At 35.1% G+C, this 72,089-nt stretch overlaps 1 pseudogene; it reads left to right on the top strand.

Annotated features, from left to right (window-relative positions):
• The first annotated feature begins 28,043 nt into the window (after window positions 1–28,043).
• Window positions 28,044–51,463, top strand: LOC132368095 (kinesin-like protein KIF17; annotated as a pseudogene).
• Window positions 51,464–72,089: the final 20,626 nt, after the last annotated feature.

Here is a 72,089-nt window from a genome sequence, read left to right as displayed (position 1 = left end):
AACTATTTTCATAATAATGCAAAGACAGTATTTGCCTTTTTCATTGCCCTGACATTTACAATGATGGTTCAACCACTTGAACATATAAAGTGCTTGTGCTTTAGCATGAATCCCAATAGCAGTGACAAACTAGAGTAAATAGTCTATGAATTCTTCATCACATGAACTTGCCAAAAAAAAATTTAAAAAGCAGCAAATTTCACTTCAGAATGTACGTAATGATGTATAATAGTACAAATTATTAATTTATTAAATCTCAACCCTTGAGTATATGTCATTTTCTATATGATGAGACTGGAAGTTCATATAAAGCAGTTCTACTATATACCAAAGTGTGACGGTTATCTCAAGAAAAGGTACTTGTGCAATAGTACAGGTTTTGTAGTGAATTAATGGCTGTTTTTTATGGAATGCTATTTTTATGTGGCTTTTTTATGAAACGTCATTTTTACTTGGATGAATGACTAAGAGAAAAACTATCATTATTTAATCCTGAGTAGGATTCTCAAAAATGGCAGATGTGCTTTCAAAAATGAACTAAGCAAAGCTACCACTTCAAAGAAAACAACTGCCAATACGTGTTTCCAGTGATAAAATTTGAGCTTTCAGGCAAAAAAAAAAAAATGTTTTGGAAAATGTGTATTTACCATAAGCTTCACACTTTTTAAATAATAAAGGCTTTCCTGAGGAGACTGGTGATGCTATTAATGAATATCATTTTTTAAGATACTGTGTAGTGAAATGAGTCACCATTTGAAAGAGCTGCATAATGAGTCAGTGAACCAATATTTTCCAAATAACAAATGTACAATGTTATGAAATCATGCATGGGCAAAATGTTAGGTTCATTCAAGATGCAAGACAGAAATGTATTTTAATGTAACCTTGCAAAAAGTTAATTTACATGATTTTAGATTTTATACTGCAACTAACCTTATGAAACTACTCATCAAATTTTGTATCAAAGAATATCCAAAATTATTTGAAACATCTGTTAAAATACTCTTCCCTTTCCCAACAACAAATCTGTGTGAGATCAAATTCTCTTCAAGTACATCAACCAAAAAATACTGTAATAAATAAAATGCAGAAGACTATATGAGCATGTAGTTGTTTTCTATTAAGCCAGAAATTTTAGAGAGATTTTTAAAGTGTAAAATAATGCCATTCCTTAAACTAAATTGGGGGTTTGGAAAATACAACTATTTTTTGCATAAAATCGTTATTTATGCTAACTCTGCTGTGTTTATTATTGTTATTTTCAAATTAACTAATAACTATTTGTAACTTTTGCCTTAATTTCTAATATGGCAATACATATAGATACAGCCCACATAATCAAAAGTTGTTGGAGTTCTCAATGATTTTTAAAATTTCAAAATGGTCTAGGTTTAACACGTTTGAGGAGTAAAAAATGTAATATTTCATCCAGGTTTATTTTTCCAGCCTTATTTATTACCACCAATACCACCTCTCTAAACATTCAAAGTATCAGTTTTCATATTGCCTGAACAAACAAGTTTCCCTCTGCTTCAAGTGCCCTACCAGACCTTCTTGCCTCTGAAATGCGGGGCTGAGTATACCAAGATTAATGTCCTTGACAATTGCTGATTTCTGTGGTTCATTTAATACAGTGTAATTGTAGTATGAGTATATATTTGGGATCTATGGAAGTGTTGAGAGCACAGATATCTACTATTCTTATTTCTTCTTTATTAAACGTTGTGGGTTTGGGTTGGGGGAGGATAATGGAAATGAATAGTTGGCTTAATTAAAAAAAAAATCAAGTGTGATTTGATTTATCTATATGAGACCAGACTTCTCAAAAGGATAGAGACATGAGCAGCATGTATCTTATGAATTTTTATGGAAATTAGAATTAGTAGATTTGTAAAGTGCTGAATACTATATCTGGGAGGCTAAAAATGACATTTAATAATGGCAAAAAATATCGATGTAGAACTAAAATTTTATGATAATAAAACAGATGTCTGAAAATTCTTAGCAGTGAAATGGCTGAAAAGAAGTTCAGAAGCCAAGCTCAAAGTATCCTATATCTATGCATCCATGCACAGAGAAGCATATAAACCTGAACATTTAACAAAAATTGTCAAAAGTCATACTAGAGATACCAGCAGTCTTAATGGAATGAAAATCATGATTATGGCAGGGAAATAGCATGCCTTATCCACAGGAAATGAAGAAAGGATGAAAGATATCAACAGTAGACCAAGAAATAATTCATTTGTATGGAAGTACACAAAACTTACATAAGAAATTGATGAAAATTTTCAGGATGAGGATAAATTAGAGGGGCAGAGATACGGTATTTTGATGGATAATTTGGAATATTGGAAAATTCTTACAAGGAATAATTAAACTAAGAGAGATCCAACAGGGTAAAATTATTTAATTATAGTAACTTTAAAATAAACCAAATTTTTATAAAAACAAATGAAAAAGTGTTTATAAATATATCCACCATAATGTAATTATGAATATCATGATGATGTAGTCCCTTTAGTATTTTTCCCATTCTCAATTAAAAGAGAGGCTTTTAGTCCAACCAGCCAGACTTTTCAATAGTCCACTATCATATAAAGGACATTTCAAGAGTAAAAAATACCAAGACTATAACAACTAGATAGAATATATGCTGGATAGTATACTAGACTGGTTTCAGTCAACCTTTTCCTAGTGGAAAAGAGTACATGAGTGCAGCCTTATTTTGCACAAGATACTTTGCATTTTGATTTTTACCTATTTTTATATCTTTATTATGTAACTGATGCCAATTAATATTTGAAACTATAGAAACTATAAAGATGTAAGAAAAACTCACCACCAATTCCACCACCTATTAAATAATAACTAACATTAAGCATATTTATCTTTAATATTTCTTATGTTTTTAAACTTACTAAATTTTATTTAAAACTTACTATTTTATATTTATTTACTTATTAGTTTGATATAGGTTTAGACTTAATGTTGAGTTTCAAAGACACTAGAGAGAGTTTCTGTATACACTTCACCCAGATTCCCCTAAGGTTAACATCTTACATAAGCATGGTACAGTGATCAAAACTATGAAATTAACATTGTTTTGATGCTATTAACTAAACTATAGACTTTATTCAGATGTCATCAATTTTTCTGCTAATGTTGTGTTATGGTTCCAGGATTTTATCTAGGATACATTGTATTTAGTTGTTATTTCCTCTTAATTTTCTGCAGTTTGTAATATGCTTCAGTCTTGTATTTCATAACTTTTGAAGAGCATTGGTCAAGTACTTTGATGAATGTCTCTCAATTTGGTTTTATCTGATATTTTATCATAATTAGATTGAGCTATAAATTATTGGGAAGACAATCACAGATATATTTGAACAAAATTGAAAGTATTCCCCTTAAACAATTTTGAAACTTCATTTTCTCAAGATATTATGTCATATATTTTCTGGCCATATCAATGACACTTTTCATGGGCATTATTTTCTCATTGAGAAAATTATAGGGAAGTAATAATAGATTACTGGGGCTTCCCTGGTGGCACAGTGGTTGAGAGTCTGCCTGCCAGTGCAGGGGACACGGGTTCGAGCCCTGGTCTGGGAAGATCCCACATGCTGCGGAGCAACTAGGCCCGTGAGCCACAATTACTGAGCCTGCGCGTCTGGAGCTTGTGCTCCGCAACAAGAGAGGCCACGATAATGAGAGGCCCGCGCACCGCGATGAAGAGTGGACCCCACTTGCCACAACTAGAGAAAGCCCTCGCACAGAAACGAAGACCCAACACAGCCAAAATAAATAAATTAATTAATTAAAAAAAATAGATTACACATACTAATAATAAACTAGTATAATAATATGATGGCAAGATTTAGATAATATAAAAAGGCAGTTACAAATCATTAATGATGTCTAATATCATCAGGGATGATTAACTGGGAAGGCAGAATTTGAGATGGGTTTTGCAAGGTAGGGGAAATGTTGCTAATTAGGCAGGTTGAAACTAAATATCAGGCAAAAAAAGTGAGTTAGAGATATAATGGAAGTGGGGACACATAGGATGGCATGAAGATGCTATAAAGAGATTATCCAGCTGATTTTCAAAACCTTTCACAACTCTGACTATATTCTAAAAGCATAACTATGAAATATCTGTCATTATTTTAATTAATGAAATTGAGACAAAAAGAAATTGAATTATTCTTTACTAGATTGCCTTCTGTAGATAGGGCAAGAAGAACCAAACCCAGACAACTTAGATTTCTAATTTTACTGTCTTTCTATCACATTTTTTGGGTTTTCTAGCATTAACTTGGTATAAATTGGTGATGCAATAAAAAAATCATTCCATCTAAATCATGTCTTCCCTCTTTTTAAATTCCTGTTTTGCTTTATCTCTTAAACAGCTGAGATAACTTTTTTTTTTCTCAGAAATCATATTTTTAAGCCTTTGAATACCTATCAGTATTTCCTTTCTGTTGCCTTTACATGTAAGGGAACACTTGTATCAGGAAACATTTGGGGGTCAACATCTTTCATCAAAATGCTACAGAAAGTGCTTTTATGGAATTCAGTATTACTGAGAAGACTGACAAAACCCTGACATTTATCATTATTTTTAGATAATTTAGTAAGACAACAAAACGTAAAACAAATTTTAAAAAATAGGTTTGATGCATAGTGGTTTTACTTAATTTCAATAGGTAATTCAGTCAGATTTTCCATAAAATTATATGCACACTTGTTTGTTTATTGTTTTCTTTCAGGCCCACTATTATCTATTTGCCTAGGTCTCCCCCATGCCATCTATAAGTAATCCCTGTTATCAGTTTCTTATGTATCTTTCCAGAATTTCTTTATATGTGTATATGTGTGTAACATATATGATATTTTCATATGCAGTATGCATTCTTATTTAATACCAAATGGAGTCTAGTATTTATACTGTTCTATATCTAACATTTTCATATAAAATAAATATTGGAGATTTTTCCACAGAGAATTTATTATTATTTTTATAACTACATAGTAGTCTATTATCTTGCATGCAGAATTTAGCATATGTTAAGCGAGGAAAAATATTTAGTAATTATGTAGGTTAGGATAAGAGCTCAGATAATTATTAATAGTTTGTCTTCATCTAATTGAATGTCCAGTGGGACACTGAAAAACTGTGTGAAACATGGGTCAATTCTTCCAAGTATAAGAGGAATATTCTGCCTTTTGCATCTGTCTAATATCCTTGGCATCTAATCACAAAATGTCATTAATGCACCAAAATCACTGGGAAAAATAGCAAGTACCCTAAGGATTTCTAAAATAATTCTAGAGGGAGCTGCTGTCCCAGTTGAGAACCATTATAATCACAGAATAACTAATACTAAAGTTTCTGCCTCATGAACGTTTGACAATTAATTAAAAAAACAAATAAAATGGCCTAAGACTAGAATAGTTACAAAGAGTAATTTTGGTTTGTATCTAACTACTTTTTGATGATTAGTCCTGTCCAACAGTTGAATGGCCTTTTGCCAAGGCTCTGGTCCATGGAGAGAATGTTAGAGGAGGTTGTGAGTCAGCTAGTTCTTTTTATGATATCACTTCTGAGGTTGGAGCAATCCTGTGTTTAAGGTTCACTGAAAAACGTGCCATCTGGTACATTCTGAGATTGATTTAGATGAGTAAGATGTTATACTAGATGACTTTCTAACACTCAAATGTTACAATTTCTAACATGAGATATTCCCTAAATATTTATAAAAACCCTGAGGATGACTGAAGAAAACAAATCCCGATTATAAGGTACTTCCCATGTTGCTATTTCAATCATTTGCTTTCATATATATGACATTTCTTGGGGAACTAAAAGGTTTGAAGATTTTGGGTTGTCATTCTTTCACTCACATTTCACAACTAATTTTAAGAAATAAAAGGACATGTTATATTAACTTTGCTTGTATTGAGTGATGTAGATTGTAGTTTCAATAACTAAGCACAGCCCAATTAAAGTCATGCATTCAGTGCTGAAATGTAACATTAAATCAAACACTAGACATTTTAATTCATGTTTTAGTACTTTCAGGTGGTTGTATGAAAACATTAGTCATCATAAGCTGCTCACTGTGCTCAATAATGTAAGATCACCTGTCTGTCTTTTCAACTCACACCTGGAAATCTCATTCATTCTGCCTACTGCTCTCATAATACAGTTTGGAAAAACAGAAATACAAGATCATAATTTAATTTCACATCACCTCCTAATCTTCCAAATTTTTTTTTCTTTTGAGATACAGATATATAAATAAATGCATTCTCATTATGAAATCAGTGATTTTAGAAAGTTTTATGAACCAAATAATCCTTGGGTTATTTTATAAATTAACCATATTTTAATTATAAACATATACACATTTTGTAAACCCTGACTTTATGGAATATTGGTATTTTATATTGGGTTCATTTGCCAGCACCCTGATGGAAATGTCATCTCATTATATATTAAACACCTTAAAATATATGACTTTGGAATAAATAATACTTGAGAAATATTCTATTTTTGCTATCTATTAACTGAGGAAACTTGGTAATGTTATTTAAACTTGCTATGCTTCTGTTTCCTCATCTGTAAGGTATAAATACAAGCATCTTTCTTCCATGGCTAGTGAAAGGAATCATCATTATATATATATATATATATATATATATATATATATATATATATATATATATATATACACACACACATACATATACATATATATGTATATACATATATATGTATATACATATATATATATGTGTATATATATATATTGTACATATAAGCCCTTGGTAAATGGCATCTCTTATAATCAACCACTTCTCTTCTATATGATACTATTTTTTTTAATACCAGCCATAATGATTCCTCTCTTTCCATCCCACTTTATCCAATCATTGTCAGTTGATATCTTTCTACCTTTAGGCAGAAAGTGAAATTACTAAAATAAAATTCACAGAATAGGGGTCTAAATGTAGCATATTCTAAGTGGATTCTTTAGTCCAAATTTCTAAAGTGTTTCATGTGAGAGCACTGCTGTTAGCAGTATATACTGAGAAAAAGAATTTTCCACATATTCTAAGGTTTTAAAATATTAGAGAGATTTAACATGCAAGTTAGCTCCTGAAGAGATAATGAAAACCTTCTAGAAACCTAAGGCCTGGGAAGTAAACTCTAACCTAACTACCATCTGAGAAGAAAATCTGAAATAGCCATGTAAACACTGTAGAATAAGAAAAATCATAAATCCTGTTTGAATGAAAAATACAGAATCCAGCAAGATTCCTTGCTTAATGCCTAGTAATGAGAAGAAAATACAATCTTACTTGAAGACTACTAAATAATACTTCAGATGAAATAAAGGGATCATTAACTTACAGATTCAAAGAAATAATATATATTCAAAAATTATAGGAGCTGTAAGAATATATATGTTTGGCATAATAAAAATACAATATTAATATGTGACTTTTTTCATACTATTTCCATAGTTATATCATAAAGAGGCATGTATGTAGGCAGAATTGCTGCAGCCATTTTTGTAAAACAAGCTACCATAATGGAATACCATACTTACCTACGAAATTTTCCCCTAAAATAGAAAAAACGGAAAATGCCAAGTACTGGTGAGGATATAGAACAACTGCAACTCTTCTAAATGCTAGTGAGAGTATAAGTTAGCACAGCATTTTGGTAAACCGTTTTACATAATGTACTAAAGCTGGATATATGCATACTCCATTACCTAAAATTCCATGTCCAATTATATATCCAGTATAAATGTACATAGAAATAATTTTATCTAAAAGAATTAAAATATTCATGGCAGCATTATTAATAGTAGTCAAAAAACTGAAAACATCACAAATGCTCATCAGCAATAAATGTTTTTAAAATTATGGTATATTCACACAATGAAATACTGTACAGCCAGAGCCAGTGTCACATGAGTGCCACCTGGGAAGTCACATAGAGCCCTTCACTCAAAAGGGCCCTGTGCTTGCTTGGTTTACTATTATGTTGTCACCATCTCAAATTCTTAATAATTTTTAAAAGGGTTTCTGAAAATTACGTAGCTGGTCTTGCATACATCAATGAGAACATATAACCTACAAGTATATGCAAAGATATGTATGAATATCCCAAGCAAAATATCACATATACATATTTTATTATTCCAATCAGGTAAAGTAAAACAGACAAGATGAATTAATTCTGTTAGAAGTCAGGGGAGAGTTTAGTAGCTAGAATTGGATCATGAGGGAGATGATTCTGGGATATTGGTGAACCACATTTCATAATCTGAGTCTCAGTTACATGTGTGTTCACTTTGTGAAAATTCATTGAGCCATATTCATAATACCTGTTCACATTGCTTTATGTATACTACACTTCAATACAAAAATAAAGTGAAGATCACTGAAACCTTGGTGTGTGAAAATAAGTAAAAGTAGGAGGAGGAAGAGACGAAGGAGGAGGAGTAGAAGAAAGAAATGAAGAATGATCTACAAAATTTAAATACAACATAATAATAAGCCAGTCATTATTTCATATACTCTGATGATGATATAGTGCTCTCGGACTACCAATTCTTAGTCTACCTTCCTTGGCTTGTATCTCTTAATGAGATTCAGGATTGGGCATTTATAAATACATGGCCCTGTTCTTTGTTTTGTAGTTTTTAATGTTTAATCAACTTTATTGAGTTAACTTACATACAATAAAATTCACTTATTTTACTTTTATAATTCAATAGGTTTTGATGAATGTGGATGACCAGGAAACCATCATCACAGAGTGTTGAACACTCCCACCACCCCAAAGAGGTCCTTCAAGCTCCTTTGAAGGCAATCCCCATCTACCACCACTAGCCTGAGCAACCACCAATCTTTTTTCTATTACCATAGTTTTGTCTTTTCGAGAATATGAAATACATGGAGTAATATATTAGGTAGGCTTCTGAATTTGGCCTCTTTAACACAGCATAAAGCTTTTGAGATTCACCCATGTTGTTTTGTGTATTAGTAGGATTCTTTCCTTTAAACTGCCAAGTAGTATTTCATTGTATGTGCCACAATTTGTTAATTTTCACAGTTAATTTATTTGTGGGCATTGTGGTTGTTACCACTGTTTGGTAATTGGGAATAAAGCTGCTGTGAACATTAGTGTACAAGTTTGTATGGATCTGTATTTTCATTTCCTTTTGGTAAATACATAGGAGTGTGATTGCTAGGTTACACAGTAAGTATATACTTAACTAAAGTGCCAAATGTGACTCAAAGTGGTCATACCATATTGTATTCACACCAGCAATGTATGAGAGGATGAGTTGTTCCACATACTCTATGACATTTGTTATTGTCAATCCGTTTGATTTTAGCCAATTTAGTTGATGTGTAGTAGTAACTTCTTGTGGTTTTATTTGTACTTATCTAATGATGAGTACATTTTAGATATCTTTTAATGTGCTTGTTATTCATATATCTTTATTGACAAAGTTTCTTTTCAAGATATTTTTTCCTATTTTTAAAAATTTATATGGTTTGTCTTCTCATTTTTATTTGCAAGAGTTCTTTACATATTCTGGATATGAGACCCCTATCAAATACATGTTTTGTAAATATTGTCTCCCAGTTTGTGGTTCACCTTTTCATTTCTTAAGTATCTTTCAAATAGGAAAAAAAAAAGTTTATTACTGATGGTGTTCAATTTATCACTTTTTTCTTTTACAGTTCATTTTTAAAGAATATCTAAGAAATCTTTCCCTAACACAAGGACATAAAGATAATCTATATTTTTTTGAAAAGTATTATAGCTTAAAATTCTTATATTAGGCCTATAATCCATGCTAAGCTTCTTTATCTTTTTCTTTTTTTTTTTTTTTTTTTTTTGGTACATGGTGTGAGGTAAGTTTTGAGGTTTACTTATTTATTTTCAAATGAACATCCAGTTATTTTAGCATTATTTCTTGAGAAGATGATCACTGACACATTTGCGGAAGATCAGTTTACCAGCCAATCTCTGGCTCTGGCCCTTTCTCCCCATGCAATCCCATAAGAATAAGTTCCTGTATTCTTATTCTTCCACTATGGGCCTAGACCCTGCCAAGTTTGTTCTCCTCCCTTTGCATGGGCACTTCCAGAAACCTTAACTGGGGCCCCAAGGCGAACTCCACCCTCCACTCCCCTCCCTCCACCACCAACCTTGGCCCTCCAAAAGAAGGGAGAAACAACACCTGAATTATGATAAGCTCAGCCATTACCATTCTGGTGATCCACCCGGCCCTCCTTCAGGCTGAAGCTGACCTAGATTATCTCTTAAATCTAAGCCATGTACTCTGTCTTCAATAATGTATTTGTTCTGGAAACACTTCACTGCCATACCTTCACCTCTATCTGATGCTGTGCCAAGATGCCCAAGTTTACAGAGAAAGACCAGACAAAGGGCAATCAATGGTCAGGTGACATGAGCCTAATCACAGCCAACACACAGATACAGAAAGGGCAGGGGTACACATCATCACTGCCAAGATTCTGGGAATCTCATCCTACAGTACTAATCTAACTGGTGGCCTAGGTTGCAACCACTGCCCAGTGAGAACTTCAGCATCAAAGATGTGCCAGGGAAAGGGGCATTCTGGTGTTGTCTGCTGCCTATCCACAAGCCTAGCTCTGGATAGCATGGGGATGGGGTGGAAGCAGTTCCCCTGCAGCCCTTGCTATCCTGTGAGAAGGATCTAAGTCCTCTCCACCTCCTCCCCATTCTGTTGGACAGCTTCAGTTTCAGGGAAAATGAAGGAGAATTCTGGGTCCATACCCCTCTCAACCTTGAGCCCTGGGCCAGGCCCCTCCAAAATGCTTCAGGGTATGATGGGCAGAGGTTTGATAGGTAGGCACAGGGCTTTGCCTACTTCCAACTAGCCCATTACAGTTTCAACATAGCAATGACCTTAGTCACTAGCCATGCCCTCCATGGCCTTTGCACCCACCCAGCTCTAGCACACTGCGGTTGCCCAGTGCTTATATGTCTCTCTTTCTCCACTCCTCTGGAACCTAGATGTCCTCTTCCAGAGGGTACCACTCAATAAAAGCATTTGTGAGTTAACCATTCTCAGACCTGGCCTTGCCAGGGTAATGTTTGCCCCAAAACCCAGTTGACTGATCCCCTGAGACATTCTGTAATTGCCTCCCAGGGAGGGCATGTCCTCCCTTTCCATCCCTTTCCCACCAATCCAAGTCCTCGCCCAAGGGTTTGTGGACAAGAATACCAAGACCAATACAGTGTCTACAGACACACAGCACCCTTTCAAAATCAGGCAGCAAACAGGCTAAGCATCCAAAATATTTATTGGGCTACTTCATGGCTAAGATTCTGGTCTAGCTGGGTAAAACCTTGACCTTGATGGACAGTCATTCCTTTTCTTAATGCCCAAGAGGCTAGGATGGAAAGAGGAAGATATATCTAGAGTAGTTCTTCCTGTTTCCTTCCCATTCTGACCTTCTCAACTTATCCATGTATCTCTCCATTCATGATCATCTGTCACCACACTCTCCCTGACTCCAGGCTGAGTGAAGGGGAAGCTAATTACAGTCCTTACTAAATTATCTGGGAAGACAGAGACAGCACCTATTTTTTGGTAGGTGGGTAGGGGTGGAAGGCTGAGGAATTAAGACTGGATCACATATTTTCTTCATGGATGTGAGGAAAATGACAATAAAAGAACTTGCATCAAAAACAAAACAAAATATCAATGACCATATATGTGTGAATCTATTTCTAACCTCTCTATTTCATTTATCTGTATATATCTTTTTACCCTAACCCAACATTTACTTGATTACTGTAGCTTTACAGAAAGTCTTAAAATCAGCTAATATAAGTCTTCCAATACTGTATTTCTGTTTGAAAATTTTCTGCTATTCTAGATCCCTTTGAATTTCCACATAAATCTTGAATTTTAATTAGGTTTGCATTGAATCTATAGATCAATTTAGGAAAATCTGACATCTTAACATCTCTTGACTCAAGAAAATGATGAATCTCCCCACTTATTTACGGCTTCTTTGATTCCTCTCCTTGAGGTTTTATAGTTTTCTTGCACAGAATTGAATAAATTTGTTCCTAAGTATTTCATGACTTTCTTTAATATGGTATTTTTAAAATTAAATTTCCAGTTGCTTGTTACTAATATATAGAAATACAATTTATTTTTACATAGTAGCCTTGTATTTTGTGACCTTGCTAAATTCACTTATTCTAGTAGTATTTTTGTAGATTCCATAGGAATTGCTATATAGATAATCATATCATTTGTTACATGTTTTATTTTTTCCTTTCTAATATTTTTTTATTTTATTCCTTTTTACTGCTCATTACTAGGAAGGACCTAGATTATAAAAGAGAATACAGACAATATCTCTGCCTTACCCTAATTTTAAGGGGAAACTGTTCAATTTGTCACTATGTTAAGTTTGGCATTAGCTGTAGGTTGTTCATTAATAACCTTTACTGGGTTGTGAAACTTTTCTTATAGTCCTGCTCTGCTGAGAGTTTTTGTTATGAATTGGTATTGAATACTGTCAAATATTTGATATACACCAATTGAAAAAATCATATGGTTTTCCCTTTATTTCCTTAATATAGTGAATTATATTGGTTGGTTTTCTAATGGCAAACCAATTTTGCAATTCTGGGATATATCATACTTAGTCATCAAGTATTTTCTTTTTTAAATATTTCTGGAGAGGATTTGCTAATATTTGTTAATGATTTTGGCGTCTATATTCTTGGGGTATATTGATTAGTACTATTCTTTTTTTGGTAATGTTTTTAGTATCAGGTTAATCTTGATTTCATAAAATAAGTTGGGGATGGTCGCTCTTGGGAAAAATTCATATAGACTTTCATTATTTCTTCCTGAAGTGTTTAAGAAAAACCACCAGTAAAGGCATCTGGACTTGATGTTTTCTTTCAGGAAAATTTACTGTTCATTAATTTCATTTTCTTTATAAATATAAGGCTTTTCACATTATTTATTCTTGAGTAAGTCTTGGTTGTTTGTATCTTTTAAATAATTTTTAAATTTCATCTACGTTGTATAATATGTTGAGATAAAATTTTAATAACATCCCACTCATTATCTTTCTAATGTCACTATTTTATATAGTGATATCTCATTTTTCATTCCTGTTATTAGTAACTTATATCTTTATCTTTATTTTTTGTTATCACTCTGTTCAGATGTCTATCAATTTTAGTGACCATTCCAATAACCCTTACTTAGCATCAGTGGTTTTCTCTATTATTTTCTGTTTTTCTATTCCATTGATTTCTGTTCACATTTTTATTATTACTTTCATTCTGCTTACTTTATGCTTACTTTGCTTTTCTTTGTCTACATTCTCAATCACTTTGGACTTTTATTCTTTACTACGATAAGCATTATAAACATCCTTTTATGCATTGCTTTAACAATTGCCCACATACTTTGATATCTCCTGTTTCCCTTTTAATTCACTTCAAAATAATTCTAATTTCCTTTAGATCTCTTCTTTGATTAATGTCATTTACAAACATGTTTTAAAATTTTGAATTGTGTAGAAATTTTCTAGATCTTTCTGATATCAATTTCTAGCTTAACTACGTTTTGGCTAGAGACCATACTTTATAATTTCAATATTTTTAAACTTGTGATTTATTCTTATGGGTCAGAATACTGTCTGTCTTCATGAGCTATCCATGTGATCTTGGAAAAAATACGTATTCTGCTGCTGTTGAGTGGAGAGTTCTATAAAGGTCAAGTGGGTTGACTTATTCACAGTGTTACCAAGTCTATTAAATCCTTACTGACTCATCTATTCTTCTATCAATTTCTGAAAAAGAAGTGCAGAAATATGGTCCAAATTCCCATTTAGTGTCTTTTTCTCTGCCTGAAGAACTTCTGTTAACATCAAGTGCAAGTCCGACAGTTTTTTTTCCAACTTTTAACACTTTAGAGATGCAATTTCATTGTCTTCTTGCTGGCATAAGTTTTCACGAGAAGTCTGCAAAACTTTCATTCTTCTGTAATGTGTCTCTTAGGTTACTTTTATAATCTTTTTCTTTATTACCATTATTTACAATTTGATTATGTTTTGCCTGGAATGCATTCCGGGTTTTTTTTGTTTGTTCTGTGTTTCCCACATGGGATTTGTTAAGCTTCTTTGTTGAGTTAGAGTTTTCATAAAAAGTGGAGTATTTTCAGTCATTCTTTCTGGTTTGTTTTGTCTTGATTCCTTTCTATTTTCCGGACTCAAATTATACACATACTGAACTACTTGAAATTTTCCCACAGGTCACTGAGTCTATGTTTATTTCTCTCTCTGTGCATCATTTTGGATAGTTTCTATTTTTACATCTCCAAAGTCTCTGAACTTTTCCCCCACAGTCTCTAATAGTCTATTATTTTTACCCAGGCATTTTTCATTTCAGATGGTGTATTTTTCATCTCTAGAAGTTTCATTGTTGTTGTTGCCTTTGCAATTGTCCTTCCATTTTTTACTAACTTCCCCCCCTAATTTGTTCATAGCTTGCTTTGTATTATTGTGCATATTTATAAACTAATATGTAATGTAAATATTCAAAATATTTACAAAGTTTTATAGTTCTTGTTTGCTTTTTCTTTGTAATGATTCTTATTTTTCCTGTTTCTTTGCATGCCTAGGAATTTTTCATTTGATTACAGATTGAAGTTTAGATTGTTGAGTGCTAGATTTTCTTGTATTCATTCAGTGTGCATTGGACTTTGTCATGGCATACTGACAAATGACTTGGGATTAGTGTGATCCTGTCAAAGCTGTTAAAATAGACTCAGAGCAGCTTTTACTCTCCCACTGACTTAGCCCCATTATTAAGTTGTGACACCTCTGAGGACTTACAAAGGTATTTTTCTAACTGGTAGGAACACAAATCCTTCCCAACATGTGGGAAAACAAGGAATTTTTCAGCCTTTCTGGTACTTATTTTCCTGGCATTATGGAGTTTTAACTCATGTGCGTGCAAGTCAGTACTTATCCAAAAATTTAAAGGAATTACTCTGGAGTTGCTCCATATTCCTGTATATCTCCCCTTTATGCAGGAGCCACGTGGCTGACAGGGTCTTGGTGCTCTGGCCGGGGGTCAGGCCAGTGCCTCTGAGGTTGGAGAGCCTAGTTCAGGACATGGGTCCACCAGAGACCTCCTATCTCCACGTAATATCAAACGGTGAAAGCTCTCCCAGAGATCTCCATCTCAACACTAAGACACAGCTCCACTCAACGACCAGCAAGCTACAGTGCTGGACACCCTATGCCAAACAACTAGCAAGACAAGAACACAACCCCACCCATTAGCAGAGAGGATGCCTAAAATCATAATAGGGTCACAGACACCCCAAAAACACACCACCAGACGCGGTCCTGCCCACCATAAAGACAAGATCCAGCCTCATTCACCAGAACACAGGCACTAGTCCCCTCCACCAGGAAGCCTACACAACCCACTGCACCAACCTTAGCCACTGGGGGCAGGAACCAGAAACAATGGGAACTACAAACCTGCAGCCTGCGAAAAGGAGACCGCAAACACAGTATGTTAAGCAAAATGAGAAGACAGAGAAACACACAGCAGATGAAGGAGCAACGCAGAAACCCACCAGACCAAACAAATGAGGAAGAAATAGGCAGTCTACCTGAAAAGAATTCAGAATAATGATAGTAAAGATGATCCAAAATCTTGGAAATAGAATGGAGAAAATACAAGAAACGTTTAACAAGGACCTAGAAGAACTAAAGAGCAAACAATCATGAACAACACAATAAATGAAATTTTAAAATCTCTAAAAGGAATCAATAGCAGAATAACTGAGGCAGAAGAATGGAAAAGTGACCTGAAAGATAAAATACTGGAAATAACTATGGCAGAACACAATAAAGAAAAAAGAATGAAAAGAATTGAAGACAGTCTCAGACACCTCTGGGACAACAATAAACGCACAAACATTTGAATTATAGGGGCCCAGAAGAAGAGAGAAAAAGAAAGGGACTGAGAAAATATTTGAAGAGATTATAGTTGAAAACTTCCCTAATATGGGAAAGGAAATAGTTAATCAAGTCCAGGAAGTGCAGAGTCCCATACAGGAAAAATCCAAGGAGAAACATGCGAAGACACATATTAATCAAACTATCAAAAATTAAATACAAGAAAAAATATTAAAAGCAGCAAGGGAAACACATAAATAACATACAAGGGAATCCCCATAAGGTTAACAGCTGATCTTTCAGCAGAAACTCTGCAAGCCAGAAGGAAGTGGCAGAACATATTTAAAGTGATGAAAGGGAAAAAACTACAACCAAGATTACTCTACCCAGCAAGGATCTCATTTAGACTTGACGGAGAAATTAAAATCTTAACAGACAAGCAAAAGCTAAGAGAATTCAGCACCACCAAACCAGCTTTACAACAAATGCTAAAGGAACTTCTCTAGGCAGGAAACACAAGAGAAGGAAAAGACCTACAATAACAAACCCAAAACAATTAAAAAAATGGTAATAGGAACATACATATCGGTAATTACCTTAAATGTAAATGGATTAAATGCTCCAACCAAAGGACACAGACTGGCTGAATGGATACAAAAACAGGACTCGTATACATGCTGTCTACAAGAGACCCACTTCAGACCTAGGGACACATACACACTGAAAGTGAGGGGATGGAAAAAGATATTCCAGGCAAATGGAAATGAAAAGAAAGCTGTAGAAGCAATTCTCGTATCAGACAAAACATACTTTAAAATAAAGACTATTACAAGAGACAAAGAAGGACACTACATAATGATCAAGGGATCAATCCAAGAAGAAGATGTAACAATTGTAAATATTTATGCACCCAACATAGGAGCACCTCAATAGATAAAGCAAATGATAACAGCCATAAAAGGGGAAATCAACAGTATCACAATCACAGTAGGGGACTTTAGCAACCCACTTTCACCAATGGACAGATCATCCAAAATGAAAATAAATAAGGAAACACAAGCTTTAAATGATACATTAAACAAGATGGACTTAATTGATATTTATAGGACATTCCATCCAAAAACAACAGAAAATACTTTCTTCTCAAGTGCTCATGGAACATTCTCCAGGATAGATCATATCTTGGGTCACAAATCAAGCCTTGGTAAACTTAAGAAAATTGAAATGGTATCAAGTATCTTTTCTGACCACAATGCTATGAGACTAGATACCAATTACCGGAAAAAAAATGTGTAAAAAATATAAACACAGGGAGGCTAAACAATACACTACTTAATAACCAAGAGATCACTGAAGAAATCCAAGAGAAAATCCAAAAATACCTAAAAACAAATGACCATGAAAACACGACGACCCAAAATCTATGGGATGCAGCAAAAGAAGTTCTAAGAGGGAAGTTTATAGCAATACAATCCTACTTCAAGAAACAAGAAACATCTCAAATAAATAACCTAACCTTACACCTAAAGCAATTAGAGAAAGAAGAACAAAAAAAACCCCAAAGTTAGCAGAAGGAAAGAAATCCTAAAGATCAGATCAAAAATGAATGAAAAAGAAATGAAGGAAACAATAGCAAAGATCAGTAAAACTAAAAGCTGGTTCTTTGAGAAGATAAACAAAATTAATAAACCATTAGCCAGAGTCATCAAGAAAAAAAGGGAGAAGATGCAAATCAATAGAATTAGAAGTGAAAAAGAAGAAGTAATAACTGACACTGCAGAAATACAAAGGATCATGAGAGATTACTACAAGCAAATATATGCCAATAAAATGGACAACCTGGAAGAAATGGACAAATTCTTAGAAAAGCACAACCTTCCGAGACTGAACCAGGAAGAAACAGAAAATATGAACAGACCAATCACAGGCACTGAAATTGAAACTGTGATTAAAAGTCTTCCAACAAACAAAAGCCCAGGAGCAGATGGCTTCACAGGCAAATTCTATCAAACATTTAGGGAAGGGCTAACACCTATCCTTCTCAAACTCTTCCAAAATATAGCAGAGGGAGGAACACTCCTAAGCTCATTCTACGAGGGCACCATCACCCTGATACCAAAACCAGACAAAGATGTCACAAAGAAAGAAAACTACAGGCCAATATCACTGATGAACATAGATGCAAAAATCCTCAACAAAATACTAGCAAACAGAATCCAGCAGCACATTAACAGGATCATACACCATGATCAAGTGAGGTTTAACCCAGGAATGCAAGGATCCTTCAATATACACAAATCAATCAATGTGATACACCATACTAACAAACGGAAGGAGAAAAACCATATGATCATCTCAATAGATGCAGAAAAAGCTTTTGACAAAATTCAACACCCATTTATGATAAAAACCTTCCAGAAAGTAGGCACAGTGGGAATTTACCTCAACATAATAAAGGCCATATATGACAAACCCACAGCCAACATCATTCTCAAAGGTGAAAAACTGAAACCATTTCCAGTAAGATCAGGAACAAGACAATGTTGCCCACTCTCACTACTATTATTCAACATAGTCTTGGAAGTTTTAGTCACAGCAATCAGAGAAGAAAAAGAAATAAAAGGAACACAAATTGGAAAAGAAGAAATAAAGCTGTCACTGTTTGCAGATGACATGATACTATACATAGAGAATCCTAAAGACTCTACTAGAAAACTACTAGAACTAATCAATGAATTTGGAAAAGTAGCAGGATACAAAATTAATGCACAGAAATCTCTTGCATTCCTATACACTAATGATGAAAAATCTGAAGGAGAAATTAAGGAAACCCTCCCATTTACCACGGCAACAAAAAGAATAAAATACCTAGGAATAAATCTACCTAAGGAGACAAAAGACCTGTATGCAGAAAACTATAAGACACTGATGAAAGAAATTAAAGATGATACGAACAGATGGAGAGATATACCATGTTCTTGGATTGGAAGAATCAACATTTTGAAAATGACTATACTACCCAAAGCAATCTACAGATTCAATGTCATCCGTATCAAACTACCAATGGCATTTTTCACAGAACTAGAAGAAAATTTTTCACAATTTGTATGGAAACACAAAAGACCCCAAATAGCCAAAGCAATCTCGAGAAAGAAAAACTGAGCTGGAGGAATCAGGCTCCCGGACCTCAGACTATACTACAAAGCTACAGTAATCAAGACAGTATGGTACTGGCACAAAAACGGAAATATAGATCAAGGAACAGGAGAGAAAGCACAGAGATAAACCCACTCACATATGGTCACCTTATTTTTGATAAAGGAGGCAAGAATATACAATGGAGAAAAGACAGCCTCTTCAATAGTGGTGCTGGGAAAACTGGACAGCTACATGTAAAAGAATGAAATTAGAAGACTCCCTAACACCATACGCAAAAATAAACTCCAAATGGATTAAAGACCTAAATGTAAGGCCCGACACTATAAAACTCTTAGAGGAAAACACAGGCAGAACACTTTGTGACATAAATCACAGCAAGCTCCTTTTTGCCTCACCTCCTAGAGAAATGGAAATAAAAACAAAAATGAACAAATGGGACCTAATGAAACTTAAAAGCTTTGCACAACAAAGGAAACCATAAACAAGACGAAACGACCACCCTCAGAATGGGAGAAAATATCTGCAAGTGAAGCAGCTGACAAAGGATAATCTCCAAAATATACAAGCAGCTCATGCAGCTCAATATCAAAAAAACAACCCACCCAATCCAAAAATGGGCAGAAGACCTAAATAGACATTTCTCCAAAGAAGATACACAGAATGCCAACAAACACATAAAGGATGCTCAACATCACTAATCATTAGAGAAATGCAAATCAAAAGTACAATGAGGTATCACCTGACACCAGTCAGAATGGCCATCATCAAAAAATCTACAAACAAAAAATGTTGGAGAGGGTGTGGAGAAAAGGGAACCCTCTTGCAGTGTCGGTGAGAATGTAAATTGATACAGCCACTATGGAAGACAGTATGGAGGTTCCTTAAAAAACTAAAAATAGAACTACCATATGACCCAGCAATCCCACTACTGGGCATATACCCTGAGAAAACCATAATTCAAATAAAGTCATGTACCACAATGTTCATTGCAGGTCTATTTACAATAGCCAGGACATGGAAGCAACCTAAATGTCCAACAACAGATGAATGGATAAAGAAGATGTGGCACATATATACAATGGAATATTACTCAGCCACATAAAGAAACGAATTTGAGTTATTTGTAGTGAGATGGATAGACCTAGAGTCTGTCATACGGAATGAAGTAAGTCAGAAAGAGAAAAACAAACAGCGCATGCCAGCACATATATATGGAATCTAAAAAAAAATTTAAAAAAAGGTCCTGAAGAGCCTAGGGGCATGACAGGAATAAAGATGCAGACGTAGAGAATGGACTTGAGGACACAGGGCGGGGGAAGGGTAAACTGGGATGAAGTGAGCGAGTGGCATGGACATATATACACTACCAAATGTAAAATAGATAGCTAGTGGGGAGCAGCCTCATAGCACAGGGAGATCAGCTCAGTGCTTTGTGACCACCTAGAGGGGTGGGATAGGGAGGGTTGGAGGGAGAAGCAAGAGGGAGGAGATATGAGGATATATGTATATGCATAGCTGATTCACTTTGTTATAAAGCAGAAACTAACACACCATTGTAAAGCAATTATACTCCAATAAAGATGTTAAAAAAAAAAAAAAGGAATTACTCTGCATATGTTAAGAGTTGCCATTTTCTTTAGCACTCTGCCCCCCAACGTTTCACTACCTCTTCCTCCTTGAACTCTGGTCTCTGTCTTCTCAAATTCACGTGACTGACACTATTTTCGTATTCTGTCTCCCTTCTCTAGAGCCTGGAAACCGCCTTCAGCTAATAATCTAAAGGTGATCATTTACTTCTCTTCTACCTGAAATCACAATACTGTGCTTCCTGTTTTCCAGTGTCTGAAAAAAATGTGGTTTCACATATTTTTCCATTTTTCCTGTTGTTTAAAGTAGAATGGCAGGGCTTCCCTGGTGGCGCAGTGGTTGAGAATCTGCCTGCCAATGCAGGGGACACGGGTTCGAGCCCTGGTCTGGGAAGATCCCACATGCCACGGAGCAACTGGCCCGTGAGCCACAACTACTGAGCCTGCGCGTCTGGAGCCTGTGCTCCGCAACAAGAGAGGCCGCGATAGTGAGAGGCCCGCGCACTGTGATGAAGAGTGGCCCCCAGTTGCCGCAACTAGAGAAAGCCCTCGCACAGAAACGAAGACCCAACACAGCCAAAAATTAATTAATTAATTAATTAATAAAGTAGAATGGCAATTATCACTGCAGTTAATTTATACATAAAAGTAGAAGTTCAATAATCCTGTCTTTTAAAACAAGCAATAAACTTACAACCTATTTGATAAATTTTCATTTGTATCTAGAAGACTTTGAGTTCTCTCTTTTGGAAATTACTGTAAGTAAAAATAAAATTATTTCAGTGTATTATTGGCTTTTAAGTATGGCCACAGGTGACTAAGTGGTACTAGTCAACCTTTAATTCAGATTTCCAAAACAGGGACAGTAAATTGATGGCATGTATCTGAGATAAAAAAATATTGCCAGTATATTGTTGAACAAATTGTCAGAAACAGAAATTTAGTAAGAGGAATAAAATGATGTTCTATTTCTTGTTTCCCTGATCTGAATAAATTTTGAGTCCAAGATTGTTCCGTTTCTCTTCAAATCAAGAATGGTAATTTAACACCCGGCTCTTATGTTCCTTGTATAATAAGGCTTCTTACAAATCAAATGACACATGTATGGAATGAAGTGATTTCTCATGGTAGTTCTATATGTCTTAATTATAACAACTTGTTTCTCCATTTGTCACTGACAAGATTCTTTTATTAAAAGGATTAAAATGTTCCCATTGTCTGGGAAGTTTTAATACATATGGTCTCAAAGTAGCATACATTCTCCATAAATCTAGAAGTCTGTTTTGTCACTGCTGTCTTTTTCCCCCCTTTTAGAATGTATGATTCATGCGTACTGGATGCACTCATTTTAGTTGAGACTTAAAAGCATTAGACTTACCTGAACATTTAGAATTAACAATCAGATACCTATGCATACGACATGTATAAAGACATTCTCAGAGCGGCATTTCTATACACATAAGAATACACTCTCGTCAGTAATTAAACTTGCCAAGGTACAAGATACAGATATGCTGATCTAGGAGTAACTCCAAAACGGCTCGTGTGATTAACTCTAGTCGTCCTCCCTCCAAATCTTGCAAGCACTGTCCTTGGTTCCTTCCCTTTTGAAACATTTCATGATTCCTCTGGTATTATTTCTCCCTTGCTAAAGCACATTAATAAAACTCTCTCCAGAACCTGACCATGATGGCACCTTGATATCAGACTTCCAGCCTCCAAACTATGAGACAATAAATTTCTGTTAATTCACTCAGCTCACGGTATTTTGTTATGGAAGACTGAGCTTACTACAACAATGTTTATGATACAATTTAAGTGAAAAAAGCAGTTTATAAGCCTATCTAAATAGCATGATCACAATTTCATTTTTAATATATTTATATGTATACATGATTTTATATAAATGTATCTACATGAAAAATAGGTAGTAAGATTATGTGTGTGGTCTTTATTTTGTGTTTTTACTTTCACTATTGTCCTATTGTCTGCAATGTAGAAAACTCTACAAACATTTTGAGATTAAACTTTACCATGTACTCCATCAACCCTCTTCCCCATGCTGTGTGCTCTTTCTCATGTATAAATAATAAGCAAAGCAAGACTTAGGGCTTACTATGGGCTTTTGCTTCCCTGTTACCACCCAGGCATTCCCAAATCCATCCCACTCTTTCCATTCCCAATATGACTTCCTCAGTCTGGACCTCAATTTCTTTTTCTTTTATCCATGATTGGCCTCCTTACTTGTGTCTTACATCACCCAAATTTGTTCTCCACAATGCAGCCAAACTGACTTACTTCTCTAAAACATAAATCTTTGCTGTTTTCTTATCTTCCTTAAATTTCCTTTAAAGGCTTCCCACTCATATACAAAATAAAAATAAACATTTTAGTTAGCATGGTTTACATACTGCAGTCAAACAAATTCCTGAGGAGGAATGAGTTTGTGGCTTTTCTAGCTCTAGCTTGTTGTGACCTCTCCATTGGGATGCCAGCAAATTGCATTCCTGTGACTTAGGAAAGAAGACATGGATATGGTTAAGTGCCGCCTGAGGCAATGAACTCATTGCAGAGTATGTTTTGGCACAATCATGATTTTTTTTTTTTTTTCCTCTTGAGAGAGGTAGGCCAAGGAAATTAGGTGTTTAATGACTGATTATCTGTATAGGACAATCTGTGTAGGATTATATATCATTAATTAATATTATTATGCTCTGGTGCTCTTTAGAAAATCTAGCTTAAAAGCATGAATATAATAAACAAAAGATGGGTATTTCAAGAAATAAGGTAATATCATTTTTCTAAAATTTCAAAAAGTTTAAGTGTTTTATTTTAAAAATTATGTATTGAGCACTTCCTATTTACCAGGGACTCTGGTCTTTGGGACAAGAATATTAGTCAGAAAAATGAGACAGACATTGTATTGATAATATGTATAGCTTTAAATAATTAATATCATTGTGTTCAATACACTGCTGTATGATAATACCAAGTTTAGCAAATCCAAATTATCTCAAGTTGCTGAGTTAGGAAAAAAACTTTCTGCATACCCTTTATTATATCTGCCTACCTGGTCTAGGAATAAACATTTTGCAACGTACTGTTTAGGTTGCAAATGCTCCTGATATCAGAGTGCAGTAGGGGAAATAATTGCTTCACCAATGATAATTGAAAAGATAGCACACAAGTAAACCTTAAAGGTGAGGGGTTATACCTTGTAATTTTTTATTCATTAAGCTTTAGCTATTTTCTAAGGAGGGAGGCTTTTTCCAGCTACAGAGACCTTAGACATTAACTAGACTCTGAGATTTCTGGAGAAGGGTAAGCCCTGGGAAAGAGGAGATAAACGTATAAAGATGGAAACAGTAATTTCGCAAAATCATCTTTGTCAACAGGTTTTATTTCCTAGTTGCTGAGTGGCACCACAGGTCACATAGCCATATATAAGCTTCATTTTTTAGGAATTTAAAAGCAGTTTAAAAAATATACTACCCTTTTTATTATTTCAGGATCATATTAATATAAAGTGAAACTTTGTCTCAATATTGGCTAATTTTTAAATTTAAATGTTAATGCAGTTGCAAAAGACTTTTGACTCATACCAACAAAAGCTTGAAATTATTCATTTTGAGATTAAACATGTAAAAGTTCCTTAAAGATATATTTTTTAAGGATAAAATTTTTAAGACAAAATTTCATTGTTAATATATTTTAATTATTTAATGTCTTTTTTATTTTTAATTAAATTCAACCTATATCCACTACAACTTGCACTTTGTTTATCAATAATAAAGGTAGTAAATAAATACAGGGTAAGATATCAACAGATAAACATTCTTAATGGAAAATCATCCACATAATTCGCTGAGTCTTTTCCCTTCAAAAAAAGTGTTACATGTGGAAAAGGAAAGGATAGACAGATGAAACTATTTAAACAAAGAAAAACCATTAACCTGGGCTACAGGTGCATATTACAAGAGAGTAAGTAAAATAAACCCTGCTACAAATGCATGATATCCCTTTTCATTACCCTTCCATAACTTTTCTGCTTGATCTGATTACAGAGAGGGAATTATAATTTAGTGTTGCCAGCATTCATTACTAGTGATATGAGAAGAAAAAAAAAAAGAAAAATATTTAGTCACATCAATAATAGTGATAACTAACATTTAAATAGCGCTCTGAAATTCACAAAGCACTTTTTATATACATTGTTTCTTTAATTATCAAATTAACCTTTAATTAATGACCTTCTCAAAAAAGCTTTTCCAATTAATCACCCACCCACCGTTCTCTCCTTGTGGTATTATGAAAGTAACATTTAAAAAAGAGAGAGTCTATTGTAACTATTACTAAGCCAGTGAAGCTAGAAGATGAATTAATTAAAATGTAAAAACTATATGAAAATGAAACCACTGAAATCTAATACATAAGAAAGGCATTATTTCTTTGGCATTGACTTAGGATATACCTTTTCATATATACAATCAAAGGAAGAAATTTCTTTTAAAAAAGTATAATGTTAGTCACAACTATATAAATAAAAGGGAACTTTATACCAGTTAATACTGCAAACAGAATTGAAGGCAAACAATAAACTAAGACAGAATACATGCAACGTATATAAAAAGAGTTACAATTTGTAATACTATATTTTATCTGTATTATGTTTTAATTTATGCCTGATTTTGTCCTCAAAATGGGGTGTGGTGGACTTAATATACAAGTAACTTCAACATAAAACTAATGATCCAGGGGGGAAATATGTTGGACATGAATAAGAAATATAAAGAAAATAATAGAAATGGCTGATAATATACAAAAAACTGTTCAATCATAGCAATAATTAAACATGCAAATAAATAATAATATACAGATTTCTCCTATCATCATGAAAAATTCTCATTACAGCATTATTTTTTAACAGCAATATATGGGATAAATCAAAATGCCCTTACAAGGACACTGTTAGTTTAAAATGATGAAATAAATCAGGATTTGAAATGTTTTGTAACTTATGACATTGACGTGAGAAAGTTAAGTGAACATAGCATTAAATAAAATGTAAATAGCACATTTTATGTATGTTCATATATATATGTAGAGACTTTAATATGTAGTATCTCAGATGAATACCTATATATCAAATACTGGAAAGGAATCAAATCATAAATGTTTATATTAAACCAAAGACTTCACTTGGAGAATCCAGATATGCTTATTATGAAAATATTCATTTTAAAGTAAGTTTTGGACAGTTTCTATAACTAAAGAGGAAAATAAAATTTATTAATTTTAATTGCAAAAGTACAAAAATACTTTTTAATGAGAATTCTGATTAAGATAACCCTTTTGAAACTTTTATCTTTTTTTGATGTTAAATAAACAAGATTGGAACAGAAATGTCACAATGTTAACAATTATCTTTTCAAAACACAGAGCAGAACCTTAAATCTAAGAGCAGCTTTTTCTCATGCTATATGTTAATTTTCAAATAGGGAAGACAGAGAAACTGCTAAGTAGGTGGCTCACTGGGAAACTGACAAGGTAAATAGAAGAACAGATCAGAGCATTTAATTTACACATCTGCAGCTGCTTTAAATGCTATTTGACAGGTATTGCATTTAAATCTGTTGGGAAAAACTGATTATCCAAAAGAACACACACACACATATGTGTATATATATATATATTTCTGTTAAACATAATAGCTATAGGGTATTTGTGGTTTACAGCAAAGATGTTTAAATCCTCCATGTCACTATTTTACCGTCAAAGATATTCTTAGAAAACTATATTTATTTCCTGTACCAAGCTCTAACAGCAAAATGCTGCCACAATTCAGACTGCATATTTTAAATATAATTCCACAAATAAGCCTAAAATGAGCCTTTCACAAAAAATTTTTTCTTGGCTGCAGCTCTAAATCCACTGAGCTATAGTCCTTTCTCAAACACAATTTATATCCACACTGATTATTCAGAAACGGATTACCCAGTTTATGGGTTTTCTAGGTGTTTGACTTCTTTCCTCTTTCAGCTTTTCTTGCCTTTCAGGTTGGTCAATAGCTATGCTACTAACCTTAGAATGCAGCTCAAACCGAGCATAAATTCTGAGGTTCAAATAGACCTTATTGAAAATGTTAACTAGGTCACATATTAGATGTGAAACCTTCAACAAATAATTTTGAAAAGCACAGCATCTAGGAAATAAAAATAGTGACTATTGACTACTTATTATGTACTGGTCACTCCTCTAAGCTACCTTAACTCTTTTAGTCTTCACAATTAATAATAAGAGATGAGGACAATGAAACAGAGAGGTCAATACACTGCCAAAAGTCAAGGGTAGTAGGTGTTAGTCGTACTTCAAAGTTAGGAAGTCTGAGTGAGAACATGATCTTTTTACCACTCAATCCCTTTAATTAACATTAGCATTGCTGAATTAGATAGTCATGACAGCTACCTCACTTTTTAGTTTTATTTTTTTACAATTTAAGAAGATACTGTTTCATTAGTTACATTTTGCTGATTCTTTCCTTTAAAAATTGGGCTATGGTCCTAGAAAAATAAATGGATAGACATCTACCCAAACAAGATATACAAATGGCCAATAAGCACATGAAAAGATGCTCAACATCATTAGTCATTAGTGAAGTGAAGATCAAAACCACAGGGAGATATCACTTCATTACCTATTATGCTAGCTATTATAAAACAAACAATAAACAAACAAACAGAAAATAGTAAGTGTTGGCAAGGATGTAGAGAAATAAGAATACTTGTGCATTGCTGGTAGGAATGCAAAATGATACAGCTGCCACAGAATACAGTTTGGCAGTTCTTCAAGAAGTTAAAAATAGAATTACCATATAATCCAGCAACTCCACTTCTGGATATATATACAGAAAAGAATTGAAAGGAGGAACTCAAACAGATGCTTCTATATTAATGACCACAGCAACATTATTTACAATAGACAAAAGGTGGTAACAACCCAAACATCCCTCAACAGATGAATGTATAATTAAAATGTGGTATGTACATATAATGGGATATTATTTAGCCATAAAAATAAATTCTGATTTGTGTTACTGAGGCAGGAAAGACAGGGCTGGGTCTAAGGACAGCCTCCTCATGTAGAGGCATTAGGCAGAACGCAAAGCCACCTCCTTGTTTTGCACTTAGTAAGGCCATGATGCATGTAGGAATGGCATCTCAAACAGAAACTTTGTAACAGCTGAGCAAGAAATTGACCATGAAAACTGTGGAGTGCACAGCACATAAAAATGCACAGGTTGCTGATGACCCTTTAGGACCTTCCACCTGTGGCCCTCGACTAGTAAGGGAAAATTTAAGGGAAAACAGCTCTTAGAGCTCATGTACAGTGGCTTCAGGAGACAAATGCACAGGACCAGAAGTTGATGCAACCCGGTGCAATCCAGGCCATACCTCAACCCAACCCACAATGAATATTCCACCCCTAATCAAAAAGACCCCCCACCCATTCAAAGGGCTAAAAATAAGATAAAAAGTGGGGATCAACAACCCTGCAGGGGGCGCTCCTCACTCATTCCCACACTTCTCCTATGGAGTGTGTAACTTTCGTTTCTGCCCTAAATAAACTGCTTCTTTATTCTCTATGCTCCTCAGCCTCAGTGTGCGTGTGTGTGTCTTTGTGTTTATTTTTCCTTGGTGTCTTTTGGATAAGTTGAACAAGAGCCTGGACTTTTGATAAAGCTCTTCCAGTATTACTACAATATGAACGAACCTTGAAAACATTATGCTAACTAAAATAAACCAGACACAGAAAGGACAAACATTGTATGGCTCCACTTACATGAGCTGCCAAGAATAGCAAATTCATAGAGGTAGGTAGCAGAGTAGATATTTTCAGGGACTGGTCGGGGGGGATGGGAATTACTATTTAATGGTTACAGAACTTCTGTCTGATGATGAAAAAGTTCTGGAAATGGATAGTGGTGATGATTGCAAAACACTGAGAATGTAGTAATGGTAATAAATTGTACACTTAGAAATACTTAAAATGGTAATTTTTGTGTTATGTATATGTTACCATAAAATAATTGCCCCCTCCAAAGCCACCTTATGAATTCCATTCTACAAAACAGATCTAAAAACACCACTTCTCCCTGTTTCATCATTTGCCACCTTACTCCAAGCCACTATCATCTTTAATATAAAATTTTGCAATTGTTCCAAATTGATTTTTCTATTTCTATCCTTGTCCACTTCATTCTATTCTCCACACAATATCTAGCACCAGCCTTTTAAAATGTAAGACAGATCATGTTACTCTTCTGCTTGAAACCTTCCAGTGACTGTCTATTTTATATGGTTCTTTACATAGTTTTTAAGAACTTATATGATCTGATTTCCCCATTAACTTTTTGGTCTTACCAAGGTCAAATCAAAGTAAGAATGATGGAAATGGTCTGCCCTGGGGAGAGGTTAAGTTTTACCACTGACATTGCATATAATCGCCAGATACATGGTGACAATTGAAAGCAAAATTACTTTTAGTCAGTTTTATTACAAGTTATAAATTTTCTGCAGAAAATACACCCCTTCTGCCTTCATCCAGGATTGGGCAGCTGCCACAGACTCCTTGCTATCCCATTGACTCCTAGCACTTTTACTTTCTTCCTCCAATTTGCTCTCCTAACCTGCTGAATCAATTGACTAAGCAAGTGTATGACTCAGGGCCTTTGCATTTGCTGTTCTCTCAGGTTGGAACACCAGTTATCTGAGAGGCCAGCTCCATTATCTACATCAGACATTATCTCATACATCACTTTCTCTATGTGGTCTTCCCTGACTACTCTTCTGCAAAGTACACTGTCACCATCATACCCTAAATTCTTTCCATCTTCATTTCTTAGCAGTTTTTACCATCTAACATATATTTTCCACTTATTTACTGTATTTATTGCTTGTCTCTTCCACAGGAATAAATGCTTCCTGAGTGCAAGGATTTTTCACCTGATTGTTCAATATTGTAAATCCAGCAAAGAGAGCACAACCTGGCTCACACCGAACATTTAATAAATTCTTGTTCAATGAATGAGTGAAGGAAGGAAGGAAGGAAACAAGTCATTGGTGCTTAACTATATACCCATTAGATCCAAATACCACTATCTGCCTATCCAGAACACATATGAAAATGTTTATCACTAGTAATTGAAACAAAATAAAGTTAAATGATAAGCATCCATTTTATCAATTAACAAATTGAGAAACATATATAATTGCAAATAGGTTAGCAAAGGAAAGTGAAACAGGTCTCTTTATACTACTTGAGACAATGCTAAATGGTATTTTTTTTAGGGCAAATTGGATAAACATAAAAACAGTTTTAAGATGGCCAAAATTCTCACTCAATACTTAATAATACTTCTTTTAAAATTTAAAGGAAATACCCATGAATGCTATATTTATTTTTTATATGTTCATATATATATATATTTGGGTGTATATGTATGTACCTGTGGGCCATTTTAGTATATTTCTGTGAATGGAGGCCACCATTAGTTCCTATGAAAAATAGATGTTGTATTCAAGAGTAATTTGATTACCTACAAAGGACTCTATGGCTGACTAAATTAGACCTCTGAGGAACGAACTATTTGGTTTAGTTGCAGAACAGGAACGTATGAATGATGACATCAAAGGGAAGTTGGACATTTGGAATATTGTAGTATAAATTTGCCTACTGCAATATTCTAGCCACCTACCAAGACCTGATTTACACATGTGTTTGAATCTCTCAAACTGTTTGAGAGGTTCATATCATGTTGGCATATTTCCCCACATTATTAGGGTATGCACATCTTTTAGTCACTTGGTAGTGTTTTCTAAAAGCACTGCTTTTGCTTATCTGGGAAACAGGAAGTAAACCTGTAAAATAATTTATTTATAGATTCAAATAATGTATGTGAATGAGCTTTGGGACTACTAGAAAGCTTACGTGAAAATGAAAATCATCGTTCTAGAAGAAAGAGTAAAAGTATTCCAAGTGTCATCTAGATAAGTATTAAGTAAAACAGGCATAAAATATGTATTAATTCCAGTGAAAGATCTCCTTCCAATTAAATACTCTCCGCTTAAAAGGTATCTGACAACAGTAGAGGTCCCTGATCTATGAAATCATCCACACACACTAAATCTGAGCCTAACTAAGTAAAGCACCATGCAGGAGAAGAAGAATATTCTATAAATTAGTGAAAAAGCATTCTGATTCATATTGTATCTATAATTATCACTATATAGTAGCATTAATTCATAATTATAAATGGTGCCCACATACTATCATAAAGCTCAAGGAATGTGATCAGCCTCCTTCAACCTTTAACTAATTTTTAGATAGCCTTTTTGCGGCTTCAAGAAAACTGACAATACTGACATGCCATTAAGTTTGACCTAATTTTGCAAAATTTCACTTAGAAGCAAATGGTGAACTCAAGTTGAATGAGTGAATTGATGAATGAATGAATTCATTAATAATCCAATAACACTTATCTTACCTATTTTGGCTGTTAGAACAGAAATATCATAGATTGGGTGGTTTATAAACAACACAATTTATTTCTCACAGTTTTGCAGGGTGGAAGTCCAATATCAAGGCACCCACATGGCTGCGTGAGGGACCGCTTCTGGATTGCACACTTCTCATTGTATCCTCAAATGACAGAAGGGCAAGCTAACTCTCTGGGGTCTCTTTTATAAGGGCACTAATCCCAATCACCAGAACTTTGCTCTCATGACCTAATCATCCCCGAAGGTCCCACCTACTAATACTATCATCTTTGGGGATTAGGATTTCAACATATGAATTTTGAGGAAAAATATTCAGACCCTAGGAATACTTAAAAAAAAAACATTTTTTTTAAACAAAGAACTTTTCTTTTGTCCTGTAACATATAATGTCACCAGCCTATTAAAGACTCATCCTCTTTTTCTGTTGAAGAAATGGAGGCGTGGAAATGCATCTCAAAAATATCTCCCAGATATTTGAAGTATTTTATTGTCATTATCCTTTTAAATTATTATGATTATTATATTTCATCACCTATCCCTACATTACTGACTTCACCATTAACATAATACATAATCTTTTAAGTTGTTTAAAACTATTTCTAGTCTAAAACATCATCTTGCTAGGAAATTATGGCATTGTCTCTCAAATTCTTAGCAAACTATTTGAAAATAAGAAACAAGTTAATAACTCCAAAACGGAAGTCTGAAAACCGACATAATGCCTGAATATGAGTGGTATTTTCAGTAACTACAGGACAATGGTATTGAAGTCAGAATTCTCAGTGATGAACACAGGCTTTACCACCATAAAAGTTTGCTAGACTGAAAGGAAAATGGGTGCCTCTTTATCTTTCTGCCTCTACCTGTATCTAGTTCAGGCACTCAGAGTCTGTACCAAAGAGACCACTGGGCAGTCAACCATCGATTTCTCAACCATTGATTCCCCTAGTGCTAGAGCTTTGTCCCTATATCCTAACAAATACCTCTATTTCTACATTAATTTACTGCCTGAAGTTCTTAGGAAACAACTGCACAGAAAGTGAATGAAAGAACCAAAGGGAGCAAAGTGGATCCTAAGTTGCTCATGCACAGTGACGTGTAGTTCTAACAAGTATATCATTTAGGTAGGGTTGAAATTAGGAACACATCTGTTGTTGAATGCAGCTTAAAAGTTTTCAAGTGTTAGTCACACTTTCTACAAAAACTATTTATTAGTTTTAATAATTACTTTTAAGTCATACATACTTTCCAGAAAGACATGTTCCAAGGTGCTGGTTCCCAAGAGAAAAACTTTATAACTCCACTACATTCCCTTCTCTCAGCACAATGAGTAAAGGTGTGGTTAATCACCTATCTACTTCTTCCTAGTACTTGACATGTTCAAAAATTAATTGTTTCTACTTTGAAAATGATATGTCCCACATCCAGTGTGGTGTTTGGCATTTTTATAGTAGTGGCCAAAAAGTATGAGCATTTAAAGCCAGTAGCAAATTTCTTTAATGGGGTAAAAGTAAGGAAGGTGGACCATGAGACATGGGGTGGGTATGTGTGCTGGAGCCAAGAAAAAACAGTCACAATTCTCAGCAAGACAAAATGAGAGATTTGGTTTCCTCATGAGACAGATAAAGAAGAACTGAAAAGGAGAGAAAAGAGAAGCATGAAAATATCCAGAGAATTCCAGGCTACAGAAGTTTAAGTAGGTATTAAAAGTCCTCAGTGGCCAAAGGCTCTTCACGAAACAGGGTTGCTAATATTCAATTTGAAGGTGTTTATATTGCTCTGATATCACATTCCTCTTCCCATCTTTTCCCAAATCTTCAATAACATCTAACAAACAACTGCATTTCTTGGGTTAAAGTGGTGTGCGTTTATGTGTGTGTTGGTGGGGGACGGGTGGTGTTATGTTTTATTTTTCCCCAAAAGCAAGGGCTTGGCTCATTTTCAAGTCTACGTTGACATTATGTAGGTCAGATGTTGCACATATAGAATGGCAAGAAAGCATATCAACCAAGGAAGTAAGTGAACCATGAGAATATGAATCATTTTTACCGTCTTCCAAGACACTTCAAAATACTTGGGGACAATTCTGGAATTCCAGAGCATGAAAATTTCCATTTAAGCCAATCATATCTAGACCTCAAGTGGGAAGAAGAATCTAAGACCCATGTAGCAGGTGAGTTACAATGAATAAATTGATAAATACTTATAGCATTGAGGAGACCAGTGAAATCAATAGACCATTCCCTCATTTACATATAGGAAGGAAAAGCAAAAAGAGGTGAAGTGATCTGATTAACTACATCAGCAAGAAGGTGGCAACATCAAAAGTATAACCCAGGGGGCTTCCCTGGTGGCGCAGTGGTTGAGAATCTGCCTGCCAATGCAGGGGACACGGGTTCGAGCCCTGGTCTGGGAAGATCCCACATGCCACGGAGCAACTAGGCCCGTGAGCCACAACTGCTGAGCCTGCGTGTCTGGAGCCTGTTCTCCGCAACAAGAGAGGCCGCGATAGTGAGAGGCCCGCACACCGCAATGAAGAGTGGCCCCCACTTGCCACAACTAGAGAAAGCCCTCGCACAGAAACGAAGACCCAACACAGCCAAAAATAAATAAATAAATAAATACATAATTAAAAAAAAAAAAAGTATAACCCAGGATCTCTGCTTCATAGCATTCAACAATACCAGAGCTCATTGTAATATTCTAAGATTCTATGATTCAAATCTCTCTGGTTTAATAAGGCTATACACTCCAAATTTAGATAAGGAACGTTATTTAGATAAGGAACATTCCTTCAGATTTCCTATCTGAATGCATTTGAATGTATAAATGGATTTGAATGTAAGGTCACATTTCAAAAATCATGCTCAGAGTCCAGTGTTTTTTCTACCCATTTATCCTGGTTTATATGATACATGCTTAACTAGCATATTACCTTGGATAGAAATGTTCTTCCCTGGGTCTCTTAATATTAGTAGATATTTTTGAGCTATATTGTTAAATAAAACATATAAAACCAAAACAGCTTTTCTAATCTATTGCTTCCTGAGTTTTAATTTAATGCCTTCCTTAGGCAGGAAAGTTATAAGTAGCTGAAAAAATGGAACTACAGTATAAGTGTTATTATTGGAAATGCTGAAATACATATAGAAATGTGTTTGATTCTTTCAGAATTACTCATTTTATATTGTCTGTTTCCATTCTTTTTCCAAGCATTAGAATCAGGGACGCTAAGAATAGCAGTTACAGCATTCTCCATGAGTAAAAATGGACTGGGTTTCTATAAATAATGTATTTTAAATTAACTAGCTGCAACATCCCTGACATGCAAAATCCTTCCTGGATCTGAGTTCCACAGATATAAAATGTGTATACAAAAAATATACTCACCACCATGCATTACTACTACAGACCTTTATTCTTTTGCAATTGATTGTTACCCAGCTTATACTAAGAAATTGTTCAGCTGTGGAATTTGAAGTGTGTTCATATTTATGTTTTCAAACTTCATAAATATTACAGAATATTAATAATTGTTCCCTGGAGAAAAAAATATGGTGCCTATTTCTGAAATTATTATACAATCCATTTGAACATTTTTGAAGCACTGGAAAAGTGAAATAAGATAAGAGTAGTGATATAACTGTGTTTACACCTCAAATTTAAAATAATAAATTCAGGAATTTATAGATGATAAATATTTTGGATATATTTACTAGAAACTAAATTCTCAGAGACAAGAGCCCAGATGACTTTGTTATCTCTTAATTGCTTCCTTCCTAAGGCATCCAACCATTTTCTTTATACTTCCTATCTGTATTAACATTATTAAATTATTTGTAATTCTGACTGAGTTCCATATTTTTCTGTAAAAAGTGTTTTAAACGTGCCTGATAAATAATATCTAATCTGATCATTATTATGATATGTGCAGGTATGATATCATGATTCATAACAAGAAATATATAGCTGGTCTTTGTTCCTTCTCTGGCATAGAGTTCCTAAATTGAAATTTGAAATTTCCTAAGTGATGAGAGCAATAAAGTTGTCTTTTGTTATGTTAATGAGATGACTTTTCAACAGCACTTAAGGTTGAAGGTTGGTTGCCAGGAGAACCAATCAAATGATTAGAGGGTTAGACTTTCCAGTCCCACCCACCCTGACCTTTCAGGGAGGGAAGAGGAGTTGGAGGTTGAATCTGTTGCCAATGGACAACGATTTAATCAATGATTCCTATGTAATGAAGCATCTACAGACACCCAAAAGAACTGGGTTCAGAGAACTTCTGGGTTGGTAAACATGTGGAGATTTGGGAAGAGTGGCAGAATTAGAACATGGAAGCTCCATGCTCTTTTCCATATACCATGCCCCATGCATCTCTTCCATATGGCTGTTCCTGAGTTATTGATATATCCTTTTATAATAAACTGGTGATCTAGAAAGTAAAATGTTTCTCTGAGTTCTGTGCACCACTCTAGCAAATTAATCTAACCCAAGGTCTTGGAACCTCCAATCTGTAGCTGGTCAGTCAGAAGCACTAGTAATACCTGGACTTGTGACTGGCAGTGGAAGTGGGGGTCGGAGAGGCAGAAGTCTTGTAGGACTGAGTCCTCAACCTGTGGAATTTGATGTTATCTCTGGGTAGATAGTTTCAGAATTGAGTTTAATAGTATGGCACCCTGCTGGTATCTGAGAATTGCTTATTGGTGTGGGGACCCTCCCTGCCCCCTAATACACACACTGGAATTTCAGGAACCCAAAAGAGCAAGACACTATTTCATAAATGAGTAAATAGTTTTCTGAATTTGTCAGTAAAATTTCCATTACCTTAGAATCTTCTGTTCTTGCTGCTCCATAGAAAGGAAGAGAGACATTTCTGTGATTCTGAATCATCAAATCCCAACCAGTTTGTCCAGCCTCCCCAGGTTCCTGAAAGAAATGTGTGGAAGAGAGACTCAGGGCAAAGGGCATTTTTATTTCTATAAGGCTTTGGGAACTCATAACCATGGTATATTGGGCCAAATTACATATAAGCACAATAATTGATTTTAAGATTCATCTTGACAAAAACAGGCTATCCACTTTGTCCTTCTCCCTTGAGGCCACAGTAGAGTTTAAGGGTAAGTATTCTGAAGGCAGATGGTCTGTGTTCAAATCCTACCTCAGATACTTCCTGGCTCTATGGCCTTGAGCCTGCTACAAACTTCTCTAGATTTCTGTTTGATGTATATAACTCAAGGATTTGATGTCAAGGTTTAAGGAGATAAGGCTTAGGAAGTGCCTACCACAGAGCAAGACACAGAATTAGGATTCAATAATAATACTTGTTATTATCATTTTCATTTTTATGAGTTCATGAGCTCTTAGTACTTCAATAGTAGAATAAAAGTAGAAATAGACAAACCTAAAAAAAAAAAGGCCCAAGACTTCTTAAGACTCGAGCACAGATGAAATAAAATACCGTTCTCCAGCCATTTTTAGGACAGTTCTACATACAAGCAAGAAATAGCTCCAAAAAGTCCCACTACTCCATATGGTGGAGAGCTGTTTGACCTCACATGGTACAACCAAGCTAGTTTATTCAAATATGGTTCATGGTCCTGTCTCCAAATCACTTGTGATGTTTGTTAAAAATATTAAGTAGCAACTATAATATTATTAAGCCCACAAATGCAAAAATTTGGATTAGATAAGGAATATTTCAGATTTTTATTCTGACTAAATAAATGGAATATATAAATTTGAAACTTACTTATGCCCTAACTTTCAACTTCAGACTTGGGACAAACTGACAATACACCCCCCACCCCCCCCCCCACACACACATACTTACTCTCTCACACACATACACTTAAATTTAATCATTGTAATCCCAGTTAATCTCAGTTACATCTGTTACATTATGGATGTATGTCTAAGTTATTTAAGGTATGAATCTACCTTACTCCCTCTCCCTACCCCACTTTTGTTCAGACTGATTCTATATTCCAATACTAAAGTACCACTGGGAAAGGACTGTAGAGTACTAGTTTGTATTCTTCCGCTAGGCTGTCGTCAGATGAAATGCATGTCATCATTTTGGGCCATGATACGCCCATATTTCATAACCTTTAGTGACTCCCAATTTTCTACACAATTACATCTAAGCTCCTTAGTAAGACACACAAGACCCAACACTGACCTGCTTTCTTCTACCTTCTCATTTTCTTTATCTCCCTGCTTCAATTTCTATCCAGAAACATTGAACTGTTCCAAGCTAAAAACACAATATTTTATTGAATTTGTCTTTGCTGATTTTTCTCTTTCCACTTGGAATATTTTTGTCTTGCTTCTTCAGTTGGCCCATTCTTTTTCATTTTTAAGATTCAGCTCAGAAGTCACACTTCTTAAGAAAATTTCCCTCACTGCCCATCTGAATACACACACACACAAAGGCATACCCTTATTGAGATGGGTATTCCTCTTCTGGGTCTCCATAATACTCTGCCACTGACTCATCACAACACATTTTAATTCTCTATTTATGCTCTCCTGCTTGCTTCACAGGAATATAATTAGTGCAGTTGTATAGTGCCCAATTCTCAGAAGGGTTCCACACTTGGGTTTCAATGATATACAGTCACAGTCTTGAAATTTTTAATAATTTGATCTTGAATTTGTGTTTCATAAATGAAGTCTCATAGGACAATAGAGAGAGAGAGAGAGAGACAGTGTGTGTGGTGGAGAGGGGGCTTGGAGCCTTGGCTAACAGGTATCTGACCTCCTATTGCCTTCTACCTCCCTGAATGGGTTCTCTGTCTCCCATTCCTCTGCCACCTGGTGCCCTGGGCCCCACTCCATCTCCCCCTCCTGTCCAGTGACCACGGCAACTCTGTGCTCCAGCTGGGGCTGGAGAGTCTGGGTGTATGGCTCTAGGGTGTCTCAGTGGGGGAGTACAGTGGCTGTCTCCACCCTGGGCTGGCACATCACTGTGCATTCAGAGAGTGATTTGCCCATCACTGGTCCCGAAATCAAACAGTGCCTGAATAGATTGCAAGCTCCTGAGTGTAGGCTCTCCATTGAGGGTTAGGTCAGTGATCCAGGGGAAACAAGGCCATATGAAATAGCAAATTAAAAAAAAAAAAAAATCACAGGTCAAGAAAGACACTTTTATTACATTTAATGGCACTTCTTTCCTGTTTTTTAAACAAGGGTTCCAGCTTTTTTTTTTCTTTGCTTTGAGCCCTGAATGTTATATATCCATCTCTACCTGCCTGAGACTATGAGCTCCTTAAGTTTGGGACTGTCCTATGTGTCCCTGTAACTGCTGGACATGGCCTTGTATCTATTACATAATGCGAACACAGCATATATTTGCTAAATGAAAAAAAAAGAATAATTATTACAAAATTCAACTTACCATCTCCCATAGGAAGGTGTGGTTGAGTAGTAAGCTCTGTGATGAAGGAATATTTGCAGAAAACTTTTGACTTGTTCATCACAACACATAATAAATAGCACATAAAAGTCGTAAAAACTGAAATAATATTTTCCACACACTAATGAAATTGACTTCATGCCCTGCCTCTCTTCAAAGTATAAGACTGAAATCTTTTTGCAAAATAATTTTGTTGTCTGCCATATTTTAAGGGAAAAAAAGCTCTAAATGTCTTCTCTTTGATATAGTAGTATGATTAAAGAAGTGATTTTCACTTGTTTTTATCAGTAAGGGGTTTTGAAATTACACCAAGCAGCAGCATACCAAATACTTGGGGGGGGGGAATATATTCAGAAAAGAAATTCATATCTATATCTACAAATGGACAACAGGGATTAAACAAATCAAGAGATGAACTACTCAATGTACTTGAGTACCTAAGCCATTTGGCAATTTACTATGGCTGTGATACCTATTTTATCACGATGTATGTTGATTTCAGTCCTGTAGAAAGGGGAAGAAAAAGCTTGAGGGTAGAGTGCTTTTGTAAATAAACATATGTGCTATATGGCTAGCTAAAATTAGGTGACTGTCAATTTGCATTCATTCAGTTTCCTACTACCGGTTGCTGGTGATACAGTATAGAAAGGTATTACAGTCGGGTCTTATATGGAAAAACTCACGAGTATTATAAATGCAGATATCTGGATAAAATGCTTTGAACATAAAGGGAATTCAGCAAGAAACACTAATCTTTATTCTACTGAATCATTTTCTTAAAAACATTTTTATATACCAGGAAGTGAATGAGGCACTTGAGATAGGGTAGTAAGCAACTTGAGATAGGGTAGTAAGCAAAACAAATATAGCTTGCCCTCATAGAACTTATGGCTCATTGGAGATGAAAGGCATTAAGCAATTAATTAGAAATATTTTTGTAAACAGCTGTATGTGCAATATGAGGTCTATCCTAATATGGAAAGCAGTACCAAGGAAGGCTTTCCTAGGGAAATTATGTTTAACCTGAGGCCTGAAGGATAAAGAGGAATAAGGTAGGTTAAAATAGAAGATGAAGCAGCACTTCCAACTTCGCTATTTTTGCTAACAAATAACAAATCTATTCTACAATTATTTACATATTTTGAAAGAGGAATGAGATAATATTTAAAAAGCAGAATCACTAATTTGAAATGTGTGATAGTGTAAAGAAATTATCCAATTGCATTTGTACGGATCTGGAAAGATTTAATTTGCTTAGCCAATTAATGGAGGAAAATTACTTGTAATGGGATTTTACACTATTCAAGAGTGGTTTAGTAAATGAAGCACTTAGATACTAGTAAAAAAAAAAAAAGAGTAACATTTCAGTATTTAAGATTGGCCTTCTTAAAATTTACTCTAAATTAGTGAGATACTACATTACATTTAGAAAAGTGATTTGCACTCTCTGCAAGTAGCTCAGCCAAGAGTTCTTCCAGACTGCATACTAGCTGTCACATGTTGGACAGATAATTTAATCTCTCTGAACCTCTGCCCCTTCATCTATACTACAGGGAAAAATTATTGCCCCAGGCCATATGAGACAATTAAATAATTAAATATAAACAGAATGTTAAACATCCTATTCTAAACTACATAATAGGTAATTAACACATTTTACTTTCTTTCTTTATCCAATCATTTATTTTTTAATTCTTCTGCCAAACATATATGAAGTATCTACTGTTTGAATAGTATATAGCGTAAAGATTTTACAGCCAAACATAGTTTTAAGTAGCACCTGTACCTCTTAGTAGTTGTGTTATTGTGCATAATTACCTAAATCCTCTGACCATTAATTTCTAAACATATGAAACAGAAATAATAACCATCTTTCAGAAACATTGTAAGACAAACGGCATTATATATCTAAATGTCTAGCAAGTGAAAGATGGCATTCAACAAATTTTTGTTTTCTCTACTCTCCATTATTATCTGTTAGACACTATGATAGGTACAATGGAGAAAAAAGATAAATCAGTTACAGTCTTCTCCTCATGGAGTTGATGTTCTCATATGGGGAAATAACAACGCAAATAATTTGAATATATCCTAATATATGCATTCTATACTAAGGAAAACATAAGAAGGAAGAAAATAAGGTATTATAAACATTCAAAAAATGAAATAACTAAAATGAAGGAATAAGTAAAACTAGTACTGTCTTCCAGAAAAAAAAAAATATACATTTTTTATATTTCTGTTTACCTTATTTATATCATTTATCTATATTCTCTTTTGGACAAAATGCAGTTATGTTTCACGAAACTATGCTTGATTCAAAATAGGGCTATTAATTTAATATAATAAATGTTGTTTTGCTGAAAATAAATTGGTGAATTTAGAATTTAATCATAGAAATACATATTTGCATACTTTACATTTTACTTGCCAACTTATTTTTGATGTCGCTGTCAAATAAAAGGGAACTTCATTTCAATTTTACCAAAAGGCATTGATTTTTTCCATTATTAATTTCAACTTCTAGCTATGATGTAATAAAATATGGAAGGTCAATGCAATTAATGATAAGAACTGAAAATGTTGGAGAAATTACAAAATCATAATTATAAGGCCTAAGCGAACTGTGAGAGCACCAAGGAGTAAAGAGACTAAAATTTCACATACGAAAGCAACCTTTAAAATGGTGGCGCAGTGGTTGAGAATCTGCCTGCCAATGCAGGGGACACGGGTTCGAGCCCTGGTCTGGGAAGATCCCACATGCCGCGGAGCAACTGGGCCCGTGAACCACTCCTACTGAGCCTGCGCGTCTGGAGCCTGGGCTCCGCAACAGGAGAGGCTGCGATAGTGAGAGGCCCGCACACTGCGATGAATAGTGGCTCCCGCTCGCCACAACTAGAGAAAGCCCTCGCACAGAAACGAAGACCCAACACAGCCAAAAATAAATTAATTAATTAATTTTAAAAAAAATAGAGTTATCATTTAAAAAATAAATAAATAAATAAAAATAAACTCATGATTTCCAACCCCTTTTTTCTTGGGAGGAATTTAGAGTCTTATTGCAAGCTATGGATTTGGCTTAGCTCTCCTGGAGAACAGACAAACCAGCAAAGTTCTTGGTGGTCAGAAAGTAATGAAGTAATGATAAGTTCAACGCTTGAAGGGCCTAGGCAACATGGATAGTTCAAATACTGAATATCTGAATAATAATTTCATTGAATTTACCAACTCTTTATTATTATCATGTTGGTGTATGTCAGGACAGAATATCTGAAAGGAGAAGGGGTGAGAGATACAGCTTTAAATGAAGCTGGGTTTACTACTAGGATTCAGGCTTCCCTAGCAAGTCTGGCTGCCTATGTGATAGGCCTTTAAAGGCCTCTTTGTATGATGGCTAGGAAAAAGTGAGAAATAAATTATTTTAACAAAAAGGAAGTTGACAAACATTTTGGATGAGCTAATAAAAAGTTTTTAGTTGTCAGAGAAGAGGGTCTAGTGTAATACTTCTATAACTGCAATATATATTATGCAACAAAAGAGGTAATTAGGAATTTATTTTAAGGTAAAACTCAACCAAGTGATCATTTCTATCAAAGGTAGCTGAACAAAATTTTTCTCTGTATCACATTATCTTAGAGAGAACATAGCTGGCTAAGAGAATGGTGATCCTAGCAAGAGAGCAGAGTAGGCATGTAGAGAGTGAAAACACCATTATTAAAGGAAATAGATGACACTGTGCAGTACACACTGGAATAAAAAAAATGCTCACAACCAACTGCTAATTAAATTATGTTTGAAATTAAAACTTCACATTTTATTTAGCATCATACTGTTTCTAATATTTCAATTTTGTAAGAAAATTTTAATATTAAAATATTAATATTGAATATTGGAAACTACTTTAAAAACATTTTTCTAATTAAGTATATATCAAGCTCATTCTATTGACTGGATGAAGACACTGTAGAAAAAAATTTAAGACCAATGTCATTTTTTCTTTCCAATCACATATTGTTTTGTATCTTTATACAGTAAAATGTTAAGCCTGAAATAAAATAATGTTAGGAAAATATATGACATTCAATCTTTAATTTTCCTTCTAGTAGCCCCCATCCCACTCCAACCTGAAATCACTGAAATCAGGAAATCAGAAGTGAGTACAGAGGTGCAGACAGAAGAGCTCTAAGTAAATCCCTCTAGCACAGGCTGAATTGCTGGAGATAAAACTTCCAAAAAAGAAAGTGCAGAAATTTTCTTGTTCCCTTCCTTCTTTCTTTCCTCTCTCCCTTCCTTCCTTCCTTATTATTTTTCTCTGTTCCCTAATTCCCCAGCCCCCAAGCAATATCATGGTATGGGGGCGGCATCCAGGAAGGAGAATCCAGAGGAGTCAAACTCTGAGGAAAGGGAAACTTCTTTTCCTTGGATGGAGCTAAAGTTCCAAGAAGGTTGAGTCAATCTTCCCCACCCCTTTGCTTGTCTTCTCTCTGTGTCTTTCTACAATTTAAGAGTCACAAGTTTCTGTTCAAAGGACCAAAAAGGGAGCCTCAGGGAACCAGAAGGTACCATAGAGGTCACAGAGAAGGAAGAGATCAGGAAATCCAGACCGTAAAGTTTATGAACTCGGTGTCACCTCCAAGGTATGCATGCACAAATGTGATCCTAATGAGCACACAAAAGACTGAAAAACTGAACTAAGAAATAGATCATCTTGAGGTTGTTGACTGACCATGAGGTGGAACACATCCAGGACAGACCTGAAGAGCTCTACAAAGGCTTTGAGAACTAAACTGATTTTGAAACCACAGTCTACAGAAGGTGGGTTGGTACTTGTGTCCTATATCTAACCAGGTTGGATTGCCTGCAGAAACAAAACTAACATTTTCCATAAGATTTAAATGATCCAGGATCTCATAGCATAATACTCAAAATGTCCAGAATACAATCCAAAATTACTTGGCATATGAAATACCACCTGCACTTTTGCTCACATAGGTAAAGATAATCAACAGACACGAACAAAGATCTGACAAACAAAGCAGCTATTATAAACATGTCAAGTGAGCAACTAGGAAAACTACCAAAAATGTTAGAATCTTTTAGCAAAATATAAATAAAAAAATAAATAAAAGATATTAAGTAGAACCAAATAGAGATTTAGAACTGATAAATACAATAACTAAAATGAAAATCTCAGTGGATGGATTTAATAACAGAATAGACATGGCAGAAGAGTCAAATAACTTAAATATAGAAATTATCCTATCTGAACAATAAAAAGAAAAAAATTTTGAAAAAAAATAAAAAGAAAAAAAAGCCTTATTTACCTGTGAGACAATAACAAAAGGTCTAGCATTCTTGTAATTGGACTCTCAGAAGTAGAGGAAAAAAAATTGTCATTCTGAAAAATTATTTGAAGAGATAATGACCAAAAACTTCCTAAGGTTGGAAAAAGACACAAACTTTGAGATTCAAGAGGCTGAATGAACCTCAAACTGAATAAATCTATAGAGATGCAGGGCTAGATATATCATAATCAAAGTTGAGAAAGCTAAAGACAAAGATAAAATCTTAAAGCCAGACAGAGAAAAAAATGATTCATATCCTATAGGAGAACAATGATTCAAATGACTGCATATTTCTCATCAGAAATTGTGAAGTCCAGAATGATGTGGCACAACATTTTAAAGGATTAATAGAAAAACACCTGTAAACCCATAATTCTATATTCAGTATTAATATACTTTAGGGATAAAAGTAAAATAATGATATTCTCAGATGAAGGACAGCTAAAGCAATTCATACTAAACAGACTGTCTCAATAAATATTTTCTATAGGAAGTTCTTCAGACTAAAGGCAATGACCAGGAAAGGCAGAAGAACAACAGAAATGGTAAACATCCTGGTAAATACAACAGATTATTCTATTTTTTAGTTCTTTAGAATTTTTCTGATGGTTCAAAGCAAAAATTATAATTTCTTCTGGAGTTTTCAATATGTAGAGATGTAATATATAAAACAACTATAGCATGAATAGCCCCATATGGTGGTAATGTTTCTACATTAAAATTGAAGTGCTAAATATACTGATGCTTAATAGATTGTGAAAGGTTAAGTATGTCTTTTGTAATCCCTACAGCAACTGCAAGAAAAAAACTATAGATATAGTCAAAATCATAATAGATAAGATATAAGAAAAGGTCAAATAACACTTTCCTCCCAAAAAAAGGGAAAGAGAGGAATAGTGAGGGCAAACAGAAAACAAACAAAAATTATGTGGTAGATCTAAATCTACACATATCAATAATTACATTAAATGTAAATAGTCTAAACACACAAATTAAGAGACATTATCAGAATGGAAAAAATATGGACCACATATATGATATTTACAAGAAAATAACTTCAAATATAACAATGAAGCTAAACTAAAATAATTTCCCAGGAAGAAAAAACTAGTACAAAAGCCCTAAATCTGGATGTTTAATGATATGTCTAGCATGTTTAATGATATGTTGTTAAATATGTTTATGACTGTGTAAGAAACCAGAGTTTATATATGAAAATTATAAAGACAAAAAATTCCAAGTTATGGGATTAGAGACCATTTTATTTTCCTGGTGCTTTCTTTTTTTTTTTTTTGTATTTTTTACATTTTCTAAAATGAGCATTACTGAATTACTCCTGAAATAATTTTTAATAAATGCTTTGAGAGATAAAATGGAGAAACATTTTTTCTGTGGTTAAAGCTTTTAAGTGCCAACTAAGGAAGTTGCATGAGGGCGGGGGGTGGGGTGGGGGGAAGTAATGGGAATGAGGAAAATTTGTTTTAGAAAATGGCAACACTACATGTTCTCAAGAACTCATGAGAAAGGAAAGTTGTATTGGAAACTGATCAACTCAACTTAGAAAATAGTGAGGGAAACTTTGGACTTAGAAGTTAGTAATAATTAACTGGAAGCTGGAAGTTTAGGTATGAATTTCAAAAATGTTACAGCTAGAAATATAGATTGGGGAATATCAGCAGATAAATGCAATATAGCTATAAAGGGCATAGTTTAAAAATCTGTTTACGGAAAGCTTATTTGTTTAAGTGGCTGAGTATATATCATGGAGTTTTACATTCTGAAGCAGTGGCACGAGATTTATTACTAGCATTAAGTGGGTAAGATACATGTTACATCCTAAGGGCAGTGGTGTTAATATGCATATTTATAAGAACAAGAACTTCCTTCTCTGTATTTTACCACTTAAATACACCTCTGATTGTTACAGTAATTTAACCTTCACCTAATTTCACTAAACTAGTGTAAACATCAACTAGTAAAAGTTAATTGAAGAAAATGTAATTGGATACTTTGAGTATGGCCCTACTATGCAATTAAGCAATTCTTTGTGACTGATAGTTTTAATGAGACATCAGTTCAAAGAAAAAGCTTGGAAATATATATTACTGACTTTTGTTACTGGGCTTCAGATGAAGCAAATCCTGATGGGCAAAATAGCTAACAACCTGTAAGAATAAATAAATCTCCAGCTAACAACTTGTAAGAAAATGTTGACTTCAGACCTTTAACTGCAAGGAAATGAATTCTGCTAACCACCAAGATCAGCTTGCAAACAGATCTTTCCCCAGTTAATACCTTCAGATGAGGAGGCTGACACTTTGATGTCAGCCTTGTGAGACCCTGAATGAAGGATCCAGCTAAACTGTGCCCAGAGTCCTGACCCACAGAAATTATATGGTAATAAAATTGTGTTCTTTTAAGATGCTAAGTTTGTGGTAATTTGATATTCAGCAAATAAAAAGCCAATACATCCTATATTCAAGTTTGCTTTTTTGAAGCCCTTTTACAAATTCAACTGTTTTTTGGCATTGATTATCTACTATCTGTATAAAAAGTGGCCATTTTATACCTACTGTTAGGCTTCTCCTATTTTCCCCCACTCAAAAGCCTTTCCTGATGATTTCATATCACTGATCTTCCATAATCTTCTTGAAACTTATCAATCTGACCTATACAACTATATTATATAATGCTAGTCCTATTACATACTTTTCTCTATTGCAAAATCAAGAAATTTTCTATTTTGTACGAACGGTATTGACAATTACTCTCAACCTGGGTAAGGTTGGTGTTCATCTAACATTTTAATAGCACGGACGTTTTTACTATAAAGTGTTTTAGTGAACTTCACTGTATAAAACATATGTAATGCATTTTAAAAAGAGGTAGCTATTAAAATTATGTATAATTCAGTTTATGAAAAATTATAGAAGGGTGTGTGTATGCATATACATGAAAAAAAGAGATCTCTGAATGGACACCAAACTGTTGCTGATGGTTATCAGTATAATGAGATTTTAGGTGATTTTTGTTTTCTTCCAAACGACAGTATGTAAAGTTCAAATTATTTAGAGTAAATCATACATTATTTTATAATCAAATCAGTTCCCTGTGAAAAAATAGAAGGGATATTGTGAGAAAATATATACTAAAATATTGACAGTGATTATCTTTGATTGATGGGAAAATGAGAAGTGTTTTTCTCTATTTTTATTCTTGCAATTTAAAATTATAATTTGAGTATATACCCTATGAAAACAGTTTAAACAACATAGGGTGCATAGAGTAGAAATTAAAAATATTTATACTAACACTTGTGTCTCTGTACTCAATCCCAATGTGATTCTTCTTTCAATTAAAACACACTTTTAACAGTCTGATTGTCCTATACCTTCACATACATAGTTGTAGGGGAAAGAATGACAAGCTGTCTATATCCTGAGAGGCAGAGAAACAATTTAGTACTATCTTTACATGTGTGATGTGTGATCAGTTTCTTCTTATTCCTCTAGGTCCCAAAAGGAGGGAAGAAGGGAAAGAAACTCTTGGCTAAAGTGTGCAATTTGATGCATTTTTACATGTATATACACTTGTAAAATCACTGCTGATATGAAGGTACAGAATATTTTCATTACCAAGTGTTTCTTTGTACCACTTTGCAATCTTTGCACACTGTTACTGTCACTATAGATTGGTTTTCTTTTTCTAAAATATATATAAATAGAATCAGCCATCATAGACACTTTTATTCTGGCTTCTTTAACTCAGCATAATGATTTTAAGATTCATCATTTTTTTTTTAATTTTTTATCAGCGGCATGTTCATCTTTACTGCTGAGTCACAATCTTTTGCATGGATATTTCACATTTTGCTTAGCCATTCACCAGTTGATGAGCATGTATTGTTTTCAGTTTTTCACTAGTATGAATAAAAGCTACTATGAATATTCTTATGCAGTTCTTTGTGCGGACTGTTTTCATTTCCTCAGGGTATACCTACGAGTGGAAAGGCTGAATTTTGTGATAGGTGAATATTTAACTTTTAAAGAAATCACTAGGCAGACTTCCAAAGTGGTTGTACCATTTCATATTCCCACCAGCAGGGTATGAGAAGTTGTTCCCCATCTTCACCAACTGTGAACTTAAATCTTTTTAATTTCAGCCATTCTAAGAGTTGTGCATTAGCATCACATTGTGTTCTTAGATTGTAATTCCCTCATGATTAACGATGCTGAGAATGTGTGCTTATTAGACATTTGTATATGCTCTTTTGTTAATCATCTGTTCATATCATTTGCCAATTTTTCTATTGGATTGATTCTTTTCTTACTGTTGCGTTTTAAGAGTTCTTTATATATTATGGATACAGGTCCAGTCTTTGTCAGATTTATTAAGAATATTTTATTCCAATCTGTGTCTTGCTATTTATTTTCTTCATGGTATCCTTCAAAGATCAAATGTTTTCAACTATGATAAATTCCAATTTATAACTTATTGTTTTAATTTTATGCTTCTTCCTTTATACTACTACCTAATAAATATTTGACAATGTTAAAATCATAAACATTTTTATAGAAATTTTATAATTTTAGCCTTTATATTTAGATTCATGGCTCATTTTAAGTTTATTTTTGTGTATGGTATGAGGTAAAGTTTGAGGTTCTTTTTTATTCATACAGCTTTCCAATTCTTCAGGCACTAATTGTTTATAAATCTTACCATTCTCCATTTAATTACCTTGGAAACTTTAGGGAAAATCAATGAAAGGTACATGGTGATTCTATTGCTTTACTTTTTATTCTGTTCTTTTGATCTATTATCTATCATTTTGCCAACACCACCTCCTCTTATATACTGTAGCTTTATAATAAGACTTGAAATCAGGTAATATAAGTTCTCCACCCTTTTCTTCTCTCTAAAAATTTGTTTGAGAGACTTGTAGTCTGGACAGTCCAGTGCAGAACCATTTTTTTTCCCTCTGCTCATCATCAAGCGCAGCTATAAATCCTAGAAATGACACAAGAAACAAACATAAGAGAATTCTAAAGGTAGTAAGAGAAAGGTAAGGAGTTGACCACAGGAATGGAGGAATAGCATTATGTCAGGAGTCTGGTATCCTCCCAACCAATAGAGGGAAGCCATATAGAGGTTTCCCACCTCCAGCTCTCCCAGCTGGGGATATGAGGGCAACCAGGGGGCACTGATAAGACAGACCATTTCCACACATGCTTTCCCCACCAAGAGACACTCCTGGCGGTTCTGGAAAACCTGTTCTGCCTACTCATGCAACATCAACAGAGACCAGAAGGAGTCCAAGCAGTACCAGATAAAGCGAGCAGACCAAAATAAGATTGCAAAGGCTTTCAAAATTAAACTGCCATTGGAAACACAGCCTCCTCTCCTCAAATACATAATGTTAAAAGACCCAAAAGAAAAGGATGATATAATGATTCTAAATGTATACACACCAAACAACAGAGACTCAAACTGCATGAAGCAAAAACTGATAGAGCTGAAAGAAAAAAGAGACAAATCTGAACTTATAGTTGGGGACTTCAGCCCACCTAACCCCCTCAAAAATTGAAGGAACTCTTAGAAAATCAGCAGACACATATAGGATCTGAACAATGCCATCATCCAAAAGAATATATTTTACACATATAGAATATTACACTTAACAATATAAGATTGCAAATTTTTTCAAGTGCCCTTGGGACATTCAACAAGGTTGGCCGTATCCCAGGCCATAAAATAAATTTCAATGCATTTAAAAGAACTGAAATCATACAAAATGTGTTCTCTAACCATAATCAAATCAAATTAAAATCAATAAAAGAAAGACAACTGTCAGATGGTTTTGCATTTTGATTACACTGGTGGTTAAAAGAACTTACATGGGTTATAAAATTGCATATTTTTTATGCACATGGTTCAAATGTAAATACTTGAGTACAGTGTTAAATAAATGTGAGAACAGGCATTATTGTCTTGTTTTTAATCTTACAGGAAAAGCATTAAATATTTCAACATCAAGTATATATTAGCCTTATGTTTCTCCTAGGTGACTTACAAATTGAGAGTTTCTTTCCCTTTCTTGTTTGCTGAGATTTTTTTTTTAATGAATAAGGAGTGTTGAATTTTACCAAATTCTTTTTCTGCATCTATCAAAATGATATATTTTACCTCCTTTGTTAATATGATGAATTAAACTGATTAATTTAAGCACGTTCAAATATCCTTCTATTCCAGGAATTGAACCTATTTGTTCATAAGGTACTACCCTCTTAAATATTGTTGTATTCAATTTGACAATACTCTTAACGATTTTTGTGTTGTTTATGTTCATGGTGGATATATGTCTGCAATTTTTTTTTCTAATTTCATTGTCAGGATACATATTTAGAGTTAACTGGTCTCAAAAGGTGTCTCAGAGAGGGAGAGTTCCATCCTCCTCTGCTTTATCTGAAAAACTTCAGGATTGAATGTTTGATGGAACTCTCAGTGAACGCATCTAACCATGAAGAGTTTTTTGTGAGAATTGTTTTGATAATTAATTCCTTTTTTATTTGTGATATATATATATATATATATGGGGAAGAGAGAGAGAGGGAGAGAGAGGGGGCAGAGAGGGGGGGAGAGGGAGAGAGAGAGAGAGAGAGAAGAGAGAGAGGGAGGTGTGTGTGGAGGTCAAAGATCTGCAATCGTCGGAATTTGAGCTAGAGAAGATCGATGGCTTGGTAACCGTCTGTTGGCGAGAACATAACTCTGCTCTTCCAGCAGCTCCTGGCGCAGGTGCAGCCACTGATTCGCTGGGGCTGTCCTACAGCAACCTGGAGACGATTAGGCGCGAGTCTTGCTGGGGTGAGGAAACCAACTTCTGGAAGATTCCCGAGCCCATCATCGTAAAAACCAGTCTCCCAGTAGTTTCAAAAGGGCCACAAAACAAACCAGCCCCCCAAATCTCGGCAGCTGAGAGCAGCGAACCAGGCGTGCAGCAGGAAGACCGCTGCAAGGGATGCTCAGTCAGAGAGACAGAGAAAATACTGCCAGTAACTACTTCCGGTCCAAGCCGGCCAGCCAGATCCCGGCCAACGACCCTCTGAAGAGCCTCACGCATCACAACCCGCCGCCAGGCCTCCACGGCCGCCTCAGCAACAGCTCTGCCGTCCCGCCCACTCAGGCCCCTGAAAGGCGCCAGCCTCTGCCCTTCAGCCTCCAGCCCTCGCCATCGCCTTCACCGAGGCCAAGCGTAAGGAAAGCAAAGACAATTCTGGCTTCTGGCAGCGGCCTCGGTTGGCACAGCTGCCTTGGGGCTTCTGTGAGGCTGCAGACCTCGCCCCCCCACCCCGCCAACCGTGACCCGGAAGCGCGAGGAGACCCAGGCTCTGGGAAGAAACATTCCTTCCCTCTTCCCCAGAGAGCCCACCTCTGGCCGGGCTGCGAGCCCCTCGGAGAGGCCCGCCTCGCTCTCCACGCCAGGGCGGTGTTCCCTTCTGCTCACCTGCCTGGGAGCCTGCCTGCCGTCAGTGCCCACCCGCGACGGTGTGAGGCTCGGTGGGCTCTGAGCCTCTGCTCTGCCTCAGGGCCTCCGACGGAGTGGGAGCAACTTCCACGTGGCTCAAGCGCAGCATCTCGGCGACTGGGAATGGTATCCCCAGCTGACGGGCCCCACGTCCTGAGGTAAGCCCTGTGGAGGAACTGGAGGAGGCTTGGAGCAGAGGGCCGGTGCGGCCCGCTCGGAGCTGGTCTGCGCCTTGAGGAGACCGCTCCACAGTCAGCAGCTGAGTCAGCTGCCGGGTGGGGGTGGGGAGGACGCGCAGCGTCTTCTGGAGCCCTGCCTCAGATTTTCTGAGTCATAAAGACAGCTTTCCCCTTTGTTAATTTTGTACACTGCTTGCCTCATTTCTGTTTTATTGATATATACATTTATCTTTATTTTTTTCTGATTTCTACTTTTAGTTTCCTTTGCGTTTTTTTATTTTTGTTACTTATTCAATGCAGAATTTTGGGTCATTAATTTTAGACCTTTAAATTTTTTTTTTAATATGAGCACTTTAAAAGTTTCTCTCTAATAATTTTCAGTGGCCTCTCAAAGTTTTAATTTTTTTTGCCTGCCCAGCAAGGCATCATAGTTCCCCCACCAGGGATCGAACGTGTCCCCTGCAGTGGAAGCTGGGGAATTCTGGCCACTGGGCTGCTGGGGAATTCCCCTACCTATCCAAATTTTGTATGCTATATTTTGTGTACCATAAAGTTGAAATTATTCTATAATTTCTACTTTGATTTTTTGTTTGTTTGATGGATTTTTTCGAAGTGGGTTTGATTGAAAATACTTAGTTTTCCTAGATACGGTTATTGATGTCTAATTTAATTATAGTGTGATCAGATAGAGTTTATTTCATATGATTTCAATTCTATTAAGTTGATTTAGACTTCTGGCGCAGTTTATGGGCCATCTTGGTGAATATAATATGAGTGCTTAAAGAATGTATTCTGACATTATCATATGTAGTATTTTGTAATTATCCATTAGATCTAGGTTGTGCATGCTGATTCCATTAGTTTTTTTGTCTAGTTCAATCAGTTGTTCAAGGGGACTGTTAATTCCACAATCATAGTAGGAGATTTTATCTAATTCTTTCTTTAATACTGTAGTTTTTGCATCATGTGTTTTGAACGTTGGTTCTCAGGTCATACACACTTAGGATTGTTAGATCATCCTGATGAATTTAGCCTTTTACCTTTGTTAAATATCCTGCTTTATCTCTGGCAATAGACTTTTCTTGACGCTTACCTTATCTCATATTAAAATAGGTAATCCAGCCTTCTTATTCTTAGGGTTTGTATTGTATATAATTTCTATACATCTGCCCTCAATCTATCTGAGCTTTACATTTAAATTTCATCTCATATTTAACATACAGTTAGGTCCTGCTTTTATTAATTATTCTGTTAATCTGTGCCTTTTAGTTAGAGGGTTTCATCCATAAACATTCTGTCATTATTGATATCATTTGATTTAGGTTCACCATTTTATTATGGTGAATATTCCCTCTATTTCTACCCTTTCCTGATTTTCTAGTTCTTTCTTTGAATGAATTTTAGAATTTCATTAGAAATTATCTATTGGATTTTTTTTGTTAGTAGTTGCTCTAGGATTAAGTCTTTACAGTCTATATAGGGTTAATATTTTACTACCTCACATGATATGTAGAAAACCTGCAACCATGTGGATCCATCCATGTGTTACCATAACCTCATCATTCTATGTATCTTATTATCTCGTGCTAAAAATGTTATACACCAAAAAGACACCATTATATTTTTTGCTTTAAATAGTCATGTGTGTGTTAACTAAACTAAGAGAAAAATTTATATTTATCAATATATTTATTATTTAATCTGTTCTTTCCAGATGGTCCGTATTTTCCTCTGGTACTATTTTTTTTTTCTGACTGCAAGAAATTGATTTAGCATTTCTTTTAGGTGCAGTGCTGGTGACAAAGTTTCCTATTCTTTTATCTGAAAATGTCTTTATTTACCATTTATTCTTGATTGATATTTTCACTTCATATAGAATTCTGTGCTTAACCATTCTTCCCCCTTCTTCTTGCTTCCATAGTTTCTGATATGGAGTCTATGGTGATATGAATTATTCTTTCCCTGTGTATAATATTCCATTTTCTCTAGCTAATTTTAAGATTTTCTCTTTCTCTTTGATTTTTAGCAAGTTAACTTTTCTTTGCTGGGATTTAGTTTTATTTATATTATTCCTAGTCCAGGTTTACTGAGCCTCTTATTTGTGTAAAAATACGTCTTCCATACATTTGGAAAGTTTTTTTGGCCTTTATTTCTTCAAATTTTTTTTTGTCTCGTTCTCTCTTGCCAAACCTTCTTGAGTTCATATTACGTGTACTTTATACTTTGGACATGTCCCACAGGTTCCTGAAGCTCTATTAATTTTTCTTCCAAACTTATGTCATGGTGTTCTGAAGATTGCATTATTTCTGTTGATCTACCTTTAAGATTACTGATTCTGTCCTCTATCATCTGCATTCTGCATATCCAAAGAATGTTTTGTTTAGATATGTATTTTTCTTGAATTTCTATTGAGTTTCTATTTATTTTTTTATTCTGCTGAGATTTCCTAGATTTTTATATGAGTGTTTCTTCTTCACACTCCCTCAATACACACACACACACAAGTTGCTTTAAAGTCCTTCTATGATGATTCTAACATCTGGATAATTTAAGGGTTCAAATTTGTTGATAATTTTTCCTTTAAGAATGAGGAACAATTTTTTCTGGTTCCTCATACATGAGTAATTTTGACTATATCCCACTGATTCTGAATGTGATATTGTATATGTGATATATTTGCATTTGGTTATACTCTTAATAATGGTGATTTTTTTGGTTTTGTTTTAATAGGCAATCGATTTGGTTACATTTAAATTTCAAACCTTTTATTACATCTCAAATCTCTGTTCAGTTATTTTAGAACCATTGCAAGCTACCTTGAGTCTGCCCTATGCATTTATGGGTCAGAAGCCAGCCAGAGCCTTGGGTAGAGCTTATAATTTGGGTCTCCTCCTCTGTGGCTTTCTCCTTTCTGGAAGTCTCCTCTCAGTTTTTAGAAATACAGTTGCTTTGAGATATGCCTTCTGGTTTTTCAGGTCAGGAAGTCTGCAGGATTTCTCTAAGAATTATAGTCACTTCACACATCGAAAATGTTGGCCTAACTTCAAACTAAAAGCCAGGAGAAAAAAACCACATACTCACACAGTACCATTCTTTTTTAACAAGTGTCAATTCAGCTCCTGAATGTACCTTCATTTGATTATTCTCCATTGCCTTCTAGTCATTCCTTTTTTGTAGTTTGTCTGGAGTTTATAGTTGTTTTACACAGGAGGATTGGGTCCAGTAGGAACAACTTGATCATGCTGGAAGTGATAGTCCTTGTCTTTATTTTTTTATTCTTTCTTATTTTGTACCTCCATGCAAGGAAGCAGGAGAAGAGGAGCCAGAAGCTGCAGGGCTGGGGCTGGCATGGGTTTCCTGCTCCCCAGTGAATGATGTGTGTCTTCAATTTTAGGCAGTGCTAAGATACATTTGCATAGATTTCACAATTTGCATTATGTGTGTGTGTGTGTATATATATATATATATATATATAGGAGTTTTGAATCGTATCTTACAACATCTCTTTATAGCTTTTTATCCTCAATATATATTACCTCCTGTTCTAAGCAGGATTCATAGAAGGGTTGTAACTTGAATATATTTAAATGCTCAGGAAATAGCAAGGCTTCAAATCAGTCATGTTTGTTCTTTGTCTCATATTTTATTTCCATTACAACAATTGATAATAAGTTAATGGTTAACTTTATTGAAATTATATAATGTTACTGTTGCATTATATAATTTTCAAACTTCACTAAGCTCTGCAAATATCTTCAGTGACAGCATATTCTGGATATGTTCAGAAACAATAGCCTGGATTAATTTAGATGTGTTGAATCATCAACAGAAAATTCAAAATTGCTTTTATAAGTATTTGAGGGGAATTAAAAATCTATATATAATCTTTATATTGCCATTTTATTCTTCAGAAATGCCATATGCTTACTAATTTAAGATAAAATAGACACCTTAAACTTGTTTGTAAGGGAATATACGGCCTGGGTGTCAGTTTCCCTGGTGCTTGATTGACTAGCACAAATTAAAGCACATATCTGTTTTACTCAATTACTTGCAATGAATCAATCAAAGATGAATAGGTGAACCAAATAAATTTTGCTAAATATATTGCCATGGGTATGTCATTAGGAAAAAATTCATAGCTATCATAAAAAAAATACTGGTTCAGATTCCAACATGCTTATTGGGGCATTAAATGTTCTAGATACATGCTCGTTTTCAATTCTTGGGTGATACAGTCAGGCAACTCCCTAAAATTTGAAAATGAGGGAATTAATTTTTACTGACCTCTGACAGTTAAACAGGGAACAAACATTTAATAGGGGAATTTGTTAAATTCTTACATCACAGACTTTTACAGTAAGTTTTAAGAAAAGTTTACGGATTTCTCCTAGTCAAGTTATCTGAGTATAGCTTAAGGCCAGGTTGCTCTGTAGAAGCAAGACAAACTTAGGCCACAGAAAATGACATTAATACTCACAGTGGGAAAATTAAAGATAGCCAGAGAAGATAAAATAACCCAAAGGAAAAGGAGTCTATTTAATAAATATTGAAATATTCTAATAAATATTGAAAATAAATGTTTTTAATTGCATTGAAATTGCAGTGTTCAATGCATATTGAACATGGTCCATGTGCAATCAGAAATTCCAAGAAACTATAATTGCTTTGATTCTTATGTAACTGGACAATAAGAAGTAAAACAGATAATAACTGGTATGTGTATATTAAGTGCTCACTACGTTTCAGGCTTCACATGCATTATCTCTTTGAATGCTAATGGCAGTGCGTTTAAGTTCAATAGCTTTGTATAAGTTAATAAGTTGAATTTCTGTCGTCTACTCTGGTATTGTATACATCCATTAGTTTATATTTGTTAGATTAGGCACGTAAAGACAGATTTTTTTCTGGGCATCGAGCAGCAAGCCTGAACTTTCAAGTAACTTTTATATTAGTGAACACGTCCAAACTAGTTGAGATAATATTTAGTGTTGCTATTTAAATTCATCATTCTATCCCTTGCTCTTTAATTCAATGACATTGAAGTTCATGTAAAAAATATATACAAGATATGTAAAGCTTAAAATTGTGTATTACTAACATGCATAGTACGTAAATCTAGAATCATGATTATAATAAAATATAATTTGCCATTCACAGAATAAGCTAAATGGTGAGTTATAGAACACCAATAATAGCTAAAATCATCAGCAGTACCTTACAGAATAAGCAAATTGAAATCAGTGGAGGACAGAGAATGTCACACTGTTGGAGCAGGGAACACAATGAGAAGAAAACATAAGACAAAACTGAGCATGTTCTGAGCAGTTAGCCCAAGAAAGGGATTATGATATGCAAGGGGGCAAGCTTAACTGGTTCATGATGGGAGATAGAGAAAAAGAGCTTGACTAGAAAAAAGGCTGAGATTCTGGGCATTGTATTCAGGTTAAAGACGTATTTCCTTTAGCAAAGACAAATTGTTTTACTTTCTGGGTAAATTTAGGATTAATTTTTGTCATAAGGAATGAAGAATTTTCCAATTAGTGGAATATATCAATACTATACCAGATACAAATTTTTTATTCATGTATAAGGAAGAAGTTTACCTGTATTTTTATATGGATTCTGCTAGAAGCAGTACAAACTTCTGTTACTGCTGCTAGATAATTTAAAAATTCATCAGTGATTTTTCATATTTTACGTATGTGCAGGTGTGTGTATTTATGCGCTCTAAGAGAGATTGATTTGTCCCAGGTCACACACTTATCCAGGATTCATATTGAGAGTTTCTGACCTTTGTCTGCTTTCCACTCCCTTTTAATGCACTTGCAGTGTTAGGTCCGGTGGTCCTTGATTAGGAGTTAAGGTATATGTCCCTTCTGGGCTTGAATTCTTAATTTTTATATATATCCTGACAGAGAGCTTTAGTATTTATAAGATAATTTTGTCATCTGCAGTGAGCAGGTGGTGTTATTTCTAACCCTTTGAATATTTGAGAAAACTTTGTTTTCTTCATGCAGGAAAAATATAGTTGGATTTATATTATTGGTTTGTAATATATTCATATCAAAATTTATTAACATTATTTATTTCATCTTATTTTTGACTTCAGTGTTGAATTTAATGTTATAGAGGCAAATTCTGAAGCCAGTTTAACAGCTGTTGTTATTTTGCTTGTGACTTGTTAGGACATCTTTAGTGATACTGTTGGTTGGTTGGTTGTTTGCTTTGTGGGTTGTTTTTTTTTTTTTTACTATTTATTTATTTATTTGCCTTCACGAGTCTTAGTTGCAGCACGTGAGCTCTTTTAGTTGTGGCAAGTGGGATCTAGTTCCCTGACCAGGAATCAAACCCAGGGCCCCTGCATTGGGAGCAGGGAGTCTTAACCACTGGACCACCAAGAGAAGTCCCGACCTTGCTTTGTTTTTTTTGTTTGTTGTTTTTCTTGTGCTTATTTGTTTTGTTGATTTTACCCTCATTTCTCCTTAAGATTCTAGTGCTTGTATTAAGCCCTTATAAATTTCAGGACAAGTTTCAGTTGTTGTTCAAGTGCAAGTGGATACATTTCTTTTCTTGCATTTAGAGTTCTGCCATAAAATCATCCCTCTAAACAAAAAGCCCACAAAAAATATTGTTTTAAAATTCCTTGATACATAGCAACATTTATATCCCTGTTTTGTTTACTATGTGTACATCTTTATTCAGTAACCTTGATATTTGAAACTGAAACTGAAATTGTGTCTTCCAAGCCCAGGACAGTCCTACAGTTTGTCTTCGAGGATTCTGTCACAATTTGTGCACACTAATAGAGGTATCTAACATATGTGTATTAAATTAAGTAAAACAGGGAATTCCCTGGTGGTCCAGTGGTTAGGACTCTGCATTTTCACTGCTGAGGGCCCGGGTTCGATCCCTGGTCTGGTCAGGGGACTACGATCCCACAAGCCATGTGGCATGGCCAAAAAAAACCCTCCAAAACAAAGAAAACTAAATTAAGTAACACAAACCTTTCTGAAATTAAATTGTTTGCAGTTAACATATGGATTCTTTGCACTTTGTCCCAAATAGAAAGTTGTTGATAATCAGGAATTATACCAAATCATTTAAAATATTTCTAGAGCATTGTTCTTAATTAATCTATTTGTGTACCTATGCATGCATACATCATCTAATTTAAAATAAATGAAAATGTAAAAATATTTTTCAATACATCAGGAATTGTGGTATTGAGAGACATTAGCTGAATCTTTGGTGATTTAAAGTGAGAGAGGAATAGAAGGTGGGCAAAGATTTAACAGTAAGTTTTTAACAGAGGTGCAAGTAAAGAATTATGGATGCCTAGAGGAGGGATTGTCATTTGCTTGAAATGAGCAGTTGTTTGCATGTCTCAAATACTATTTTAACTTTAATATTCCCCAAGCAAAAGATTCTTCATAGGAAATCCATATAAACCATTTACCTACTATAGAACTCACTAGTGATTTTTATTTGTATACCTCAATTAATGATTTAGGTTAATTTCTATAATCTAAGTGATCTATATTTTTGGTTGAGAATAAAGAAAAATGATGTATGTGTTATTTTAATTTTTTTAAACTGAAATAAAATTTTACATAATGCTATAGAGGAGGAATGTATATATTAAAAGCTTCTTCCTTCAAAATAAATTCTCCTATAAAGAGAAGAGAGGGAAGGAAAGGAGGAAGTATTTTCTTCTGTTCTTATTTTAGGTCCTCGATCTAGTCATAGTAACCTGGTCTTCTTACAAGATGCTATTGTTTATATGTAGGCAGAAGTATCATTTTTTTTTTTTTTTTTTTTACATTTGATTTATTTATTTATTTATTTTTGGCTGCGTTGGGTCTTCGTTGCTGCGCGTGGGCTTTCTCTAGTTGCCGCGAGCGGGGGCTACTCTTCATTGCAGTGCGTGGGCTTCTCCTTGCGGTGGCTTCTCTTGTTGCAGAGCACGGACTCTAGGCGTGTGGGCTTCAGTAGTTGCAGCACGCGGGCTCAGTAGTTGTGGCTTGCGGGCTTAGTTGCTCCGCCGAATGTGGGATCTTCTCAGACCAGGGATCAAACCCGTGTCCCCTGTGTTGGCAGGTGGATTCTTAACTACTGCACCACCAGGGATGTCCCAGAAGTATCATCTTATTGGTAGTAATAACTCAGAATATAATGCAAATGCATGTATTTATTACTTTATACATTTTTCTCATTTCTTTAATCATTTGTTATCATAAGTTTATGTAAGAAATCACATTAAAGTGTATGATGAATATAAACCTAGATGTTTTCTTTGTCCCTAATACATTAAGCCAGATAGTTAAGATAAAGTGTATATGCCGACTAGAATTCAATGAAAAACAAACTATTGAAAAAATGGTATATAGTACTTGAATGGATGTTCTGAACCCCAATTTCTGTTGTGGGAATGTCTCCCCACAACAAGCAATACTCTGACACCAGCTGGGTGTCCTACAATACAGCTCAATTCTGACGTTGCATCCCGGAGATAGCATCAGATCCCACAGGTTAAAGACTGCCCCCCACGTTGTCACCCGTCCTGACCAATCGACTGTAAATCAGAGGTTCCCACAACTCCCTCCTTGGAGCGATTAATTTGCTGGAGTGGCACATGGAAGTCAGAAACATTTTACTTACTAGGTCTTTGGTTTATTATAAAAGAATATAATTCAGAAGCAGATAGATGAAAGAGATGCATAGGGCAAGGTATGTGGGAAAGAATGCAGAGCTTCTGTGCCCTCTCAGAGAGCATCATTCTCCCCAGATCTCCAAGTGTTCACCAACCCTGAGATTCTCAGAACCCAGTCCTTTTGGGTTTTTATGGAGACTTCATTACATAGACATTTTTTATTAAATCACTGGCCATTGGCAGTTGATTCAACCTCCATCCAGCCCCTTTCCCCTCCCAGGAGATGGGGGTGGTGGTGGGGAGACTGAAAGTCCAAGCCCTCTGATCACGTGGTCTGCTGTCCTGGCAACCAGCCCCATCCTCATTAACATAACTAAAGACGCCTTTCTAGCTCTCATCACTTAGGAAACAGGAGTTTTAGGAGCTCTGTGCCAGAAATGGGGCTGAAAGCCAAGTATATTTTTCTTACTGTAAATCACAATATCACAGTACTGTTTCAGCATTCTGGATACAGATGTGTTGTAGTAAGAGCATGTGTCAGGAGCTAGGCAAACTGTGATTTAAAGTTATTTTACTTCTGTGACCTTCAGCTTTCTTATTTGTGAAGAGTACCTTTCTGGATATGCTGTTATATTGATTAAAAACATTAAAAATACAGTGATTAGGAGAATGAATTAGTAGTATTACAAATGCTTCAATTATAGAGCAAGGCCAAATCCACTGAGAAAAATGTACGTTCTTTTAGACGTTAAAAAAAGAAAGTATTTATAGATAATTGATACTAATTACCTGTTCCCTTCTGGAGCATTTTAAAAGCTTTTGTGGAGTCAGTTAACTTGTATTTGTTTAGATGGGACTCTTGTCACGAAAAGAAAAATATACTGTAAATAATGCAACTAACTTCCTATGCTTCCATGCTTCCCTTTTGGAAAATCTGAGCCAAATCTGTCACTCACTTCTGGCAGCTATAAAGGATATTAGGTTATGGTTTATAACCTAATAAACCAGGCAGGTTTATGCCTGAAGCTTCACTCCTGGCATCATCTGCTAATCCTCTATGGTGGTGGGATTTTACGTCACACAGACTCTCCTCCAATTCAGCTGTGCCATTTAGCAGCTGTGTGAACTTGTTACCTCATTTCTGTAGGTCTGAATTTTCTATGTGGTAAAATAGGGTTAACAACACCTACTTGAAGAGATTTGTGAGGATTAAAATATATGATGCATACAGAGTACATGGTAAAGTGTCTAGAAAGTCCTCAATAATTAGGTAATTATTACTGTAACCAAGCAAAGGTTGGCTGCTCAACAGGCATGGAAGCTGATACCATGACACCAGCTTTTGAGAAAAGGAAAAGCTTTATTTTGAGGTCAACCAGCAAGGAGATGGGAAGGCAGGGCTGAAATCTGTCTCCCTGATCTGGCTTTTGGTCAAACTTTTATGATTTAGGGCAAGAGGGTTGAGATGCGGAAGCACTGGCAGGGCAGGTTTCCATTGCAGGGCTTGGGAACTCGGCCATTTATGGTAAAGTATGGTAATAGGGTTCAGTACTGGATCTTTCTGGACAATAGACCCTTCCCTTGTGAAAGGATTCCCCGCGTTCAGTTTCCGGTCATGTCATGGTCCTTTCGTTCCGTGGAGGGGAGAAACGTTGGTTCAGGGTGTTGTATGAGGTCAAAATTTTCTCCTCTGAGCATGCTTTGGCTGCATGACTTGTGGTTTCATTCTGTTGCCTCTGAAAATCAACTCATTATCTTGTTAGGAACAGGATGGGGGCAGTTTTGGGCCGGCTTTATGCTTATATACAACAATTATATATATTTTAGTGACCTATTATGTCATATCTGTATACTTATTTTTGTGTAAGAAACCCTATTTTCAAGAACTAGATAGGACATAAATGAATAAGTAAACTCAATGTTACAATGATTTTATTTCCTTCACTTTGATGTTACCCATAATTTTAAGTAAAGTTAGTCATTTCTCTTTTACCCTCCCTAAATTAATGTTCCTAATTTCAGATAAAAACATCAGAGATCAGTTATTTAGCTCAGCATGCAAGCCTTCCCTGATCCCTCTGCTCTCTAAACTTGAATAAGGCAAAAATTCCCTTTTCTTTTCCTTCTAAGTATTGAAAGTGAAGTCTCTGAATGAAAGGAAATAGAAACTAAATGAAAAGCCAAACTAATTTTACTTAAGCAGTTACAGCTTTCACCGTGAATGATTTGGAACTCTTCAGTGTTACTTAGTGAATGTAATCACATGTATTTGTCTTGTTGAGAATTATATTGTGACATATGCATGGTAAGCAGGACTGCAATTATATAAATTACGCAAGATTTATTGCTCAGAGTCGCAGAGTACGCAATGAAAGCCTGTTTGAAGTTTTCTTGACAAAAATATTTTCATTATTTAAAGAAACCTTATGTATATAAGTTACTAACCAATAAGACTAATCATAATCTCATTAATATTTATACATTATTTGAGTTCAGTGACAGAAATGCCTAAAATGGCTAGTAAGCGGAATGGGAGGGAAAAATGGGTTGGTATTCTGAAGAGCAGGACAGGGTTCAAAGTTCACTGGTGGCAAAATATAATAATCTATGATATACTTTCCCCTCCTTTTATTTCCCTAGGTGTTTTAGCTCATCTATTTTTTTCCAACATACACTTACATTTCTTCTTATATTTTTTTCTTATTGCATTTTTCTTGTTAGGATTACATTTCCCTTCAGGTGATGCTTCAGTATTATTCCTTTTTTCTTGTTTTCTTGAAATGGCAACTTTGTATGCAAACAGAATGAGAGGAATTTCATGGGGTGGTGGTGACTTGAGAAAAATGATTTGGGTTACAATAGACACATAAGGAAAAATATTCTGCTCAGTTCCATGTTTGGTAGAAACCCTAGGGTATATAACTCAGGAAAAAGGCAGTGGTGAAGGGAGGTCTCTATGGTCTTTCAACTGATTTTTTCCTCCAGTGGTTAAATATGTGCCATCACTATTCACCAGTGGCACAGTTGGTTCTATAATTATTTGAAGAATATCCAGAATTCAGGTAAACAGTGTGCAGTACTTTTATATTTGTTTAAACTAATATCACGATTAAAGAAAAAAAAAATTTTTCTTTTTTGTCTTACTCCCAAATAATTTAAATGAGTAATTGAGAGTCAATAAATATTTAACTAACAGTAAGATATTATCATGAAACTGAGCTTACCTATCCACTTTAGCTAGTAAATTCTTGAGTCCATTCGTCACATATAAATTCAGTTTTATCTCCATATTTTAATAAGTGGGTAGTTTTAGGATATCTAGTGCTTAGAGGAAACACTTTCATTCTTAATATTACCTTAGAATAGAAAGTAGATTCTAACTATGTACAGAGAAACTGTCAATTCCTGAAAAATCCTCTGGAATAGGATCAATGTTATTGCCACAGTTGAAGCTTTAATTACTGCTTTGTTTGTCATTTAACCTATTTTGTTAGTAAAACTCACTGTATGTAAGAGTTGAATGATTATAACATTTTATCTATTCTCTATTTCATCCTCATAGGAACCCTATGATCCAGGTAGGCCAGTAATATTATTTCTACATTTAATATGAGCAAAGACTATCTTACTAGCCCACTAGCATAAATCTAAAATGTTGGTAGGCTATAAATAAAACATAGGTCTTATGACATCAAATGATATGTATGCCTTTCCTAGCAAAACATACTTTGTCTATTACTAGGAATTAGTTTTTATTTTAGAAGACAAATTTCTCAGCACTGTGTTCAAGCAATCAATTTATGGTTGACTTTGTACGTGTTCTGCAAACCAGTTGGAATTATATCAAATGATCACTTGTAAATGTGAAATTATTTTTTAAAAGGTTCACCTTTTTTATTTTGCCACTTAATAGCTGTGTGACCTTGAACATGTTACTTAACAGCTCAGTCTCAGTTTTCCCATCTAAAAAGAAAAAAAAAAGGAAGTAATAATTTTACCAACCTCAGACAGTTGCTATGTAGGTTACATGAACCAATATGTTTAAAGTACTTAGCATAGGGCCTGACACACAGTAAGTGCTATATAAATGTTAGCTGTTATTAATATCATCATCATAACTAATCCTTTTTAAAGTATGGTATCAATACTTGGATGAAGAATAAAGGTTGCCAGTGGGTTTACATGGTCTTTTAAGACAAAGGGTAAATGACAAAGTTATGTAGGAAGTGAACAAAATTGATTCCAGGAAAAAAGGAATAAGAAAAATTATAATTAAGGATTAAATCTAGACCTCAGCTTTCTGTCAGTGAATCAAAAGTAGGAAACATAAATTGCATGTTTATGGATAACTGAAAAATGGAACAAAGCCTAGATTTAGAATATAGCTATAAAAGAAATTATGTGAGGACCATTACACAGTAAATATTAAAGATTTTCCTGTGTATGTTTAATATTGGTTGTCTTCAAATGTCCCAAAGATGAGCAATTATTAATTGGGAAATTAATAGGAAAATGGTTAGTCAACATGGTACTCAAACACTGATCCTCATTCTCACTATGATGTAGCTAGAGAAATAGAAAGTGATATAGTTGATCTTAAATCAATAAAATAAAGATTAGCACAGTTAGTTGAATTTGAAAATGAATAAGGGGGATTACAGACTTCAGTGTTCAGTTAGAATGCAGTCATAATCACAGTTGTGGCTTTTTTCAGCTGCAGCTGCAAAGTGGCCTTGAAGGTTTATTTCTTGGGTGCATTGCAGTGATAACCAAAATTCCCAGTACATTAAGTTCTGTGGCAATACTTGGATTAGGAGTAAACCTTTGCAACTTTGGTAGTTTTGGGGAAAGGACCTTAGAGCTACTGTCTGCAACTGTTCAAGAAATTCCCAGCTTAAGGAGCAGTATAGAAGAACCTAGGTGAATGAAGAAGAGTTACAATAAAGAAAATAATTACGGTAAAGTTGAGCAGAACTCAGTAGGGAATCTCAAATTATAAAAAACAGAATTGTACATGAAGAGTTCTTAACCCTGAGTTTCCAGAACAAAAAAATCTTGGTTCTAGATGTGGGTTGGTTTAACAGTTAATTTATTTTTCAGATATTTTCTCTAAATATTCCAGAGAGATCTCTAGGGACGTGGGTACAACGGATTTTCTCTGAGAGTTGCACATGTACCCCCTCTAGAGTTCAAGAAAATACCTTGTATTCCTAGCTATTGATTTATGATCTTCCCAATTTTGATTCCTTCTCTAGTGATCAGATCAAATATTTTAGTGATATTATTCAGAGTTTTGGTAAATTTTAAACTATGACATACAGAACTCTGTGAACTTTGTATGTTCCTCTTATGAATTAAAGTGAGACATAAGTAGGGCAGAGAACAACATTCCAGTATTCTGTGGATGGGGGTGACCAGGTTGTCTAGGTTTATATATAGTGTTTAATCTTCTTCTTCCAAATTTTGATAGTTTTAATAAAGAGAAGTCTGTCTGCCTTGCTGTGATCTTATCTCTGACATTGACATTGCAGCAAGAGGTCTGTGAATCTTTAAGAAAACTTGCTGAAATACTGAGAACATAATATTGGTTGAATGAACAAAAAGAAAAACCCCTGCAGTTTCGCTTGAAAAAGTTTGAGTAGTTATTTCTTTAACTTGTGGCCACATAGAATGTTCCAGCTGTGGGAAAGGTGGCCTGAAAAATATATGTTTTAGAAAGGAGGATTTTAAGATAGTATAAGAAAGTACAATTTTTATATTCAAGAAGTTAATTAATATTTTTCAGAAGTATTTGCCTTTATTACACATTATTTCTCTAGATGTGTACTCAAAGGTAAAAAACATTTTTGGTTCTTGTTCTCCATCTGCACATGGCTTTGCTAACATTTTAGTAATTTATGTTTTCCTTATCATGAGTGAGATTGAAAACTTTGCTTCAGTACCTCTACTGTCTTTAGTTCCAGTTTTCCATATATTTCCAGTTGATCAATTGATTTAAGTTTGCCACCTCTCCAAACAAATGGATTTTCAGATGTATCAATGTGTGTGGGATCAATTTCCCAGACAATATCAGACATGGAAAATGCACAAAGCATGTTTAACAATCGATGCACACATATACACATAATCATATATTTATGTTATATATATTATGCATATATATATATATTTTACACATAATTCAACAGGGTAAATATTCCTTACTGCATAGGTGTTTTCTTTATAAATCTTGACTAAACACTTACACTTAGCTGCATTCAAAACCATTTATAATTGTTCTTTCACATTGGTTGTTGGAACATTATATTGGTCTGTGGAAGGGCATATGTATTTCATACATATGGCTCATTTTTCTCTTTATCTATTAATAACAATACAAAGATATAAACCCAATCACATTAATAGTACAAATTCCATTAAAATAATTCTTTATTCATCATGCATTCTTGTCTATGCTCGTGACCATTCATTACTGGAAAGGAAGGAGTTAGCATTAGGCCTGTAATCTTTTTATCCTCTATTTGGAATACCCAGAAAAGAGAGATAAGTGAGTTCTAAAATCCACATGAATCATTCTGATTACCGAAATTCTGATAAACACACTAATAGGGCTTAGTAGAAGGAATGGCCTTTCCTATGAAATGCTCTTAGCAGTATGCACTTGTCTGCATATTTGTTACCTGTCAAACTTTGAAATCCTTCTGGGTTAGGAAAGAGAAGAAGCATTAGCAAGTATGCTGTTATTGCTCAGCCTGTGGGTGACCCATATATCTGAGCTAGAAAAACCCCACCATGGTGGGAAGTATGTGGGTCCAAAGAAGTGATACATGGAAATAGGGGAACTTGTGGCAAACAAAGGATGCTCATTAGTGAATCATGATCTCAAGTAAGAATACAATCAAATTATTTCCACAGGAGTACCTCAGAGCAAGAAAAGGAGACCGTTAGCTATCTCTGTCAAATCTAGCATTCACTAGTGGCAGATGGCTCGGAGAAACCTCTGGATCTGTTTTCTCCAGAAAAGCAGAATTGGACTCTTGATGAATTATGGGCTTTGCCCCAAAACTCCACCTAGATAATTTGGTGAAAAGCTATGACACACTACCCTTGATAACTCAACTTATCACTAGCCACCTACTACCATTTGATTCATGGTTTATAGTCTATATTTACCATTCTGGTTATTTTTCTGATTACCTGAGAAAAATACTACCAATGAATCATAGAGGGTGGAGAATGCTGAACAGCAGAGCTTCTGTCACTCTGTGTGGCTGTTAATCAAAGTGATGCATTGCTAAGACAGCTGCCTGGGTGTGACAGAAAGCAGATTGCTTCTACCTTTCCAGCATGTCAGAAATTTATTTGCTACTTTGAATATACAGAATGTCAATGTCAACAGAATGCATTTAAAGAAAGTACAAATGGAACCTGAAGAGCCTCAAGGGAGTTTGCATGTGATATGGTGTCCTAATTTTACCAATAATACCCCTCTGGAGATATGTAAGGAATATTTATGTGAAACCTTATATCACACCCAGATGGGGATATACTAGGGGATTGAATATACCTAAGTGACAGTTTCACGGGACACATAATGTTTTAGGGTGCAAGTAGTTTCCAAAATTGCACAAAAACAATAAAATATCAATAGCAGTAATGTATATTGTGGCTTGATCAGAACTGGCCATGCAGCCTAAGATAATCTGTGAAAGATTTAGGGAGTTGGTCTTGGAATACTGAGTGTGGCCAAAATAACACTACTAAAGCTTTGTCTTTAGGCGCCAAAGACTTGCTAACCCAAATTAGGAACACTAGCGAGAACTAGAGGGATCTCTATCGAAGGAGAATGACCATGGCTGGAATCAACCTGGAGGATTTAATAAAGGTATAAGCAAATGGACAAATTGAATAATTATTCTCATGGAAAATCATTACCAATGTTGGGAGAAGTCTTGTACTTTCATAGAAAGAACTAGTGGATATTCTAATATTTATTAGAATTCAGTATTTTTAAAGGTCAGTGGTTGAGAGTGCTAGAGAGGGGAAACAGGAGGTTGTATGAATGGGATCTGTTGCAAGTCTAAATTAAGGCATGTTGTCCATGGAAAATGTGGCAAATATTGTTCTTTAATGCCCTTGGTCACAAAATAACATGGAACTTTTCTTCTCTGATGAGTTGATTGGGATTGGGTAGATCAAAGAATGGCACGTTTCACTGTTACAATATTACATAATGGCACTTGGAAGCAGGTACCTGTAAAACCTGTATGAGGATATGTGGAATATGGTTATGACCACAAAGCAGATCAAGTCCAGAATTTACTGAAATATGAGTGTACCAGTCAGTGAGTGATGCATAAGAAAATAATTTCTGTTGGAAAGAATAATTATACTATATATTTTTTTCTTTTAATGAAACCACTGGGAAAAGGGCAGTAAGACCTGTAAACCCCAGTATACAGGTGAAGATACATTGCACCTAGAGGGAGGATTAAAAACAACCTCTCTATTCAATGGAGAGAAGAAGGAAACCATCTGTGTTCATACCATTAGACATCTCCTACCACTGGGGAAAGGTTAGGATCTATGAAAAAGCCCAATCCCTGAGACCCAGGGAGATGATGTTTTTTAAACCTGTTTGCCATTACCATCTTAGCAAATCTGAAAAAACTGTCAAGAGCTTAGCTGAGCCTGATAGAGTTGAACTGCCAAGAGTCAGAGTGGGCAAATGAGACAACAAGCCAGAATGAAAGTAACAGTGAAGTCCTTAATCAGTTACTGCAATAGTATAGAAAGAGGTTAAACTGGAGAAAACATCAAAACCTCCCTGTTCCATGTCCCCATATGGAATGGCTCACTTGCTGGTAAGATGAATCAGCACAGATATGGTGGTCATCTCACTGTGGTGGCGGGGGACCTGAACAAACAGTGCTTGAGTTTAATGGGCCTGGATGCTGGAAGAGGGCTAGAGAGAAGGGCTAGAAGTGGACAAGTACTGAGTCAGAGTAGTGTCTTTAACATCTCCCTTCTTTCCCCAATACAGAGGTCTCGACAGAGGCCTGAGGAAGGCATTTGCCAAATGGCCCAGGTAAAGAGGTTTCTAAATGGAGACCCCTGGGCTAGGAATGCAGCTTTGTGTAAGAGCCTGGTTGACAAGGAGGTCCTGAATCGTTGACTGTAACTCCCTTCAGACATTGCAGGGCACTGGCTGTGTACCAAGTCTTGTGTGGGGAGGGCAGCTTTCCCCCATGAGGCCTGCAGGTAAAGCCTTTGTAAATGCCTATGACTGAGCTTGAAAAATCACTCATAGGCTTTTTGGCCAGGAGACAGACTCCTCACTAACAAGAAATGGCAGTCTACCACTAGTAGAAGGACAATCATGTGAAGAGAGACCTCTTCCGAGACACACGTACAAAGTGAAAGCTGAAAGCTGAAAGCTGAATGTGGAGCAAAAATACGAGAAAAACTCTCTAGGAACCTAGCCCTTGCCTTAAACACAAGGTAAAACTAGAAGAATTTGAAGACATTGGTGCAATAATGATAACCAGAGCAACAACAAAACCCAAATGTAGCCCAGCTTCTGACTAGTTTTACCAGCCTACATACTAATGACTTAGCACAAGAACAGGCATGCCCATTTTCAGAGGTAATTACTATTTACGTTTTTACTGTATTAATCATCATGTTTGACCTCTAATTAAAAATAATAAGACAAATGAAATAAAGCAAGAAAAAGCAATCCACTGTCAATAGACAAAGCAATGAACAGAATGAGACTGAGGTAACCCGTATGTTAATACTAGCAGACAGAGTATATTAAATATCCATGACTGATATCTTAAAAAATCTGCTAAAATAGGAAGACAGCATGCACTAACAAGTGGGGAACCTCAGCAGAGAGGGGAAGACCGTAAGAAGCATTCAACTGGAGATGCTATAAAGAACAGGACAAAAAGATGATGAGTATGTTTGATGGACTCATCAGTAGACTTGACACAGCCAAGTAAAGAATCAGTGTACTTTTCGTCTTGTTTATGGTACATTAATTCTGTACTTGGCTGTATCAAGTCTACTGATGAGTCCATCAAACATACTCTTCATCAGAATGGGAAAAGATATTTGCAAATGAAACAACAGACAAGGGATTAATCTCCAAAATATACAAACAGCTCATGGAGCTCAACATCAAAAAAACAATCAACCCAATTAAAAAATGGGCAGAAGACCTAAATAGACATTTCACCAAAGAAGACATACAGATGACCAAGAGGCACATGAAAAGATACTCAACATCACTAATTATTAGAGAAATGCAAATCAAAACTACAATGAGGTATCACCTCACACCGGTCAGAATGGCCATTATCAAAAAATCTACAAACAATAAATGCTGGAGAGGGTGTGGTGAAAAGGGAACCCTCCTGCACTGTTGGTGGGAATGTAAATTGATACAACCACTATGGAGAACAGTATGGAGGTTCCTTAAGAAACTAAAAATAGAACTACCATATGACCCAGCAATCCCACTACTGGGCATATCCCCTGAGAAAACCATAATTCAAAAAGAGGCATGTACCACAATGTTCATTACAACACTATTTACAATAGCCAGGACATGGAAGCAACCTAAATGTCCATCGACAGATGAATGGATAAAGAAGATATGGCACATATATACAATGGAATATTACTCAGCCATTAAAAGAAACAAAATTGAATTATTTGTTGAAAGGTGGATGGACCTAGAGTCTGTCACACAGAGTGAAGTAAGTCAGAAAGAGAAAAACAAATACCATATGCTAACATATATATATGGAACCTAAAAAAAAAATGGTACTGATGAACCTAGTGGCAGGGCAGGAATAAAGACACAGACATAGAGAATGGACTTGAGGACATGGTGGGGGAAGGGAGAAGCTGGGATGAAGTGAGAGAGTAGCATTAACATATATACACTACCAAATGTAAAACAGATAGCTAGTGGGAAGCAGCCGCATAGCACAGGGAGATCATCTCGGTGCTTTGTGACCACCTAGATGGGTGGGATGGGAGGGTGGGAGGGAGGCTCAAGAGGGAGGGGATATAGTGATATATGTATGCATATGGTGATTCACTTTTTTGTACAACAGAAACTAACAGCATTGTGAAGCAACTATACTCCAATGTATAAAAAATAAATAAATAAATCAATGTATGTAAATATAGGCCAATAACAATTACCCATAATGAAACAAAAGTAGAAAACAGCAGGGTGAAAAACCGAACAGAGCATCCAAGAGATGTGAGAAAAGATCAAAACATTTAATATGTGTCTTGGCAAGAGAAGAGAAAGATAATGGCGTAGAGAAATATTTAAAGAGATAATGGCTGAGAATTTGCAAAGTCAATAAAAGACAGTATACCACAGAGCTGATAACCTTGCAGAAACCCAAGAAGGATAAATACTTGAAAATAAACATAAGATTTATTCAAATTGCTAATAAGCAAAGCAAGGGAAAACTTGAAGGCAACTAGAAGAAATACGAGAGTACATAAAAAGAAGAAAGATAATGTCTTCATAGTGGCAGAATATGTGCCAATGGGATGACCATAGAATACTACAAGAAAAGAAAAAAAAAAATTAACCCAGAA

Source organism: Balaenoptera ricei, chromosome 6, assembly GCF_028023285.1.
Source record: "Balaenoptera ricei isolate mBalRic1 chromosome 6, mBalRic1.hap2, whole genome shotgun sequence".
In the NCBI taxonomy this organism is placed as follows: Eukaryota; Metazoa; Chordata; class Mammalia; order Artiodactyla; family Balaenopteridae; genus Balaenoptera; species Balaenoptera ricei.
The sequence above is the reverse complement of the archived record's forward strand: the minus strand, read 5'-3'. Positions and strand labels throughout refer to the sequence as shown.